This window comes from Impatiens glandulifera, chromosome 1 (assembly GCF_907164915.1).
Source record: "Impatiens glandulifera chromosome 1, dImpGla2.1, whole genome shotgun sequence".
In the NCBI taxonomy this organism is placed as follows: Eukaryota; Viridiplantae; Streptophyta; class Magnoliopsida; order Ericales; family Balsaminaceae; genus Impatiens; species Impatiens glandulifera.
In genome coordinates this window covers 83,631,501-83,703,589 of record NC_061862.1, presented here as the reverse complement: position 1 = coordinate 83,703,589, position 72,089 = coordinate 83,631,501, and the positions used below count along the sequence as shown (strand labels likewise).

General features: G+C 33.5%; 3 protein-coding genes across 4 annotated transcripts in view; all 3 read left to right on the top strand.

Moving 5' to 3' along the window:
• The window catches only part of LOC124919131 (ERAD-associated E3 ubiquitin-protein ligase component HRD3A-like), a 12,113-nt gene extending 8,920 nt beyond the window's left edge, over positions 1-3,193 (top strand). Inside the window, exon 6 of the mRNA XM_047459296.1 lies at positions 2,803-3,193. Coding sequence (XP_047315252.1) covers positions 2,803-3,015 — 213 coding nt within the window. The 3' untranslated portion in view covers positions 3,016-3,193. The remainder of the gene's footprint in view (positions 1-2,802) is intronic.
• Positions 3,194-5,657: 2,464 nt separating this feature from the next.
• On the top strand, positions 5,658-6,950 carry LOC124921929 (acyl-CoA--sterol O-acyltransferase 1-like). The gene has a single exon (XM_047462636.1). It carries the CDS (start codon positions 5,713-5,715, stop codon positions 6,778-6,780), a length of 1,068 nt encoding a protein of 355 aa, XP_047318592.1. The 5' UTR covers positions 5,658-5,712; the 3' UTR covers positions 6,781-6,950.
• An 11,536-nt stretch (positions 6,951-18,486) lies between these two features.
• Positions 18,487-62,083, top strand: LOC124919130 (protein MON2 homolog). Of its 2 annotated transcripts, none has more exons than XM_047459295.1 (44): positions 18,487-18,829; positions 20,065-20,250; positions 22,783-22,872; positions 23,493-23,566; positions 23,725-23,880; positions 24,234-24,354; positions 24,705-24,760; positions 27,685-27,739; positions 27,976-28,032; positions 28,128-28,229; positions 30,205-30,285; positions 30,416-30,468; positions 33,492-33,561; positions 35,769-35,832; positions 39,522-39,670; positions 39,960-40,087; positions 40,184-40,241; positions 41,469-41,566; positions 42,303-42,387; positions 42,493-42,558; positions 42,627-42,686; positions 43,991-44,077; positions 44,156-44,342; positions 45,108-45,151; positions 45,231-45,353; positions 45,487-45,618; positions 45,698-45,750; positions 45,847-45,895; positions 47,138-47,196; positions 48,464-48,600; positions 48,693-48,871; positions 54,024-54,152; positions 54,228-54,313; positions 54,404-54,519; positions 54,921-55,033; positions 55,123-55,246; positions 55,475-55,596; positions 55,986-56,163; positions 56,237-56,462; positions 57,997-58,312; positions 59,888-60,027; positions 60,722-60,846; positions 60,934-61,135; positions 61,806-62,083. In XM_047459295.1, the coding sequence occupies exons 1-44, from the start codon at positions 18,725-18,727 to the stop codon at positions 61,891-61,893; spliced, it is 4,929 nt and encodes a 1,642-aa protein (XP_047315251.1). In that variant the 5' UTR covers positions 18,487-18,724; the 3' UTR covers positions 61,894-62,083. The 2 variants fall into 2 exon arrangements, with proteins under 2 accessions (XP_047315251.1, XP_047315249.1); XM_047459293.1 differs by having other exon boundaries at positions 45,231-45,356.
• Positions 62,084-72,089: the final 10,006 nt, after the last annotated feature.

Sequence of the window (72,089 nt, the reverse complement as noted above, 5' to 3'; positions counted from 1 at the left end):
TATTTATTATACATAATAATTTAAATAAATAAAAAAATGAACCTCTTCCTTCTGTTATTTCAAATTAAGAAAACATCTAAGGCCTTTCTTTCCACTAACAATCTTCAAGGCGATACTTCTATATGTCGGTAACGATCTCTAGCGAAATCTCTAAAGTGTTGGATTCCACTTGTTTTTCCTGTATAGTTAGAAATCTCTATGGCGTTAGAAATATATTTTCACAAAGTTTCTTCATCAGTAGATTTGCCATACAAATTCTTCTTTTTGGTTAATTTGAAATAACAAAAGTAATATGGAAGAAGTAGAAGAAAGAAATTGTAGGTTCACTTTTTTATTTATTTAAATTATTATGTATAATAAATGAAATATAAAAACATTAACACCGTTATAACATTAAACAACTAAGGGGTTAAATGAGTCAGTTCCTAATAATACATACGTCAAATCGAATTTTTTAATAGTTCATACGTTTATATGAGCTAGTTGAGCAAGTACATACGTCTAAATAAGTTTTTCAATTCAACAAAATAAAGTAGAGGTATTTTAGTCTTTTAGTTGATGATTTGATTGATGATGAGATAAAGAGTTAAAACTCTTCATAAAAAAAGGACAAATAATTCTATAACTTGGATAAGATTTTGTCAATAATGACCTTACACAAAAACCTGAAGTTACATATGTTTGTGGAGGTAAAAACAAATATTATTAGGATCTTTTTATGTAAAATATACATATCTTTTAAATAACACAGTAAACACAAAAATAGTGTACACTATTGAAAATCGAAAGCAAGGGGATATGGAAACACCATCTTTGAGTGATTGAAAACATCTGAATATGAGCTTGACACCATCAAACAATTCAATCCCCTCTAACTAATCATCCAGCTCAAGTCACCTTAATGTAAAGAAACTTTGTGTTGGCTTTTATTGAATTTTTTTCTTTCATTTTTTGGATAGAAATCTCTTTTGGGGTATCTAGCCTAAATTTGGTATTTTGACATTCTCTGTTAAAAATCACTATCTCAATAGAAAATTGCTAATTTAAAACTAAATGATTTTTTGTTTTGTTTGCTATAAGATTATTATTATTTTTTTAAAATCAGAGTTTATTCTCACAATACTCTTTCCACTTTAACTACCCTAATGGGTTGCTTGCTATATAAGATTTTTGAATCATGATCTAGATTATAACCTGATTTTATTCTTTTACTTCATTTGAGATACAAATTCTTTTCTAGATTACGATATAGATTATAATGTATTTTTTTTTTGGTGTAGGAAGTTTTTCAGTATCATGATTCATATTTTTTTGTGATTGTGATTTCAAAAAACTAACAAATATAGATTTCTTTTGGATCATTATCCAAATGAAAAAAGTTTATACCAAAGCAGTCCATTTTAAGTCCTCTAAATAAAATTGACTTTAGTTAGATTTTCCTTTGCTTCCAGACCTAAAGTTGTTCTAAAATTCCTGTATTTTTTGGCTTAGTTGGTAGGAGTTGTTTGAGAAAGTAGAGGAAGTATTCTTTTACTCACAATTTTTCATCTATAATATTATAAAGGAGTGTTCTGTAAATAACCCCTTTATAATATATCATTAATTTTTGTAAAGAATGAGAAATCAATACTGACTCATTTCTCAAAATCCAATTTAATCAAAGTGCTTAATGGAAAAATCTGATAGAATGACTTGTATTATTTTCTAAAAACTTATCAAAGAATCACTTTTTTCATCCATTTTTCACATAAAAAGTTATTTTTTTTTTTTCTTTTAGAAAAGAGATTTATAACCTTTTATTATTAGAACCAAAGAATTTGAAGAATTGAGTCTTCCCAAACCAAATCAAACCGATCACCATGTGGCTACTCCCCAAAGAAATGAATGATCTAAAGAAAACAAAAAAAATTCAAAGGAAAAACCTAATGGGCAGTGTTCTAAATGGCGGTCGAGGCGGCCGCCTAGGCGGTAAGCGGCCCAACACCGCTCCGCCTATACATGAGGCGGTCAGATTATTTAATTATTTATTATTTTTAATTAATTAATTATTAATTATTTATCTCCCATTATTTATTTAGACGACTATTTACATTCCAATTCATTTATCTTCTTTTTTCCGTTTCTTCGATCATCTACCCCTTCTTCAGCTCGTCTATCTCTTCTTTAGGTCATCTATCTCTTCTTCAGTATATTAGCCTATTACGTTATTTGAATCTATGTGCACTATACTTGTTTAGATACATCAGATGAGGATCATGAAGAAAATGTTGATTTTAAGTCCGATGATGAGAGAATTATGAATATAGCTGATGGTGCATACATAGATGATTTAGAAGATTAATTATACTTACATACTTATTTTTTTTTGTTAAATGTTACTATGTTAAAAATTATTAATTTGGTTTTTTTTTATAAAATGATAATTATATAACATCTTTATTATTTATATTTAAATTTATTTATATTTATATTCAATCGCTTAGGCACTGCTTAGGCACCACCCGAGGCAGTAGACAGTCACTTACCTCACCGCCTACCGCCATTTAGAACAATGCTAATGGGAATAATATAGGAATTGGAAATCCAAAACCCATAGAATCCACACCCCAAATGGATTAGACAAATTCAAATCTCATATCAAACGCAAAAGGAAAGTTACTGTCACTTTTTACTTTGATGATTTTTAAAAGGGATTATGACCAAATACTAGTTTCATTATGGACCATTTTACACCTTGATGAACAGTTATTGAATTAAGTTTAATTGCCTTGTTTTTATTTTGGTTTAATATTGTATTTGTAGGTAAACCTCATCGATACCCTACCTGATTTATTTCCTAAAGTGGAAGCATGGGTGGAAGATGTATTATTGGAGGAGGGAAACGCAACAATACTAACCCTCATTGTTTGTCTTCTAACTGTCCTCTATCTTCGTGAGCGACAACGTAGGCAAGCTCTCGTTCCTCCCTTGCCTCATCCACATGATAACGGTGTACAAAATTTTGCATTCGAGTAGTATATATATATGAAATAGGCTTACCAGATGTGTTTATTGTCAAAATGTTAGGAATTGAATTCGTTTTTTCATTGTTTTTACCTTAAAATCATAAAATAACACTCTCTTGAGCTTTCTCTTGTGATGTCTATACTTTTGTGAAACCTGAGGAAATGAAGAGACCATGTAAGTAAGGAAAGCTGTGTTGTTTTTTTTAGGGGAAACACAATAAATAAAGCAGTTTTTTTTGTAGGTTGAATATCATTCTTCTAATTGGAATTTTGTATAGCCTTTGGATATCTCTATTTGTTTGGAGAAGAATAAATGAAAATGTTTATTAATTTAAAAAGTAACTTAATTACCTAATGTAATTAACTACATGTTTTATTTTGTGGTAAACTGAATTTTATTTATTTAATTTTGATTGAATTTTTAGATTAATACTTAAAATTGTTATATTAAATTTAAATATTTTTATTATTTTATTTTTTCAAAATTATTTTAATTTAGATTTTTATTTAATAATATATAATTTTACAATAATATAATTGTTTTTTAAATAATAATATTAATTATTAAAATAAAATACATGTATCAACAATTTAAAATATATTATATATTAATTTTTTTTATTGATGTTTTAAAATTATGAAGTATTCATATAAGTATAAACATAATTAATATATATTTAAATATTAAACAAAATAATTAATAGTATTATTTTTTTAATATTATATATATAATGATATAATAGTACTAATTAATATTTATTAAGTTAAAATTATTATTATATTTACATCATATATCCTTTTTTAAGTAGTTATTGTTGTGTTCACAATTTCAATTATATTTTTTATCATTCTAAGTTATTATGTAATTTATTAACATATATTTATTACATCAAAATAGTTATCTGTAAACACGTTTTCGTGGGCCAATGCTTCAGGCGAAATCAATTCACGGGGTGTGATGGCAGTGTGTCCAGGGCAATTTGATGCTTACGTACATATTCACCGCGGCATGCTGATGTTCGATTACTAGCGATTTCAATCCGAATTGAGGCAATCTTTTCGGATTCTCTCCTAAGGTAGAAAAAATGGAAAAAGAAGAAAGGTAATTGAATGCGAATAATAAGAGATAGATATCCCTAACTTTTCTGAGGTTTTGGGCGATAAATTCTGCGTATGATTATAGTTAAATGTGTTTACATGCTATATGTTTAACTCGCGGGATTTGAACGTTAACATTGTTCATCTTGTGGACCATCCCTAGCGATTACCTAATCAGACCTGAACTCATCCCCACATCACCTGAACTCATCCCCACATCACCGATCTCGACAAATTACACTACCATCGAATTTTACATCTCATTCCCATTTAATATATTTAACTAAAATAAAGAAGTGACAAATCTAGCTATGTGAATAATTAGGTAGTGTGATCTGACTTCACTTGATCGAGTTTGCAATTCATTTAAAAAGAGTTATATAAACTAGTTCAAGGATAGAATTGGATTTGGAGTACTCGTGACTTCGCTCGGTTAATTCACTAATATCCATAATATCTACCTTCTCTTCTTATTTTATTTATTATTTAAAAGGTAGAGCTTGTTTGATCTTGGGTTTTTTGGATTAAAAATTTAACAATCAATTATATCCTTTAAATAAATGAGATACAATGATAAGAGAGAATATACTAAATAAAGAGTATTTTAATATTTTAGTGAATAAAATGATTGACTGTATAAAGAGTATAAATATAAGTTAATAAATAAAAGTGGATGCATAATTTTAAGAATTTAATTAATTTCTTTTAAAAAGACTTAAAAAATATAAATATATTTAAATAAATAAAAGTTATAATTTAAAATAAAATGTATTTTAATATTTTAATTAATAAATTAAATTATGTGATAAAAAAGAATATAGTGAAAATGATATATTTTTTTCGTATTTGCATTACTTATAAGTTATATCATCAATAACTGTTCTTCTTAGTTATTTGAAAAAATATAATAAATAAAGAGTATTTTAATAACAAATTTTGGATTTTTACTCTCAAAATAACCCATATCAAATAAACTGAAATGAAAATTAATAAAAACAAATTGACAAATTATATTTGTTTTTTGAAGAATATTTAAAGTAAGAAAATAATAGAAATATTAATAGACTTAAGGTTATGAATTCATTTTCTTAAAATATCTAAAAATTGAGTTTTTTTAAAAAATTTTATAAAATAAAATAAAATAAATAATAATAAATATAAAAGAGGTTGAGTATTAGAATTTTCTTGCAGATTTTTAAATCACAAAAAGAAGATTCCAAATCTTTATTTTTAAAGGCATATAAAAGATTGACTTTAAAATCAATCTAAGGGCTTGTTTGGGTTAGAGTTATTTACCAACTAAAACTAAGAAAGAGAAAAAAAGATTAATAATGTGATAATTTTAAACAATAATGATTTTTTTAATAAAAATATTAAAAAATAATATTTTAATTAATAAATTAAATTATAAAACAGTTAAAACATAAAAAATGATGTTAAATTATATATATATATATATATATATATATATATATATATATATATATATATATATATATATATTTTATAATAATATAGACACACAAATGTCAAATTAGTGCTCATCATCATTTGAATTCCATTTTACGCCATCTACCATCGTCTTCCTCTGTTCATCTCAGCCACAACAATGGCGCAAGAAATTTACTACGAAGGTTACACATTAGACGGAGAATTCACCAGATTCATCAAAGTATGGATCTCCGTATTCCTATCACTTTCCTACTCCTTCGCCGTCGCCAAACTAATCCCTAAAGGTATTCTCAGACTCGTCTCATTCCTTCCAATCATCTCTCTCTTCTTCTTCCTCCCACTCAATCTCCATTCAATGCATCTCGGCGGCACAAGCGCCTTCTTTATCGCCTGGTTAGCCAATTTCAAACTCATCCTCTACGCCTTCAACACCGGTCCTCTTTCCGATCAATCTCTATCTCTCCCCAAATTCCTCGCCGTCGCCTGTTTCCCTATCAAGATCCAGAACCAGACTAACTCTAAACAACAACAACAACCTATGACCGTTCAAAAACCTGTCTGGAGTTACGCGATTAAGGTTTTAGTTATGGTGTCGTTGACTTGGATCTATCGTTTTACAGACCGAATGCATCCGAATCTATTGAGAATCGTGTATTTAGTTCATATCTACTCTATGTTGGAATTGATACTAGGGATGGTTGCAAGTTTAGTTCAGATCTGTCTTGGATTGGAATTGGAAGCTCAATTCAACGAACCGTATTTATCTACGTCACTTCAGGATTTTTGGGGAAGGAGATGGAATATAATGGTGTCTGGAATCCTACGTCCGACTGTGTACGATCCCTGTCTGAGGATTTTGGCGACGATATTGGATCGTAAAGTAGCGGCGATGGTGGGGGTATTTGCGACGTTTGTTGTGTCGGGAATTATGCATGAGTTGATATTCTTTTACTTCAGGCGGAGTAAACCTACATGGGTTGTGATGTGGTTCTTTGTATTTCATGGGTTTTGTTTATCGGCGGAGATTGCGGTGAAGAAAGCGGTTAATGGGAGGTTTAGGGTGGCGAAAATGGTTGTGAGGGCGGTAACAGTTGTGTTTGTTATGGTTACTGGGTTTTGGTGGTTCTTGCCGGAGTTGCTAAGATGTCATGCTGAGGAAAGATCGTTTACAGAGTATAGAATTTTGGGGGAGATGGTTAATGGTTTGGTTTTTAATGGATTTTGATCAACATGTCATCTCATTTCATTTCATTTGGGTAAACTTATGGGGACATTACTTCAATTCAGGTATGTAACACTAATTTTTTTGTAACAAGTTAAAACAAAAAAATTATAATTGGGTTTCACATCATTATCATTGAGCTAACTTGAGTTGAGAACTGTTGTTGGATTGTAAATTATGCAATTTGTCTTTGAACACTTTCCTTCTTAAACTAGATAGATGGGTTGGGAATTGGGAATTGGGAATTATTATATTATCAACCAATATATAATTGTCTAAATATTCCACTAAAGTTGAGTTTAACATTTATTATATTATCAACTAATATATAATTATTAAACAATATATCTTTTAAATGGTTAGAATTAATTAAATCATGATTTATACCATTTATAAGAAGAGAAAGGGATTGAGGAGAAAATTTGGAAGGAAATGCTTATTACTTATATTATTTGCTCAAAAAATGATAAAAGATTAGAAGAGTGATTTTTTTTTTTTTTTTTTTTTTTTTAATTTATCAATGTATCAGATTGCATTGCACCACCACCACCACGTAATTTAAAATTTTATCTTTCAATCATTTCTATACCATGAACAATCAAAACTTCTTAAATTAACTAATTATTATGTGTCGGGTCACTTTCATCGTGTGACCCTCAAAAATAACCATATCCTTTAACAACATTTACATTTTGATAAACCATATAAATAAAGTACTAATATTTTTTTTAAATAATAATAATTACCAATAGAAATATTTGGGTCCATAAAAAAATTGATTTTTTTTCTGTTTATTATAGAAATCAATCAATACCTTCACAGTGAACTGACATCCGCTTAAACTTTGGGATTAACATCCATCAAAATATTTAAGAATTTTAAACTTGTAATACAAAAATGATGCTTGAAAGGTCCGTTTTGGAATTCCCTGTATACATGCATCGCTCATATTATGAGGTTCACAAAAAGTTGTTGATAACATAGACTATAAAATCTATCTTAAAATTATTTTCAGGAGCTCGGTTCTCTTTTATCTTTTGTGACATATCACTTGTTTTGGGAGCGCCGATGTTCTGAAATCTCCATTTTCTCCTTCACTCCATAAAAAATTGATTGTAATTGAGGTCAATGTTATCGTTTCCAATAGACTCAACGATTTCGATATCACCTTTGGGATGTCTAGCACGCACTAAACATCATCTTCTTCTATTGAAACTTCGTCGCCATTCTCGAAGTCGAGGATGATGACACTCCTCCTATAGTCGAATGACCTATAGGAACGTGTCGAGAGAATTTGACTTGGCATTTTGAGATGACAAGTGAAATTAGCCCTCCAAAGCCAATGACCTCACAGTCTCATTTTGTTTGTCCACAGTTGTTGAACGATATTGTAAAGGTAACTTGACGAACCTCGTCATTAAAAAGTTTCGACTAAACTTTTGCCTTTTGAGGGGAGGTTGACAATCTCCAGATTCAGTGACAGCTGTGGCAAGTAGGATCAGATCAATGTCTTCTAGTGGACATTGAGATCTACTACAAGAAAAAAATATTAAATTGTTTAAAAGAAAATTCAAGTTTTTGAAACTGAAAAGTTAAAAGAACACGGATTTGTAAAAATATGGCCATGTTCTTTTAAAAAAAATATGAACTTGTTTTGAAAAAGAAAAGTTATTTTTAACTAAAAAAGGCGCTGAACATGGCGTTGTAAGGGCTAAACATTAAATTATTTTGAAAAAAAAAACTAAGTTTTTTAAACTGAAAAATAGGTTAATCATGACGTTTATAGGCGCTGAACATAAAGTTGTAAGGAAATATGAAATTGGTTTAAAAAAATTATTTTTTTTAACTGAAAAAGATGAAAAAGACGCTGAACATAGAGTTATAAATCGCTGAACATGAATTCTTTTAAAAAAAATCAAAATTTTTTAACTGAAAAAAGCGTTGAACATAACGTTCATAGGCATTGAACAATAGCGTTCATAGGCGTTGAACATGAACTTTATATGCGCTGAATATGACGTTCATAGGCGCTGAACATGAAATTCTTTTGGAAAAAAAATACAGTTATTGTGTTTTTACAAGAACATGGTTTGTACAACGCCATGTTCTTGGCAATGTGAACATGACCTTCAATACATATTAATTTAACTATCACCAACATCAACAATATCTATTATCATTCAACACGATTCTAACAACTAAATCTACAACAGAAACAGTAAAAACTTAGAAATAATTCTTTTGTAAAAAAATACAATTGTTGTGTTTTTTATAAAAAAAACATTGTTTTTACAAGACCATGTTCTTGACTATGTTTTTACAAGACCATGTTTTTGACTATATTTTTACAAGAACATGACATTCAAATACATATTAATCTAATTATCACCAACCTTAGCCGCATCTAGAGCCGACACCGAGTTTTGGGTTGCTCTAGTCTAAAAAAAACATGAATTTTGATAGTTAAAAAAATGATAAAAAAAAGTTTTTGTGAGGTTAAAAACCCATGACGAGATAATAATTTTATATTTTCATCTTAAACCACTAGGCTAGATCTTTTTATATTTAAAAAATATTAGAAATGTCTTCTTTATTTTATTAAATGAGCTGCCTTAGCCTAGGGTCTTGCTAGGCTTAGCCTAGAGCCGGCCCTGGCCGCATCTACTATCATCCAACACGATTCTAACAACTAAATCTAAAGAAGAAACATTAAAACCTAAAAATAACTCTTTTGAAAAAAAAAAATACAATTTTTGTGTTTTTTCAAGAATATGGTTTTACATGGCCATGTTTTTACAAGAATATGATTTTCAAATACATATTAATCTAACTATCACCAACATAAGCAGTATCTACTATCATCTAACACGATTCTAACAACTAAATTTACATTAGAAACAGTAAAACCTAGAAATAACTCTTTTGAAAAAAAAAAATACAATTCTTGTGTTTTTACAAGAACATTAAGGCCATGTTCTTGGCTATGTTTTTACAAGAACATGGTCTTCAAATGAATATTAATCCAACTGTCACTAACATCAGCAGCATCTACTATCATCTAACACGATTTAACAACTAAATCTATAACAAAAATAGTAAAAATCTATAAATAACTTACCTTTCTGCGTTTTGCGCTAAACTGGAAGTGGTTCCAAAAAGTTTGTTTTGTCATGAAAAGTTAAAAGAACATAACGGTGAGTTAAATGCGACAAAATGGAAAAAATGAACAAAAATAAGGTTTCGAGTCTAAACCAAAAATAAGGTTTCTAATGTTAAGCGTTTTCTTACCATTTCGAACGAGGAAGGAATTTGCCGCGCCGAAGATGAAAGTCGTCATTTGTCGGATAGAGAATGAACAATATGTATCTTTTTGGATAGAGAAGAGAAAACGAAAAGACGTATAAAGATTTTTTTCAATTTATTTTTTTTCTTTTCCCATTCCTACACATGTCATGTCGGATTTGTTGTCCTTCGCTCCGTATCATTTCCATTATATTAATATTATTTTTTCTTTATTAAAGAACTATATGACTATTACATTTATTTCTTATTAATTTTTTTCATGTTAATTATTTAATTACCTTTTTATTTGCAAAATTTAACTTTAATAATTTTATGTTAAAGTTTAAAATATTTAATTTATTTAAAATAAATCATTAATATGAAATGCTTAAAAAATAAATAAAACTAAAAGTGATATATTAACGCAATTAAAGATGATGATTTATATAATATTTAAGTTGAAGATTGTAACCATAATTTTGATATAAGTAAGGATACAGAACGAGGTTGTGGGCAGCTCCATAAAGATCCTCCACCGGGCAGTCACATTAAGTCACGATGAAAAATAAAATATATGAGGTAAAAGTTGGAGAGAGAAAGACATGTTCGAGATAAAATGCTTTCGAACATGGGCATGTTCTTTAAATGCTCCCGAACATTGCCATATTTGGGACGGAATGATCCCGATCATGACTTTTTCTCTCTAAAATTTTAGATTATAATTTTATTTTCACATTGACTTATTTTTTTTATGTGGGTTCGCGGTTTTCCCTGTAATTATTATTATTATTATTATTTTTATATATACATGACTTATTAGGTGATACACAATTTGTTTTTTAATATTTTGATTAATTATTAGTTTTTTTAATAATTATTTATACTAATTTTTATTTAGATTAATTATGCTTAATAATAATAATTTGTATTTAAGATTTGAGTAAAATCTTGATTTTAGAAATATGACCAATTATTATTCGGGGCTTAAATTTGAGGTGTTTTTATCGAACGGAACTCAAACTTTGTGTTGAGTCATTTGAGGCTCAAACCAAATATTTTGTTATTTGAGACTTTTCGTCAAAAGAATCGTTTATTCCGTTTATTTTAATTGACAACATATTTTAATTTATTGAAACCTGGGTTCTCAAATCAAACCCAACCTATTTTTTCTCTTTCTCCATATGTCGAAGAGTACTCTGTCTTCCTTGAATGGTTACTCTTATTCTTTAGTCCTGTTGATTCTTGATTAATAAATATTGGAAAGTAAATTTAATACATATACATTTTAAATGTCCTTTATAATTATAGACCATTAAGTTACAACCCATACTATTTTATATAGAAAAATATATTAAACTCGTATTTAGGGTATTTGAGACGTTTTTGCAACTCCGAACCAATAAGGTAGCTTTACTCTATCCCTATTCCCAAACTTGACTCCAACCTTGGTTTAAAACACTATAGAGCAAATATCGTACTTGCATTTATTACCCAATATCATCAATAATTATCCCTTCTAACAACTAAACTTTTAGAGGTAGTTATGTTTTGAGTTTTTTTATAAAATTCCAAAAAAAAATTGAAATTTGTTTGATATTAATATAGATGGTTACTCAAGATGTACATTAATATTTCTCAAAAAAAAACAAAACAAATGTAAGAAGTGTTAAAATAGTTAGAAATGATAATGAGACATAATTTGTTAATTCTAAATATACACAATCTTTAATGAATTAGGAATTAGGAATTATTCACCAAAGAATATGTGTTTACAATCCACAACAACACAATATTATAAAAAAAAAAAATATTTAACTGAAGTAGCTTAATGTTTGTTGAATCATTCAAATAAACTAATATTTTTAGTCATTATCACTTATTATTGCAACATCTGTAATAAAGATATTGCTATAGAAGTTTTAAGCTAGAAAACTTCCCTGAACAAGTATAAAACTAATTATAAAATTTTCAAGATTTTTGAATTTTATATTATATGTCTAATAATAATTCTAAAAAAATGAAATTTAAACATAGAGAATCAAATGCATATATGTAGGATATCCTTAAAAAAATATATATATCAAATTTACTCAAATAAATAGTAACATCAAGAGATGTGACATTTTATTAAAATATTTTTCTATTTAATGAGAAAACAAATAAAAAGACCGAAAGTTTTCAAAATAATGATAATATATCATCATCTTCAGAGGAATATAATGAATATAATAAAGAGTTGCATAATGATTTAATGACTGAGTTACAAATTAATGAAAATCAGAACATGATCATTGTCTATATAATTGACATAATTATTAGAAATTACAGTCTTAATTATATATGTAGATGATATTTTGATGGCTGAACATGATATTATCATACATTACAAAAATAAAATTAAATTGATTCAAAAATTTCTATAAAAGACTTTGGAATTGTAAAATTCTTTCTTAGTCTCAAAATTGAATATAATGGATACTTATAAGATCCATTGATTCTAAAATAAATCAAAGACCCTGGTTTATTGGTCTCAAAATTAAATATGACGCTTATGGTATTATTGTAATGAAAATAAATATTATTATGGATACTTATAAGATCCATTAATTTTAAATCAAAATCAAAGATATTGAAATTATATAAAAAAAATCATTGTCTCGAAATTTCAAATAATACCAATGGTATTTATCAATGATGTTGGTGATCCAATGGGCTTTGTAAATCTGTTAAAAATGATTATGAGTATCAAACTGCATAAAATATTACATAAATCTAATTATAAACTCATTGAGGAGTATCAAACTGCATGAAATATTACAGAAATTTAATTATAAACCCATTGAAGGGTATCAAACTGCATAAAATATTACAGAAATCTAATTATAAACCAATTGAGAGGTATCAAAATACATAAAAATTTTAGAAATCTAATTATGAACTCATGGAAGGTATCAAACTACATAATTTGTTTTTTCAGAAATCTAACCATTAACCCATTTAGAGAAATCTATTTCTGAACCCATAATTAGGGGTATCAAACTAAAGAAAAATTACCAAAATTTATCAATAAATTGAACAAGTTGAGAAGACTTATTAAAATATGATTATGTCTAAATTAGAACAAATAATATTGCATATATTATACAATAATAATCTCAATTCTCAAATAAATATATATGACTTACTGGGAAGTTGTACCCTATATTATGAGAACAACTATATAGCTAATTAATCTCAAGATTTATCGATTATTTCTAAGATAGAAGTTGTTGTCGAACAATAGTTAATCGATATCCTAACTCAATCCGAACGAAAATTAACACAATTTTTAGTAAAAAAATGGCGTATAAAAAAACGTGATCGGACTGATCATTTGTATCTACATGAAGAGAGTCAGTTTTTTCTTACATCAACTATTCTTACTGGACTAAATATTTCAAATGAAGTACTAATATTCGGCTTGGTCTTGGTCTACTATCAAAGATGAAGACATGTTTCGTCGACTATTCTTACAAGATTTTTGAGGATCTTAAAAAAACAACGATTTGGAGAATGGGTGATGCAACCATAAAGACTTGGATAATGAACACAATCAACAAAAATAATAAGCAAGGCCTAGATGATTTATGTGAGAACAACAATGATTCGATTATGATGATGGATCATCTACCAACAGTTTACAAAGCATTCATAAAGTTTTTAAATGCTAAAATGAAAGACAAATCAACATCAGAAAGTTAAACAACATTCAACCATGTTCATTGGGAATTCAAGTTAAGCAAACTTCAAGAAGACAAGAAATTCAGATAACTTTTCAAAACCTTTAGATTTTCTAGCATTTAAACATCTCCGATCTAAACTTTTATTCAAAATGTCCATCTTGAGGGGAGGATATTGAGATATTATATATTTAGAAAATACATTATTTAAAGTATAGAATATTATGATAGATATTTATGTTAAGAAAAGATCTAATCTAAACACACAATAAAAAAATATAAAGATAAAGTGATAAATAATAATAAAGAATACAAGATATAACGAGGTTCGGCCAACAATGCCTATATCCTCGGGGAGTCGTTCATTCTATTGATTTTCCATAGAATAACGGTTCAAGTAACCCTAGGTTACAATGTCTCTATTTATAGGAGTACATCAAAAGCTAAAAAGACTAAACTATTACACCTAAGCCCAATAAAGGCTTAAAGCTCATTACAATATATAAACTTTAACAAAATATGAGCCAAAACCCAACAATCTCTACCTTGGGTGAATACCGCGCTTATTGAGATGTGATGAATAAATTACAAATACAACAATCTTCACCTTGACGAATTTCACGTCCCTTAGGAAATACATGAGCCGTACCTATCAATCTCCACATTGACAAAAGTCAAGCCATCAAGAAATAAGTGGGTTCAACACTTCAATCTTCACATTTACTCGAGTCATTCATGAGATAATTTTCCGTACCTCCACTTCCACTCAAGAGCCCTTAGAAGAATAACAATCTCCACCATCACGTATATCGCGCCATCAAAAAGTTATGAGCCACACATCAATCTTCACTGCTCGAGCCATTCACGAGATAAATCATTATATCTCCACTTCTGCTCAAAAGCCTTAGAAGATAAAATCATAGAGTTTATAACACCAAATAAATTTGGGTAACCACGTTATTTCAATGACGAGAGACATTCAACAACTTTCCCAATCTTTGTTCATACCCATTGACATATGCGGAAACTAGAATTAACAATTCTTTATTATGTCAAAATAATCTTTACCCTTATTTGTCACAAACTGAGTGTCTTATTTTTCAAGTCCAACAATCGACTGAAACCAAAATACCGAATAGACCCAAGACGAACTTTTATCATCTACTTTTTCAAAATCAAATATCTATCGAAAACTGAGGACACCCAAAACGAACTTCCATCATCTACTTCCTCAAAATAAGATATCGATTGAAAATGAGAAGACCCAAGACGAACTTTTATCGTCTACTTCATAACAAATAAATTAGGCTATCACGACATCTCTTTTCTCTAACTCAAGATCTGACAAAGTATTTGTCACTCATCTTGTCTTGAACGTTACATACTCAACCAACTTGAACCTCATACTTCTCCTTGAACAAATTAGCTTGCAATGTGCTAGTTTCTTGAATCCAAAAACGTTTAGCAATCCAAGAATATTATTTTAAGATTCACTATCTCTCTTCAACTGTCTTCACCAATGTTTCAAATGATCATCTATAGTTTCTCTGAAAAAATCGAATATCATTCCATTTGAATTGATTGAACCTCTCATCTAGCCATTTTTTCATGACTATGAATCTCATTCAAGGTCTTAATCATCTCATCAATAAGATGACAAATCAATCATCTCATTCATCTAAACTATGATCCATAATGTATAGACAATTAAGATAGAATAAAAGAAGTAATAAAATCATCACCTTCGAATTAACTGAGTCTCTCATCTAGCCCCCTTTTTCATGACTAGGAATCCCACTCAAGATTTTTATTTATCTTCTCACATTAGAAGATAATGCAATGATTTCTTCTTGGTTCGTTTGAGAGTTGCTCTCAAGATGTCTCCACCTTACCTTATAAGTGTCTTTCATTTGTCTTTCTCTTCCTCTTCCTAGTCTTTCATTCATAATATGTGTTACTGGAATTGTTTCAATCTTTAATCACCCGCCAACTCAATGCAATCTTGCAATTTTTCCTGAAGGATTTCTCTGTCAACATGTTGACAATGTTGTCATCGGTAAACACCATTTTGATAACAACTTTCCATATTCGATCATGTTTTTGTCAAGTGTAAAGAACATAATCTCACCACCTTATTCATCTTGATTAGCTCTTCCAATAAGATAAAAGGTCATAACCAAAAAGATACAAACTTTTTGGTCCCAAACAAGTCAAATAAAACTAAAAATATGCAGACACTTTAAGCCCCGGAAAAACAAACTTCGAGACATCCAAACCTTGATCTGACCGTTTAAAATGTAGAGGAATGAGTTACCAACCCTCTCGATAAAATCTAAGCGCAATTGGACTCTGTTTGAATCTTCGATCGTTAGTTTTTATTGAACCCTGCGTGATTGTAGGTGAAAATCCGCTGCTAGATTTTCTCTCTACCTCTCTTAATTTTGACTTCTTCAATAACCGTTTACAAAGAAAAATCTCTCCAAACTTATTTTAGACGAGAATTTCTTCAAGTCAAAGCCCTTGACATAGAGTCACTCATGTATGCCAAGACAACAACCGGTTATAATAAAACCTCCAACTAATTTTCAACAATCTTGAAAATGTATCATTTGTTCTCCACATTTTCTAGCCAAATCATACATAAAAAAATATAACAAACCATGTATATGATTAGTGCACCCTCAACTCATACCTTAGAAATTATCATTATTGGTAGAACCTTTGAGGCATCAACACCCAATTGATAACTTTGCATTAGCACTTACCGGAGATTGTCAAGCAAACATACTCACAATATTTGATGCAAATCCAAAATCCGGTCCTTATACACACATATCAAAACCACACTCTTGCAAACAAACATTAAAGCCACCCGCTTTAATTAGAAAACCCTTTACATGTTACATCAACTATATTCCACAATCTGCAACATCGAATAAACACTCCACCTTCTTTTTCAACTCTAATTTTCAATCTCCATATTGACAAATACCAAATCTCTTAGCAGATAAATCACAACTCTCCATCTCATCTTCTTCATTCTGGTGTTGCTGCCTACACGATGACTTTTCGTCACATGCACCCATTGACGCATTCGAGAAGAACAAAAAACCCTTGTCTTCTTCTCTCTTCTTCTCAAGACATCGTCACCCAAAACTAAGAAATATTTTAACGACCGTTGACATCTTCTTATCAATTGAAGATTTCGACTCAAATCTTCACAGCGACTAATTCTTCTGCAACCAATGTCGTTTTCTCAAATATCCATCTTTAACAAAAGCACAAATATTCAACAAGTTCTTCAATGGTGGTTATGGTTTCTGTCGTATCTTCAAAAATAGATTAGGATAAATATTCTCAAAACATGCTCTGATATCACTTGTTGAGAAAAAATCTAATCTAAACACACGATAAAAGATGATATAAAAATAAAGTGGTAAAAAATAATAAAGAGTACAAGATATAACGAGGTTCGGCCAACAATGTCTACATCCTCGGGGAGTCATTCATTCTATTGATTTTCTATGGAATAATAGTCCAAGTAACCCACTAGGATACAATATCTCTATTTATATGAGTACATCAAAAGTCAAAAAGACTAAACAATTACTCCTAAGCCTAATAAAGGCTTAAAGCCCATTACAATATATAAACCCTAATAAAATATGAGCCTAAAACCCAACGATTTAGATATTATATATATTTAGGAAATACTTTATTTAAAATATAGAATATTATTGTAATTTTATATTTTGCTAAGGATGTTTCCTAAATTTATGTATATATACATCGATCGAGTCATTAATTCCCATCAACAAAACACAAATAATAACATAAATTATTTTTTCGTTTTTTATTCTCTACTATCTATTTAAATCTTAAATTTATCTTCTTTGTGATTGATCTTGGACATAAGGTACGTTTAATCTTCCGCATAAATCTTAACACTCAGATTTGAGTTGATGTTGTATTTTGTTTGGTTCGATAACCTGTTTAGTCGGATCGAATTTTTCGTCATGATTTTTTATAATTCGAATAATATTCTCAACCTTGTAATGAGTGTTTGATGCTTATACCACCCACTGTTTTGATGAAACTTTATTGAGTTTGTGTATATCAATTTTTTTAGTAGTAAAAGAAATTAAGTTACTAAATGTCGAGTTGTTTATCTTTTATTTAATAAAAGTTATTGAAACTGATATTTCATTTGAAGATCCTCTTACGTATATTTTATCTTCATTTCTACGAATTTCTCATTATTTTGACAATATATGTGTAGATAATCAATTATTATTTAACATGACCTTTTCGAGCGATGTTTAACATGTCACGAACAATGACACATTTCATTGTCACTCAAAATATTTGGTAGAGATTCTTTCGATAAAGCATAATTGATTTTTTCAGATTGCTCTACTTATTCCCTTATCGTTATGCAACTTAAACAAGATTGTACTTGGAGTCACTTAAACTTTTTTTTAAAATTATTAAATTTTTTAATTGGATTTTATTTTTTTTACAAATTTATCCTACTATTTAATATTTAGATTCTAATTTATTTATTTTTATTTTTTTATAAATAATATTTTATATATAATTCTTTATTTTAATTAATAAGAATTAATTTATTCAAATAATAAAAATAAAATAAAAATGACAATGTTTTTTTATTTATTTATTTCTTTTGTGTTGAATAGCTTTGTTGCGACTTACCTATTGTTACAAACCGGTGAGACTCGACGCCGGATCTGTTCTTTTCATCACTGAAGCAAAGGGGGGAAGAAGATCTAGGCTGAATTTATCGATCCTTTTGATAAATTTCTGATCAATTCGCTTAAGATAATCTCACAGAAGTCAAATGCATATCTGAAGCAAGAGAGTGCGTTGTAAAAAGAGACACAGAAGGATATATATATTTATATATATATAGAGAGAGAGAGGGGGAGATGGCTTTCATGGCTGTTCTAGAGTCAGATCTCCGTGCTCTCTCCGCTGAAGCTCGTCGGAGGTATCCTGCAGTCAAAGATGGCGCAGAGCACGCAATCTTGAAGGTTTGAGCTTTATTTCCAAATTTTGTTTTTTGTTCAGGATGAAACACTTCATTAAGTATGAAAATCACAGTTCTAAATGTATAGTGTTTGTAGTACGTAAGACAAAGAGAAACCCAAATCAGCCAGTCTAACCTGAGCAGCCATCAAGTGAGCTGGTTGATTTTACTTACACGCCAAACACAATCAGCATAATAGGAACCGTAGTTACTAAAGAAGAATCTGTTTTAATAAAATGTTTGGTTGGGACCATGCCATTGTGTAGCAAGGGTGAGAAAATAGGGTGGGGATGAATTAAGATAATGATATATTGGATACATCTATAACTAAACCGAACCTATCTTCGGGTTGGGGTTTGGAAGAAAAGCCTTTTACCCCAAAGGGTTTGCAAGACTAATCACCACCCTGATCTTAGAAGAATTGCTGAATTTGACTAGATGCAGGTGTATGTAATTGGATTAGACAGAGATATTGGGCATAAGAAGTAGAAAATTTGAGGGTTCAAGCTAGTTGTGAAGTAATCCAATTATTAGCCACATTGGACTTTGAGATGAGAACACCTTATCTGTTGATAGTTCCTATTCACCATTCCTAACTATCATCAAACCACCCATCATAGTCCAAGGGGATTTAGATAGAGTTAAGTGGATGTCATCTTGATATTGTGGATTGATCCTATTTTTTCAATGGTAAATGATGCTTGCAGCTTCCTAGGGCCAGTGACAAGATGTTGGACTGAATATTACCCCTTATTTTCTTTGATCAATCTAGGATATTTGAATGTTGTGCATTCTTCTTATCAGTCACAAGGGTTTTCTGTGATTTGAATTAAGTTTTTGCTTGATATTGTTACCATAAATCAATTTCGAATCTTTGGGTGATAAGTTATGGTTAAATTCTAGGGAACACATTTGCATGGTAGGGATTCATTTGTCATCTGGTAAAGATGGATGCAGAAATTTTCTTTAATTATTTTTTAAACGATTCTTGCTCGGTAACATTGACATTATTAATGTTACATAAGAAATATATCACCTGATTGACATTTTTAACTGATGATGCCCTGATCGGTAACATTGACATTGTATGTAAAGTACACCCGAATTACCTTACAATACTAGATTCATGTAGATGAAATTTAATTGAAGGCTTTCTGATTTGAAATAAGATATTTTATATTTGTGACTCATTCCCATACAAACAACTAAATTTTTGATTGTCTTGATGTTAAACTGCAGCTTAGGGCATTATCAGGCCCTAGTGAAATTGCACATAATGAGGACATATTGCGGATATTCCTGATGGCGTGTGAAGCTAAAAATGTCAAGATGAGTGTCATTGGACTTTCCTCGCTTCAAAAGCTTATTTCTCATGATGCAGTAGCTCCTTCAGCTCTCAGGGAGATACTTATAACCTTGAAAGATGTAAGTTCAATTCTGTCTTTAGCTTTCAAGGTATTATTTCCTTATACTTGTAACCTTGAAAGATGTAATTTGAATTTGGCCTAACATATATATATTTTTATTTCCTTTTTAAAATATATCCCATATATTTACACTTCATTTCAAATCCAACTTTTGGAATTAAATTTTATGCAAATTCAACTCTTGAATTTCAATGTGTTTGTCCCATTAGCCACTGTGGATTCCAACTTTTGAAATATCTCATTCTCGAACTCAACTCTTTGAACTCTAATTGTGGGCTCAACTCTAAGTGGATTCTAGCAACTCATCATGACCGAAGTTAGTGGTATAACTTTGAATGGTGTCGAACGTTTCTGCAGCTACGATATCTTCTACTCCATCATTTCACTATCTTATACTCACTTGGTTTAGATAATGGACTTTGTGTCAACACCTACTAGACCTATAACTCATATCTAGTCCAAATAATTTGTTCATTGTCATATGGGCTAATTACTCAATATCTGAAAATAGGAAACTATCTGTTCGTTGAGAATGCTATGGCCATAGACGCTAGAGTAATTATCCTAGCAAGAGGGCTTAGGTGTACCCTCCCTCGTATAGGAGTAGTGATTCCTTTATTGATTATTCAAGTACCTTCGCATACTTCACATACACCCAATCACCCTCTCATAAGCCATAAGATACCGCCATCGGGTAACCGTGGACTTGCGTCAAAGTGCATTCATAATACAAAATATAACTTGAGCATCTCAGGTCTAAAAAGATACTGCACCTAGCTATAATGAGACGGATCATTGAAAAGAATAATGGTTTCCATGTGTTGTTTCATTTTGGGTAATCACTTGTTACACTTAACAAGCACCCACATGTTCATTCAAAGTATATCTTGATTTCGATTTATAGGATCTACCACTTGATCCAATAAAGGATCATCACATGTTTTAGTCTGTCCGGATCAATAATGCCCTGGTTTATTGATCCTTTGACTAGGTATTATTTAGATACAGTGTTCTAAATGGCGGTCGAGGCGGCCGCCTAGGCGGCGCCTAGGCGGTAGGCGGTCCAACACCGCTCCGCCTATACATGAGGCAGTCAGATTATATAATTATTTATTATTTTTAATTAATTAATTACTAATATTAATATATATATATAATAAAAAAATTCTTTATCTTCCACTATTTATTTAAATTTTGAGACGACTCTTTACATTCCAATTCATTTATCTTCTTCTTTTCCATTTCTTATCTCATTCACCTCGCTTGATCATCTATATCTTCTTTGATCATCTACCTATTCTTCAACTCATTTACCTCTTCTTTAGCTCTTCTATCTCTTCTTCAATATATTAGCCTATTACGTTATTTGAATCTATGTGCAGTATACTTGTTTAGATACATCAGATGAGGAACATGAAGAAAATGTTGATTTTGAGTTCGATGATGAGAGAATTATGAATGTAGCTAATGGTGCATACATAGATGATTTAGAAGATTAATTATACTTACATACTTATTTTTGTTAAATGTTATTATGTTAGAGAATATTAATATATTTTTTTGGTAAAATGATAATTATAGAACATCTCTATTATATTTATATTCAACCGCTTAGGCACCGCCTAAGCACCGCCTAGGCACCCGAGGCAGTAGGCAGTCACTTACCGCACCGCCACCGCCTACCGCCGTTTAGAACACTGTTTAGATACATGCATTATTACACATGATTGATGTCCGACTATTATCAACCACATTATAATCATCTTTCATGCTATGCATTGTATGATGCACTTCAAAATTAATTATAAAAACAATTTCACATTCATAATAATAATGAACATGTAAGGTGAAGATGCCCTTATATCCATCAATAGTGAAGATCGCTTGGACTCGCCCATAATCCAAAGTAGGACAAATTAACAACCTGGATGAATAATAATATTATACAAATTCGGTGCAAGGCGTTTGCCTTTTGAGTACCTTATCTAACAGCTCTTTCTCGGGAAATAAAATAAACTTTTTTCCGTGACAAGTTGGGCATCAGTGACATATTTTCTCGAACATGATAGGGAGTATTAAGGTATAATAGGAAATAAGGTTGATTGAGATTATGATTAGTATTTATGTGTAACTTAGGAGATTTTATTAGTTCTGTACATATTTTGTTTCTTGTAATATATATTTATGAGGAAATATATGTTACAATTTATTGATCAGAATTAATCTTAAATACAGACCTTTTATCCTAGTTTCGATAGGATATAGATCCTCATTTCTTTGTTACAAATTAGTGCTAAATTCAAATTTAATATAATTCCGATCATAGATAAATCTAATCTACACTATATATGTAACATTACAATATGATCAATGTGTCACACATTGTTTGACTTCTATGATGTTGTCTTGATTTGATATTCATCTTTTCATGAGACCTATTACCACATTCTTTTGTTCTGATTTCTGATTGTGACATCTGAGTCACTAATAATTTACTGTAGATCTCATCCTTTTCCCTTTTTGGCCTTAGCATGCTGAAATGACGGATGAAAGCGTTCAGCTAAAGACCTTGCAGACTATACTGATAATATTTCAGTCACGTTTACAACCAGAAGATGAGGTTTGTCTTTATACTTGGGCTTGTTCAAAATTTTGCAGCTTACACATATATCTACACATGTATTGCAAGCAAGAAATTTTAGCAATGTGTAGTTCAACTACTCCTTGAAGCCACAACCAAAGTCTTATGATATCCTAATTTCTGTATATAACTTTTTTCTGCTTCCATGCAATGTGCGTTACCGATCGTAATGAACAAGACAAAATGACTTGGTATATTTTGATATAATTTTCATGTCTAATATCCTTTTCTCTTTTGAAACTGTTTTCATGTCACTATTGCAGAGCTTGTGGCAAAATTTCAGTTATGTAAACATGACTTATCTACTTAGAATCATTGAATGCTTCTTTGTGTTCCTCAAATTTCAAGAAATAAATGTAGAATTGGATTTAAGAGAAGAAACAAACGATCTTCATATGTGAAAGAATTGTTCTGATAAATTATTTGCCTTTCTTTTGTGAGTATCTTTTGTTCTCTATGAAAAGAAAAGTTTATTGATTTCAAGTCCCTGTTGTTTATCTGATCCCATCTTCAAGCATATCATTTCTTTTGTCTAGAGAGGTGGTTGGTGTAGTTCCTGGGAGAGTCACTGCAGTTTAATTTATCTTTTTTCTATCCAGGAGAATATGGCACAAGCTCTTGGCATCAGTCTTCGGCTTCTTGAGAGTAACAGATCCTCTGATAGTGTGCGAAAGTGAGTTTCATAGCTGGCAGCATCAAATGTCTCTGTCTTACTCGATACCTTTTTTTGTGTGTTCTTAGTGGTGTCCTATACAGCTAGTACTGTTCCTATATTGTACTAATGGCTTTAACATATTAAATCATTCTCACTTAAAAATAAATGTATTGCAGTACAGCTGCAGCAACATTCAGACAAGCAGCTGCTTTGATTTTTGACCATGTGGTTTCTGCGGAATCACTTCCTATGGGAAAGCCTAGTTCTGGAGCCTACCCTTCACGGAGTACTTCAGTTACTAGTGATGTTAACCGCAACATCACTTTGTCAGAGTACGTTTTTGTTTTTTGTGGAACATATTATCAGATCAATTTTCATACATACATTTGTTTACCTCGGATGTCCAAAAAAAACACAAAAGTGACTTTGCATGAATTTTTGTTTTTGTATTCAACCTATATGTGTATATATATATATGTATATATATGTATATATATGTATATATATGTGTATATATGTATATATATGTATATATATATGTGTGTGTGTATGTGTGTGTGTGTATCGATGCTTACTACATTCTATTAGGTTTGTTTACACTACTTTTAGTAAATTACATGTGATTAAATGTGCATTATTTGACCATGTTGTTATATTCTCTGCTACTAACTCTTACCATCATTAGGTCAATGGAGCTTGAGTTGGTCTCTGGAATGCCATCTTTGAAGAGAGAAACACTTACTAAAGCGGGGAAGATAGGACTTTTGTTGCTCGAAGACCTAACAAGTTTAGCTGCAGGTGGATCTGTATGTGCCGATTTTTATTTGGAAAAGAAACTATTTCTTTAGCTAAATTTGTTTTATCTTCATTTGGCAATAAAAGAAACAAGTAAAATTGAAATTTGATTTAAAAATTCACATATGTCAATAATGCCTAGAGTAAACTCAAATACAAATTAAAACTCACATTTGTGACATTGAGTTTCACCCCAACTCCATTCCCTATCAAATGAAGCCAATTATGTTTGAGTTTATTCCTTGCAGTCATTTTATCTCATTAAATACATCATAATATTATGTTGGACACAATATTTCTGTGTTCCTCAGGGTTGATCTTTATTCTTACTTTTTTATGTGTAATATTGATTATGCATCAGGCAATCTGGTTACGCGTCAGTTCCATTCAGCAAACTTTTGTCCTCGACATACTTGAGTGAGAAATCCTTATTCATCTTTATCTCTTTCATAATATTTCTGAATGGTAATAAAATGCATTAAAAGATGGAGACGACAATGCATACAGTTCAGGTTCACCTTGCACATTGCTTATTTTTTCTTGAGATAATTTGACTTGATTCTTGTTGACCTGTTATAAACTTGTAACGACCCCTTTTCATAGGTCATGTTTATCTGGAACTAGTTTCCTTGAGTTTGGAACCTTAAGGTGGGCTAATGGGAACTCATGCACTATTATTGTAACAATTTAAAATGGAAATATGCCCAAATTTGCCCTCAAACTATCAATGCTTGTGCATGAACTTTGTTGCGCAATGTTTGAAACCGAACTTGTCCAAGTTGCTCATCCTTTCCCCGTTAACTTGGCAAGCTGTTCATTTATTCAGTCTTTTCTATTTCGTGTCACTCTTTTTTTTTTTCTTTTCTATTTCCATGTGTAGCTGTTCCTTTTCTTTTCTCAATCTACTCTATATCTACTGCCTACTCTTTTCATGCTACAGTTAATCTCTCTATCTCTCCACTTTCTTCTTTCTTTTTCCACTTCCTTATTTTCACAGCCCCACATGTCTCCTCTCTCTCTCTCTCTCTCTCTCTCTCCTAGATGCTCAGAAGAAAAGCCTCCATCTCCTAATTCCTAATACTGGGAAAATGGTTCCAGTAAACATACAAGAGATCAAATTGCTCGGCCTGTGAGAAAGGCTACTTCTTGGATGCTATGGGAAGTGTCACAATAGCAACCTTCTAGATATTGTGGAGATAAAGTGCTATGTGGGTATCTTTTTAATCCTAACTTAAGTGGAGGCTGGTTATACAATGGATTTGGACGAGGTCTTCTTAGCTTCAAAAAGTTTAGCATCCCACATTGAGAAATTTAGATAGTAATTGATTGTTATTAGTGTGAGTTTATGGTTACTTTCACTTTCTTAGATCTTTCTGGACTTCAGTTGTGGACCTTGTAATGGTCTGGTTGCTTCACCTATAGTATCTCAAATGGGATATACACTGCTGATCCTTGGCATTATTCTGTTTCTGCTGTACACTCTTTACAGGAAGGAGTGTTTTCCTTGATCTCTGTCTATTTGAAAAAAGCATTTAGTATCCAAATAATTTTCCATATTCTTAATGTTCTTTCATGTGGCCATAAAAGAAGTATTAACCAGCATTAGGACACATGAAATACCATTTTTAAGCAGCTTGAGCTACTATGTGGGTCACTTTCTTGGAATACATCAATTGCAATCTTTATGCATCCATGACAGAACATGATATAATTTCATATTATACAACCCGCATTAGCTGATGTAAGAAGTTGATTGTGGATATTACATGAAGACTCTTAGCTTCTCTGCTTAAAGCACGTTTTGATTAAATATTTTGTATCTATTAGTATTGAGATGATTCAAGGCCTTTCTATTATTTTTCATTTTCTGATTCCGATTCTGAGTGGATGCCCTTTTCGGAAAGGAAATATATCGGCAATAGTATTTGGGGATATATCGTCAAGACTTGGACCACCATTCACCCTCTTCTCGATTTTAAAGTGGGAAATGGAAGAAGGATCCACTTTTGGCTCGACTCCTGGCTCCCCAATGGTAAGCTTGCAGTCTCTTTTCACGACCTTTTCTGGGCTTCCATCCGAAAAGATATCAAGATTGCAGATTTATACACTTCATCCGGCGATGAAAACACTTGGAGGATTCCATCTCGTCTCTCAACGACCGATAGTTGACTTACTTAGAGGTCTTCTCTCTGAAGTTACTATTGATCCGTTGATCCACGACTCCTTAAATCTCATCGGCTCTCCAAAATTCGATGTTGGTCATATTTACTCTTCCCTCAACAACATCAATCCATCTTCTTTCCCTTGGAAGAACTTAGGGAAAATCAAGTTACCGCCGAGAATCACGTTCTTCGCATGGGAAGTCATTTACGGTGGCATCCTTACACAAGACAAACTCAAGATTAAGGGATTCCATTGACAAATAGATGTGTTCTTTGTGAAAGTTCCGAGGAGACAGTCAACCATCTTCTCTTGGATTGTCATATGGCAAAGGAAATTTGGTCTCTTATCCAAAATCTCCTTAATCTTCAATGGGAGATGCCATTAATTGCGGGGTAATGTTGTAAAAAATGGAATGACCGGAATACTCCAAACAATATTGGTTCAAGTTGGAAGCCAGTCCTAATTATGTGGTGGTCTATTTGGAAAGAAAGAAATCGTAGAATCTTTCAAAGGAAAAAACATGACATTGCTAAGTTCATAGGCTTCATTCTTCTTACTCTCGCAACTATTAAGAAGAAAGGAATATGCAACTGATGAGACTTCTTTGAGCTTATTGGAATCTAATTTTCTGTAATTGTGTTCCATTTTTCTTTTCCAGTTTTTTTTTGTTTCTTTTGAATGCTTCTCGCATTCACAACAATTTTCCCATTAATGTATAGTTTACCCTTTATTAAAAATAAAATAAATTATTTATCATTTTTTTTGGGAAAGTGAACATGGAGGGAATGTAGCTTCATGTTATGTGCTTGGGTTTAGGAAGCAGGCTTGACCTAAGCCCATAAGAGGACAATGTGTCACTTTATTATTAGATAGATAAATATTGTTATTATCTTAAAATAGAATTAGATTAGTATTATTTAGTATTTCAGTTCTAATTAGGATTACTCTATTAAATATAGTGGACTTATGTTATCTATTTTTTTTTAATTATGCAATAAGAATGATATTTCTGCCTTTCTGGTATTCTCTCGTCTTCAATTCTCTTTTGCTTCTCATCCATCATTCAAAGCAGGGTTTGTTACACTTCATTGAAGATTATTATATTTTCTTTTTGGTAATCGCAGCCCCCTTGCTTCCTTATGTCATTAATATATTTATGTTTACAATTGATACTACAGGTTCATATTATCAAATTATGCATCGGTGTTCAGAATCTTGGTTCCTTATGAACAGGTAAATGTGCAAAAACATATTAGCTGGCTAAGATTTTTCTACATTCCATTTTCTAATTGTGCAATCCAATCTAATACTATTTTGGTGAAAGGTCATAATAGAAATGAGTTGTTTCTACTTTAGATAACATCTTTTATATCATAGTGGAATATTTCTCTAAAAGTACTAACATGATGGAGTTTGAATCTAATGTCATCTTGAATGTCATCAATAAAGATAACTTGCTGATTCAACAGGTATTGCGTATCCAAATATGTTCACTTCTCATGACTTCACTTCGAACTAATTCTGAGGTAATCTTGGGGATGTTCTAACTTTATCTACTAGAAATTAGCATCCATTATCAGAAGAAAGTTTCTTTGTATTGACCTTATCTTTTCATATGTAGCCCGAGGGTGAAGCTGGAGAGCCTTATTTCCGTCGCTTGGTCTTGCGGTCTGTGGCCCACATAATCAGGCTTTATTGTCCATCTCTTGTAACTGAGTGTGAGGTATTATCCAATTTCTACTTGTTAAATTACTTTCAACAACGCAATTTTCCTTCCGAACACTAAATTATATGTGTGGAAATTATGAGTAAAAAATGTGTTAACGTTTTTGTGAGGGTAATACCCTTTATACACAATAATTGCAATATACACTATCTCAGAAATAATAGATATGTTAGACAGAGATTATAGAATCAAGGTATTTTAGGTAGTGATTATATCCTAGAATCAAGGTACTAAAGAATATTTAAGGATAGTTATCTATTAATTTATAGACAATTATTAATTAGATAATTATCCTTCCATATTAAAATATAATGGTATTCCCCTTCCTTAATTCTAGTAATGTGTCAACAATACCATTCATTATTTGATTCCGTTGGACAATTTAGGAACTTATATTCTCAATGTTGGACATTATTATACTATGTATAAAAGTGTGGACATGAGCAATAGCTGTTTTCAACAACTTGTTGCTTAGTACTATACCCTTATAAAGGTTTTAATGTCTTTAATTAGATCGAATGCTAAATTTATAATCCAAATATAAACATGATTTTATTCTTAACATTTTTCTACTATTTATCTCTAAATATTTTGAAGTAGACTTCAATTGTGAATCTACTACGGAATTTTTCTTGTAGTATTTATTTAAGACTGTCTTGAAAATGTTATCAAAGTTATTTCTCTCACTATTCTTATAGTCAAAATTTAACTATGAGAAAATAACCACATCTCCAAACCTTTACAAATTTGAGATACATCTTCGTTATCAACAATTATTTCCTCTTACAATTCCAAGCTCCTCTTGCTAGCATCCATCATCCTATCTTGATCATCTTTCTCAATATCACTAGTAGTATTTCATCGCCTTTAGTGCTCTATGTCCCTTGGTTAGGTAGCTATACATTTGGCTCGTTCAAGATGGTCCTTTTCACAGGTGATTCTTTCTTTAGGAAATATAATTGAAATAGTGATATAAGACATAACTCACAAGTTAGTCGTCAACTTTTCTAGATGAATTTGTACTCGCCTACTCATCTCTCTTACTGTCCTTGTGATCAAAAGGCTCACTAAGATCCTCAATTGGAATGACAATACCTGTCTCCTTATAATTTGAGTCACCTTCGCTCATCCTTAAGAAGGATTCTGTACTAGAGATTGAAACCTTAGCTTGACAATTTTTCTTTTGCGGGTACCATAGTCGTGGAACTGTGAAACTCCAAATACAAAGCGAAAAGGGTTGGGAGGGTTAATACAAAACTATTCACCAAAGTTGGGAAGGAAACAAGGCCCTGATTGAAGAGTTTGCAGGTGGCAAAGAAGAAAGCACAACCCAACTCATACAAAACCTAGTCTCAAGGTTCACAACAAAGCTGGATGCTCAGAATAATCAGTAAAAGATAACTTTCCTTGGAGTGACGGGAAGGGAAGTCCTAACTGGTGATGGAAATCGATGAGGGACCAAACTCGAGGGAATCTCCATTGTAGCACGTGTGTCGCCTAGGGAACAATGACTTGACGTCATCCTTATCTTCATCCCAAGATCCTTCTCTTTCCTTTTATTTTCAGAAGAAAAGGAGGATCTGTCACCAGTTGCCAAAGTCTTCCTTGCAAAAACAAAATGCAAATTGCTTTATTTTTTCTATTTCTAATGAAGGTTTCTTTCTTCTATTGTAACTTTATCTAATTGTATCAAATCAATTTATGAAATACTTTCTTTTGGCAAGAGTAGTATTGCTAAGATGGGATAGGAAGATATACAAAAGAGAAACCTTCTTGTAGTGATCTTAATCTTAATAACTGGGCATGCAAATGACATTTCTTTTGGGATAATATGTGGTGTATCTATGTTTTTTTTACCCTTTTTTAACATATGTTGTTGACCTTGGCTAACTAAAGTGAATCATATTTCCAGTGATATCCTTATTTTCCATACTGAAATTTTAGATGTGAAGTTACTGGTCCATACCTGCAGGTGTTCCTTAGCATGCTAGTGAAGGCTATTTCTCTTGATTTGCCACTATGGCATCGCATTCTTGTTCTTGAAGTCTTACGGGTAAATCCACTCATTATTTTTGGAAGATAGTAGTTTTTTTTCTGTCAATATGTCACAAAGAGTCACTGATTCCCTTTACAAATTCTGGTTGAGGGACGCCAAACTTTTAATCTGTAACTATGAATGACAGGGATTCTGTGTTGAGGCACGCACTTTGAGGATACTATTCCAAATATTTGACTTGTAAGTTTAGAGCTTCTAGATCATCTTTATCTGTAGATGCTCAATTTCACATTTATTTTTTCTCATTCTGATGACTTTGTCTCATTAAGACCTTTAATTGACTGCTTGGCATGTTAAGAATTGTTTATTCAGTATGAATCTGAAGTTTATGGCTATGAGAGATTGATGATCTATGCATTATTTTTCTACATTTGTGTTGAAATGATTATTTATCTTCTTTCCGTCCCTCTACTAATCTTTTTTGGCTCTGAAAAATGGGAAATGGGGTATTAGACCCATTTGTCCAAACCATCCCCCATCGCTGATTTTCCGTGTAGGTCTTCGCTTGAAACTAAAGACTCATCATCACTGTTACGAGAGCAACTTTTCAAACTTCATTATCTGAAGTTTCATCATTCAACCTAACTACACAATCTTCAAACCCACATTTGAGTCACCTTCATGCTACAAGTTGAAGGAGGCAAACTGTCTTCAATGGTCCCAATCAATGCTCATGTTTGTATCCGACAATGGAAAAGTAGACTATCTCACATAGGAGATCATCATTCTAGCAAAGTAAGATGTATCTTACAAAGGAAAATCGATAATCACATGATCATGTCTTGGTTGATCAACTCAACGACTATTGAAATATGAGAAAACTATCTCCTCTATGGAACATCATAAGAAGTCTGAAGTGTTGTCAAGTAAACCTACTCCGACACTGGTGAACTCTTCCAAATGGAGGCTGTCATTCACGATCTTGACAAGAGAAGCTATCTTTCATCCAATGCTTCTCCTATTTGAATAGTATTGGTAGGAACTAGATCTGGTTAACAACAAGCCATGTAAGTGCCCTGCTTTGTACAAATAGAAAATAGAGCATAAGAGAATATTCAAGTTTCTTCATTGACTAAATAAGGAACTATATGAAGTTAAGGAGTGGTAACAAATTACTTCCTAATCTTAAAGAAGAATTCTACGATGTCCAGAGTAGAAAAAGGTGATGCTTGGAGTAGTGGAACTGATGCTTGAATGTGTGCCACTTGTGACTCAATAAGTCACGGAAGGAAACAAACCTTGGTGTAATCACAGTAGACAAACAAGTCATACTAAGGAAAAATGCTGAAATATACATGGAAAGCCAATTGATTTGAAACCAAAGTGGAAGGGTAATATTGTTGTTACTATGGAAGAGTGGGTGGCTTTTGCAAAGCACAAATGACCACTCTACACAAGTTATTTGATGGTGATGTAGGCTTAAATAGTTCTCATACTGATTTCATGGCCCATCAGGGTACAACACCTCAACTTTATATACTCAACAAGATAACCTATGTGCTTGTTGAGGAGCTTCAGACCACATGACTACTAATTCTAAAATTTTAGACAATGTTTGTGACACAAAGGTTAAAACCTTTGTAAGAATAGCTAGCGGATATATAGTTCTAGTATTGGGAAAAGGTACAAGTACAACAAAGGCTACAATTACAAATAATCTTGTGTTGAAAGATGTTTTGTTAGTTCAAAAATGGGCATATAACAAAAAAGTACAAGTGTGACTTTTGCCTTTACCTTGGACCAATAATGAAAAAGAATCTAATCTTACGCTCTTTTTAATAAAAGTTGACATTTTTCTAAAAATAATGAAAAAGAATCTCACTTTTTTTAAAACATGTACTGTAGATCCATTTTGCCTATTATTCATTATGGGAAACCTAGTTAGTTGGAGAGGTATGAAATGAGTTGTTTTCTCTAGAAGTTCTGCTGAATCACAGAATTGGGATCTTTAGCACTTGGAGTTTGTGAAGGATAATATTTGAAGAAACTGTTAAATGAAGTGTTACTGGAGAAATACCAGTTCAAGTTCTATGTGATAATCCGTATGCTATGAGTATGGTAGGAAGTCTAGTTCATGTTGACGAGTCTGAAAATGAAAATGTTGACATAGACAGACATTTCATTTCTAAAAAAAATGAAGATGGAGAGATAAAAGTATTCTCTATGTCAACCAACAATCAATATCCTGATGTTCTCACCAAGCCTTGCTGCCAAGTTGGGATTATACTATATGTACAATCCAACTTGCGAGGAGTGTAGATAATGCCTTATTAATATCCTAGATTAGTTGTTATTTATGATAATTATCATATTAGTAATTAATTATTTCAAGGGGAAGAAAATATAACCCACCAAGGTAGCACAGTAGTAAGAGTCGGCTTAAGAGACCAAAAGGGCACGGGTTCGATTCCATTTAGAAGTGCTTTGAGTTTAAGCGGGGGCCATGGCTGTGGGGTGTCATGCTAGTTCTCCTTTAATTCCAAAAAATAGGAGAAAAAATATAATCTTAATATTTATCCCTAATTACTTGTATTTATCCTCAACTACAAATCCTAGTTTGTAGGGATTTGATTCTATCCTCAAGAGATGTAACTTGTATTTATACAAACCCTTGATGAAGAATAACACAATATACTTTTTCCTCAATCACCAATGATATCACTTTGCTCTCGTCACTAAGCTAATTCTTATGTTTTAATCTAAATCGCTCGCATGATCATTTTTTGACATCAGCAAGACATGGATATATATTGTTAACCATCTAATGTGTAAGAGTACATGCTTTCTAAGCTTGATTTGTTTTTGTTGTCAATGTTTTATGTGCTGTGCTTTTTAGATCTCATTTATTTAACTTCTTTCTCTTTTGACCTCTTTTCTCAAGCTATCCTCTTTCAGTTATTGTCATCTGTTTCAGTAGTGATATTAACATTGCAGAATAAATTTTGGTTTAGACTTTCTCCAGTTGTAATCACTAGAAGCTCAGAAAAATTTGGGCTGTAATTATTTATCATCCTTTATGCCAATCTAAAATAGCTGAACTTACTTAAAAACACTTTAGTGTTTGCTGCATTTCTTCCTCAAAGAAAAGAAGCAAAAAGAGTTATGAATTTATACTGTATGTGCAAATCTTATTTGCATTTCTCATAATCTTAATCTTCTTTATATTTATTAAATAATTGTCCTGTTTTTTGATGTTCTGCTAGGCAACCAAAGAACTCAAATATAGTAGAAAACATGGTAAAAGCTCTTGCACGGATTGTTGCCAGCGTACAGGTAAAGTTATTATCTATCTAGATAAGACTTATATTTAGCATAGAGAGAGCATATAATAAGAAGGGCCAGTTAGAACTTAGAACTATGCCGAAATATCATATAATTGATTATGAATACTTGACTATTCTATAATTTATTATATATAAAATTTGTTTGGTGTTTGGATGATCCATAGTTGACATAGAAATTGTAATAATCATACATAGGAATATTTGGCAAACAGATTTTAAATGTGATTATTGGATATAAGAATTAGTACTTCTGGTTCAAAGTTATTTATCCTTTAGAACATAACGATCTAATGGAAACTGGCTCCAAATATCAGTAATTTATAATCAGGTTTAGTCATAAGCAATCCATGAGCTGTTTCTTGGGCAGTTGATTATTGACACACTGATGTTTCTAAACTTGATTTCATAATCAAGTCTAAGGATGCCCAGATGGCAGCAACAGTAATGATCAGTCCAAAACGTGACTATGAAAAATGCAATGTGGTTCTCATCTGGTGTATTTGTGGTTAAGTTTAAATTCCATTTGTTTTCACGTCTCGTTGCCTCTTTGCTGCACACATTTGTTCCTTTCTGTTCACTTGTGCATGCTACGCCGATTAGTTCCGTATCTTTATGTAACTAATTTCTAATATCATGGACTTGTCGACTTATCAACCCTTGGAAGTAGGAAGTGTTTTTTTTTTGTTTTAAAAAAGGTCAACTTTTCATTGAAAGTAAAACGCAAGATGCGTTTAGTGAATTACAGATGGGAGGGAGAAGAGAAACAAAAAACAAAAGAACAGAAGGAGAAGAATAAGACTAAATGCCAATAAGATCAAAAAAATTCCCATCCCGTACAAAATCCCCTTTTTCGAATAGAAGCGAACGCGTGGAGCATAAAGCTTTTGATTTTTTCAACTCCAAATTTTCTCTTGGAATTCTCTTCTATTACATTATGAGGAGGGGTATAGGCTTCCAATCATCACTGATGTTATTGTTTACTCCCCACCTTATCCATTTTTCCTAGAAGTCAGCGACGGTAAGCGACACCTCCCACTGAAAGTTGAGAATGTTTTGCAGAAGGACCCACATGTCTCTAGCAAGTTGCAATGGAGAAGAATGTGGTCGATAGTTTCCTCGTTCTTCTTACAGAGACAACACCTACTAACCAAATGCATCCCCCCCCCTTTTTTTTAGTTTGACGGTAGTTAAAACTCCGCATGAATTGCTTCCCATGCAAAAAAAGAAATCCTAGAAGGGATTTTGGATTTCCACACTTACTTCCAAGGGAACCGAGATGGCGCCCCTTGGATGGTCGCATGGTAGATAACACTAGTTTTTTATATTTGTTTTTGATTTCTTTTAGAAAATAAAAACCAAATAATCAGATAGGCCCAAAGGCAAAATACAAGCCGGATGCAACAACACACAGCAACCTTTGTTCTATCTCCGCATAAGAAAAGAGTTTTGACGCCCTTCGTCAATGACTACACCGATCATTGGCGGAGGGAGTTGAAGACTTTCTGAAAGAGTACAACTCTGATACCATGTAGACATTTAAAGAGGAAGAAGATTTCTTCACATATTGGATCGATAAACTATTAGGGAGGCCAATTTAAAGACATTAGAGAAAGAAACTAAATATTAAGAACAACTTCCAAGATAAGCAACAATGAATATTTTATTGGGATGACACAACTCCAACAACTTGGAATTAATGTCTTTTGGAAAGAAAAGACAAAGATGTTGTCTGTAATGAAGTCAAGCTTGATATTTCAACAATAGTTTTGTCAAGATATTCTTTTAAACATCATCTACAATTCGAGGGGAAAATGTTCTCTTCATATATACAATATTTTGGAAACTTCGCATAATCTCGACTTAGAGACTTTCTCAAGGGATTAGTGTTGAAGTGTTACTTTTATACCTGATACTATTTAATGTTCCCTAAGAAATTAAATGTTTTATTTACTTCCTATGCATGATGTCTGCAGTGTATGATATTGTTATATCCAACCTTTTCATGATCTAATGAACAAAGTGATAAGGAGTCAAGAAATAGGACAAATAAAATATAACATGTTCTTATTTGTGTTGTTTGATAAACAATGTGTCCATTCCATGAACTTAGTTGATTTATGTATTATTGGATGTTTAATAATCAACGTGGCACGTCTTTTTTACACCTTTAGTTGATCATTTACTTTGTGATCTCAGTTTCAAGACACATGTGAAGAGAGCCTCGCAGCTGTTGCTGGAATGTTTAGCAGCAAAGCTAAGGGTAATCCCTAACAGCCTTATATTTACAACTTTGCAAGTGTTCTTATATCACCACTATTGTCAGCATTAAAAGAAATATTAAGCACACTGCATTTCTCACCATTATGGGTTTATACTCCTTTTTGATTGTTGCATTTGTCTACTTTGACGGTTCAATTATTCATTTATGTTCTTCATTATCTCTGCTTAAATTTCAGATTCCAGTTTTGCTACATTAGGTTGTAGCAGTTAAAAGTGCAGATGTTTTCTCCTTACATAATCAAATAAGTTAATTTACTAACCGATCTTTGTTGGCTAACTATATTCTAAGCCCTTGCACCTGTTTTATGTGGGTAGGAAATTTAACCTTGTCATGAACTATTACTAAAGTAACTCTTTGCTTGCATAGCCCCCCTAAAAACTGTGGCTTCGTCGTTTTCTATGATCAAGACTTTTAGTCTCCTACTTCATCTTATTTCCCCATATTGCTAATCTACCATTTAATAAGTCAATAATTTCTTAGCCATATTTTTAATGTTATGCATATTCAAAACTGTAAACGACCTTTATATCCTGGTGACACTTTAAGTTTGTATTGTACATTATAGTATTTAGCCTAGAGAGAGATGAAAGCAGACTAAGTCTGTAGTTGCTCGTATTACACCATATACATTAGCTATCAATTTATACAGATAATTCTTGTAATATAGATTGTACTATTATTTACACAAGGAAATAAAATCAGTCAGATCCTTGATTTGTGCCATATAATCAATCTGTCCAGTATCTTCAATCATCTTAAATATGCAGTTGACTCTTTCATATTTATGTACTTAAGTTGGGTTGTACATATTGTATAAGCCCAACTTGCCTTCTAATCCCTCAAAATTAGTTTGCGGAAGTGCCTTAATAAGTCAGCTACTTGAAGCCTTGATGGAACGTAGGTGATATACCTTGAATTAGAACTATGTATAAATCTTGAATCGAGGAGTATAATTGAAAAAATGATAGATCGAATTAAAGAGAATTATATTAAGATGAGAAGTAAGGAATTAATAGGGGAAGATAGAATCCTAACTTTAAGGTGAATACAATGGGGATGAGAGAGACACTCTAACAAAAGTATTCAACTAATTCATTTAATAACTAATTTCTTTTTTTAAAATAGGTCAACTTTTCATTGAAAGTAAAACGCAATATGCATTTAGTGAATTACAGATGGGAGGGAGAAGAGAAACAAAAACAAAAGAACAGAAGGAGAAAAATAAGACTAAATGCCAATAAGATAAAAAAATTCTCAACCCGTACAAAATTCTCTTTTACGAATAGAAGCAAACGCGTGGAGCATAAAGCTTTTTATTCTTTCAGCTCAAAAACATATCTCTTGGTATGTTCTTCTATTATTTTCTTTCCAAATTGTCCACCACATTATGAGGGGTATAGGCTTCCAATCATTTTGAAGTAATTGTTTTCTCTCCACTTTATTCATTTTTCCCAAAAGTCAGCGACGGTAAGCGGCACCTCCCACTGAAAGTTGAGAATGTTTTGCAAAAGGACCCACATGTAGATATCGCCCGTAGCGCTTGCTATACCGAATAGCGTAGCGCCCACTTGTAGTTATAAGGGGCTATATGCTACACACTTTCAAATAGCCTCGCTTTTGTCGCTATAGCTCATATAGCGCCAAAAACTATTGCCCTCATAGCAACGCTTTTAAAAAAAAAAAATTAATATTAATTATTTGACTTTTCATCTCCCCAAAATTTTTTCATTTATTTAAATTTCAATTTTTTTTTAACTCTTCCTCTTCTTTGCACGCTTCTTTTTCCTTCTTTTATTCTCTTATTACTTTTTTTCTCCCTAGTCTTTTCCAATTCTTTTCTCTTCTTTCTTTTAATCTTAATTCTACATTTCTTCTCTTATTACTTTTCTCTAGCCTTTTCTTATCGATCATTTTCTTCTCTTCTTTTCTCTTCATCTACACCTTTAAGAAGCTCGAAAGCAATTACATCTAAGTCAAGGGGGAAAAGACCAATAGGAACATCTAACACATTTGATCTTTTAGATGAAGTTGATTTCGATGAAAAAAGTGAAGAAGAGAATGATGCCGAGCATTATGCAATTTCAAATGAAGAAGATGATCTCGATCTTGATGAAGAAAATGATGACAATGAATTTTAGATTATGTTTTGAACTTTTTCTAGTTTAATAATTGATGGTTTTTATGTTTTGAACTTTTATTTTTGTGATGTTTTTTATTTTTGATATTTACATGTTTTTTACTTTACGCTATAGTCATGAGCAGCTTTGGCGCTATTTAGCGCTATACGCTATTGACAACTATCTGACAAGGTCGCAATGGAGAAGAATGTGGTCGATAGTTTTCTCGTTCTTCTTATAGAGACAACACCTACTGACCAAATGCATCCCCTTTTTATTAGTTTGACGGTAGTTAAAACTCCCTCATGAATTGCTTCCCACGCAAAAAATGAGATCCTATAAGGGATTTTGGATTTCCACACTTCCTTCCAAGGGAACCGAGTTGGCGCCACCTTGGATGGTCGCATGGTAGATAGCACTAGTCTTAAAATCTGGGGAGCCAAACAGAATAAAACTATCATCAGACTCCGTTTAAATTGTAACTTGCATAAGGGTCTCCACTAAGCTGACAAGTCTATCCTCTTCGGTGAGCGAATGGCGGCGATGCGATGGCATACGACTAGAAACCAATCCTTCTCATCATGTGGTGGACGTTTTAGAAAGAAAGAAATAAAAGTCTTCCGACGGGAAAAGTTATGGATTCGATTGTCTCAAAGGATTCATGTTGCACGCGTTCGAGATGAAATTTTTTCGATCTTATTGTAATTTAAACTTATTCCATTTGTATTTTTTTTGTTCTCCCCTTCCCCATTTTTCTGCAACGTTTGAACAAAACTTACGTTCTTCTTAATGAAAATTTGACCTTTTAAAAAACAAATGTCTTTTAATCAATATCCATTACCCGATTTTCTTGTTTACTTTAGAGTTTGAGCTTGTATCGAAATAGGCCTCGGGTTTGTCACCCGTAAGGAGCTGCAAGTAATGCTGGCCCATTAGGGAAAATGAGCCTCATTTGAATGACTAGGCTTATTTTGATTATTAGAGAATTTGTTTTGGTGCTGAAATAGACGCAACGGGACGGTATCATGAGAGAAAGGGTGTGACAGGGACGCGAGACAGACCGCGGCAGCGATGCTGGTTCGTGGAGCCTTTTGAAGGTTGTTCATTGAAGGAGCGGCAAAGAAACCCTTATTGCGACAACATATAGTAGATTAAAAGTAGTTGATGTGCTTGTGTACTGGAAAAAGATATCTCACCATTGGTGAAAGAAAATGAATATAGATTAGAGGAAGGTAAATGATTTTGATACCAAATGATTTTTTTTTGATTTGTAATATAATTCATTTCCTTTTCTGTAAATGTTAATTTATGTACAAAACTATAGGCAACCTGTACAAATCATAATAATACAATATTCAAATAGACAATTTGTTGGTCACCTGTCTCTCTTTCTCATTTTGATAATATCTTCAGTTAATAACATTTACAATAATACAACTTTTTTGTTTTCTACACGTATTATGTCTCATAACCAACATGCACCAATATTAAATCATTTGTGAGTCATAAAAGTTTAGAAAGTTTAAACTACTTGAACTTGAATGTCTTCAGGTATTGAATGGAGTTTGGACAATGATGTCTCAAATGCGACCGTTCTTGTCGCCAGTGAAGCCCATGCTGTAACACTAGCCATGGAAGGTCTGTTGGGTGTTGTTTTTACAGTGGCTACTTTAACTGATGAGGCAATGGACATTGGTGAGGTAATTATGCTATGTGACCATTGATTATTCAATTGGCTAGCGGTTATCATAAATTCATTATCACATTAGGAAGTCAATTAGTACATGTACATAATTGACAATATCTTTCTGCTTATGTGATATAAATGGATATAGAAGATGTCTATTACTATTAATCTAAATCATATGAATGCATCTTAATATAAAATCACTTGCCATATTCATATTTCTGTTCATGTATTAAGTTAGTAAACTAACTCATAGTTGATCTTTTTATTTTTTTTACCCTTTTTTGGGGTGTCTGTATCAGCTTGAATCCCCTCGATTTGATTCTGATACTTCAAAGAGTTCTACGGGTGAAACTGCCATTCTCTGCCTGGCAATGGTTGACTCTGTGTGGTTAACAATTCTGGATGCATTGTCTCTAATTCTAACGAAGTAAGTTCTGCTGCTAAGAGAAAAATATTTGTCAAACCCCTAACTGATTTATTTCAATCATGTTTTTTCTGTTTCTCACCTGGTTTACTTTGTAAGGTCTCAAGGAGAAGCTATTATTTTGGAGATATTGAAAGGGTACCAGGCTTTCACTCAGGTAATCACAGATCTGATTGATATAATAAGGATCACACTCTAGCTGCCCTTTAGTATCTTTGTCATCTGCTTTGTATCTTGACCTTATTTTGTTTTTATCCATTAATTATTGTTCAAGATCGCTCTTTTCTCTGTCCAAGTTTTTTATGTTGGATAAAAGGGAATAATATATCACATGTAATTTTTCAAAAAGTGCAAATATATACTTGAATGCCTAAACATACAAATATACTCGTGGACTACTTTAACTGGTTCCCTTGGATGGATATTTGGAACGCCAAAACCCCTTCTAAAGATTTCTTTCTTCACCTTCACCTGGGAGACCATACACGAGGAAGTCCTTACCCTTGACAAGCTTAAATGGAAGGGTTTTTCCTTAGAAAATAGATGTCTCGTGTGTGAAAACAATGAGGAGCTGGTCAACCAGTTTTTGCTTCAATTGCCGACTCGCCTCAGGTCCTTATTTATGAGTACCCTCAATTTTCAATGGGTTATGCCTCGTTCTGTAGCAGATTTTTGGGCACAATGAACTCGATGGTGCTCGGGATCAAACATGAGTCCAGATTGGAAGATTACCCTCCTTACCCTTTGGTGGACGATTTGGAAAGAGTGGATTAGAAGAACATTCAAAGGAAAGAAGGTGAGAAATGAGAGGATCAAATGCTTCATTCTCCTCACGTTGGCCTCGTTCAAAGGAGGAGTTCTGCACATGATGGGACTGCTTTGATTTGATAGGAATCAAACACAGTTTTCTTTGTTATTGTTACAAGATGACAAAATGACCCTTTTAATCCTTTTAATACAAGATGACCCTTTTCCAAAAAAATAAAATAAACTGGTGCAAAAATACTCATCCGTCTATGGTGCATAATGAAATTTTCGTTTTTAAAACATAAAATAAAAACTTAACAGGCAACCCTCCTTGTTTAAGGTGAGGGGGCTCTTGGCTGTTATGTTTTATTATTAACATAAATTAATATTGGAAAATATACTGAGGCATATTTTCCCATCAATTAAAGTAGTTTGTTGGTATGTTAGCATTCTTAGGTGTTCATGTATATATTTGCACGTTTTGAAAAAGTTCATGTATTTATAAATATCCCTTTTATCCTTTTCTTTTACTATGATTTATAACTTTGGATTGATTAATTAGCTATTATTTGCGTTCCTTTGAATTACTTGCTGGCATCTGCATTCAAAACATTCTGAAACTGTGCCACATCCACAGGCATGTGGGGTCCTCCATGCAGTAGAACCTTTGAACTCTTTCCTTGCGTCCCTTTGCAAATTTACGATCAACATTCCTTTTGAACCTGAAAAGAAAAGGTACATATGTTGAATAACTTACAAAGTATTTATTCTATTTAACGAGTTTTCTTTTTTTTGGTGGTGTTGGTTGACTTTAATATTAGCAGTTTAAGACTAGAGATGTCAGGGCTCTCAATAGCTTGGATCTGGCTTATTCTTGACATTTCTTCTTATTTCATGCAATACTTTCTCTAAAAAAATATCCACATATTTAATGTACACTTAATGTAAGTATTTGTCTTGCACCTTTAGTGCGCAGTACTGCATTGTTGGGTGATGAGACATAATGGGATGAGTGGGAATCTATATGAAAAAAGACTGGTTTTGAATGGTATAGTCCATTTTGTATTCCATTACATGTTGTGATTTCATATTTAGATTCTGAAAGGCTCTCCCTGTTTCATACTTGTTGATTTGATGTGGCTATGATATATCCACTTTAGATGAATGGGTAAGGAGGTTTATTCTTTAAAATATATTTGGGAAGTCTAAGCTCCATGGTTATATCCAAGAAAGTATATTTTGATTTGATGTGGCTATGAATATCCAATTTAGATGAATGGGTATGGAGATTTCTTCTTTAATATATATTTGAGAAGTCTATCTGCATGTTCACATCCAGGAAACTGTAAGTTCATATCCGATCATAAATGATACTATTCTGAAACAAGAGTTAGATTCAAGCTTCTTTGAAGTTCTCAATCATTCAAGTGCATGAAGATTGAGGCATTTACTAATTCTAATATATTTGTAGTGTTCCATTTACTCCTGGGTCAAAACGTTCTGAAATATTAGTTGATCAAAGAGACAACATTGTTCTTACTCCAAAAAATGTGCAGGTGAGCACTTTGAATACTCTATAACTTCTTCTCAACTTGTCATGTTAACTTTATGATATACATCGATCCCGTAAGCTATTTTTACATTTATTTTTGTAAACCTAGGCTCTGAGAACTCTCTTCAATGTAGCACATCGATTGCATAATGTATTAGGTCCATCGTGGGTATTGGTACGTAAAGGTCATTTTCATGTTATGCAAAATTATTCAGTCTACCATTGATGTTCAGAATCATGCAGGTCTTGGAGACTCTAGCAGCTTTAGACCGAGCAATAAATTCTCCACATGCAATGACTCAGGTAAATTACGTTCCACAATATTCTTTTTCTTGTCTAGTTTGTAGTCATGAGGATTTCACAGAATTCATTCAACTGCCTTTTAGATTCATGTGTACTGATTAAATTACCTTTCTTTAAGGACTTGGTCAATATTAAGGAATGAAATAATTACTTTTTGAAAGAATGTAACATCATTATTCCACATATATGCAATGTCGCATATCTGTGGTGAAAGAAGCCCATGAGAACCAGAGAGTATGTTAGCTCCTGCGTGAAGTAAGAGAGAATAAATTGTAGTGATTTTATTCTCTGGGTCATGCCCTTTAAATGCATAATATACATGCAATTGGGTAGAGATATTAATATGAATTATTGTTTTAGGATAATTATTCATAGATAACTATTATATATCCTAAACATTTATCTACCCAAATAATTCTCGAATTATCCTAATTAATCTAGATTTTCTTCTACGTTCTCCCTCAAGTTGGGTTATATAGATAATACATGCTTACCTTGCAACTCAGTTCTTCAAACCATGTCCTACCGAGTATTTTGGTCATGACGCCTGCATTGTCCCGCAGTGGGTATGTAGGAGATTGAGATCTTCCTGCTTTCAGTTTTCTCCACACTTCCACATGCTTGGTCCACTCATGATGAACCAAAATTTTAACCATGTTGTCACATAGCACCTGAGTTGAAGAGATCCCCTTGCTGCCGAGTGCTAGAGATTTCACTGCTTCTTGAAACCATTACTTGCTGCTCCAAGTTATTAGATTTCTTTACACATAAGAGTAATAGGCATTTGATCTTATTGGCATTCAGCCTTATTTTTCTCCTTCTGTTCTTTTGTTTTTGTTTTTCTTCTCCATTCCATCTGTAATTCATTAAACGCATCTTGCACTTTCTTTTTAATGAAAAGTTGACCTTTAAAAAAAATAGGCATATATAGACCTCTTGTCCTCTAAGTTGCTGGTATGATTTGTATTTGTGTAGATTTCCATCCCCTTTCATCATATTTTCTGAAAATTATTTATTTTCCAAGTGTGAATTTGAGGTATCTCAAAGTTCCATAAACTGCCTCTATGTATTCTTCAGTGGATTATGCATGAATTGGATCAACTGTTCTTACTACAAAACAAATGGCATGCTTTGTATATAATAAATAAATAAATTGACCTACCAACATGGATATAAGCCTATCTACTCGTGGGCTTCCTCAAGTTCATATACTGAAATTCCTTACATTATCTTGGTTAGTTTTTTTTGTAAATGTGTGCTATAATCTGCTGGTTGTATTGAAAACCTTGTGTATTTGCCCATAGGAAGCATCAATGTCTGCTCAAAAGCTCCCAAGAGAGTCATCTGGTCAATACAGTGACTTTAACATCCTTTCCTCTTTGAACTCTCAGGTAATTTCCATAAACATCTCTTGTGTGTATTCTAGCTATACTTAATATTCTAATCCTTGATTTCTCTTATGAATGAAGCTGTTTGAGAGCTCAGCATTGATGAATATATCTGCTGTGAAAGCCCTTCTTTCTGCACTTTGTCAGTTGTCTGATAAGAGCAAACTAGTAATCCAGAGTAATTTTGGGCAGATCTCAAGTCAAAAAATTGGAAATATCAGTTTTTCCACTGACAGAATCCTATCCATCATTGTCAATAATTTACACAGTAAGTGGTGTTTTCCATGATGTTAGTGTTGTTTTGTATTATCAAAACTTATTTTATTTTTTCCTGGTTTTAACCAAAAATTACATATCATGCATTTTTTACTCTATAACCATTTAACAAAGTACATAAAAAAGTCCTAGTTGTATAAATCATATTTTATATGGAAAAGGATGTCAACTCAAATCTTGAAATAGGTTAGGTTGTAGTTATGTTCTAAATGGGACTACACACACATAAACAAGTATCAAGAAGAACCTGGTGCTCCGAAACCTACTCTGCCTCTCCATTTCTGATTACCTTGTCATGTGCCCTGACCACTAATTTAGAGTGAAACAAATACATTGAAGTATGGTCAGAGAAGGCTGGAAATGGGCTCAACGCTTTTACCAATCCAAGAAATAGTGGTTCCCTTCAATTTAATGCAAGCCCGCAGTGGACAATGGTAGTTAACAGCGGATGTTGGAGCAGTCCTGAGGAGAAAATCAAATAGTGATACCATGTTACCTCATAATGATAAAAGTGACGTCATTCCTGAATTTATTATTTTAAATCTTAGCCTAATCTCTATTACTCTCCTTAGCTTCACAATCCATTTCCCATCTAGTAAGCAAACCAGCCTTGGAAGATTTTACATACATGGAAATATTTCTAAATTGGTAGGATTGTGCATTTCAATGATGAACCTTTGGCCTACAAGAAACATGATGTTCATTGTGCAACAACTGTAGTGATAATCAATTATTATCTACTTGTACTTTATCTCAGGGGTGGAGCCAATATGGGATCTAGTTGTCAGTCATTTCCTGGAGGTGATATTAATTATAGGTTTCATAAGTTATGTGATTTTTCTAGCCTTCCATCCATTTGACATCACAACTCCTCCTACAGCTCGCTGATAGTTCTTTTCAGTACATACGGAATATAGCTCTTGAAGCATTAGACCGGTCAATTTGTAGCGTTTTGGGTTCAGAGCAATTTCAGGACATTGCAGCATCCAAACAACATGTTAAAGTTGTGAGAACTTTTTATTTCAATCTTCCCTTTTATTAAAAGACAAATAGCATCTCTCTCCTTCTCACACACTCACCTCTTTGTCTCCCTCCCTCCTCCCTCCCTCTATATATGTATATTTATATATATCCAGATAGATGTTTCACTTACAGATTCGGGCTCGTTAGAATGTGCTATAATCTCTCCTTTAAGAGTTCTATATTGCTCAGCTCTAAATATTGATGTCCGAGCTGGAACTCTGAAGATTCTTCTCCATGTTATAGAGGTGATCCTTACACATCCACTGGAATTTCATGTTTTCTCCCTTGTTGCAATCAGGTGTTAACTACATTTTTCCTTTTCAGAGACATGGAGACAAGTTGTACTATAGCTGGCCTGCAATTCTTGAAATGCTAAGGTCTGTTTTATCTTTATATTGGATATCTTTCTTTCCTTTTCTTTTAGTTGTTCCATCTCTTGTTCTCATCTAACCTCACATATCATTTCCCTTTAGGTCTGTGGCAGATGCACCTGAGAAAGATATAGTCTCTATGGGATTCCAGGTTAGAAAGCAAGGAAAATTGATGTCTCACACCATCGCTTACAAAATTTGTGCTTAAAATTAGAGAAAACTATCCCGCCTTAATCAAAATTTATTGGGCAATTAGTTCTTATCATTTACTTACACTAGTTTTTAAAAGCTAGGGGATATAGCAAAATAAATGTAACAAGGTAAAATGAAGAAACTCCGATTATTTCAGTCACAACAAGGGGAGCTATGGAGGTCACTTATGGACCTGCTACTAGCATAAATGTCATGAATTGACTGTGACATCAGGAATATAACACACATCTCTCTGTGTAGTTTCTAGCAATTATTGTGCTTCTCCAACTTCAACACGTTGAGATTAAATACACTATTTTCATGTATCTTAGAGCTGTACCAAGGTTGCTATCTGTGTTTACTTGTTTCTTTGAAGTAAGATGTAACGAGACCACACCTGTCTTCCACATAGTCTAATTGGTTTTGATGCATATTTCTACCACTAATACCTGTTTTAGCTGGTATTTGCTTTCTTAAACTTCTAGGTATGCACCCTTATTTGCGAGAGACTTTGGGCTTGATTGTGGTGTTCTTGACTTGTTAAGAAACCAAAATTTTGCATTTAACTAAGGTACTTTCTACCTTTCAAACAAACAAAAGAAGTATGTAGTGAAGAGTCTGTTGACTATGAAATTGTGAGTCCTGGAATGAAACTATGAGCTTCTGCTGCTTTCTGCAGATCTCAAAGATAAAAGTGCAATTATGTCCCACTATTAAATGAATCGTGTTCCTCTTCATGTAAATAATTAACTGCACTCAAGCTTCTCTATCTAATATTAGGACATAAGAGAACCTGCATGATTCTATATCAACTCTTCTTATATGGGTTCAAAAGATTCTTCAGTTTCTTTCAAAACTGTGTAATAAGATCTCTATCCTTACTGTTTTTTTTTGTTTTGTTTTCCCCCAAAGATCATCCTCTCTTTTTCCACCTGCTATTGGTTTTTGTTTTAGTAGTTCTATTTGAGGGCCAACTAAATTATAATTTGAAATGTTTGTGCAATTGAAAAAGTGTTCTATTCTGATGCATTATACTGTATTGTTCTGCTTTTACCCTATCTTCAATTATACCTTTCCGTTGCCTCATGTATATTTTTTCCCTCTGCTAAAGCTACACTAGAAATATTTATGCTGCTGTTATTTCTTTTTGGATATTCTTAGTCCATTTCAGATCAAAATAACTTCAATAATTATTTTGTAGAGCCTACGTGTCATTATGAATGATGGACTTTCAACTATACCTGGAGACTGCCTTCAAGTGTATGTGTCCACTTTAATTATAATGTTCAAACTCCTTCATCTTTGGATCTTGCTTCTCGTGATTTACAACAATTACCAAGTTAGTATATTGTTAAGCTGCTGATACTGTTTCCAAATTTTCTGACGTAAAAGGTATGTATTTACTAATTATTCTGTCATGTAAAAGGTATGTAACTATTAATTGTGCGAGTAGTAAAGAATCAGATAGATGAGAGAATTTCTGAGTAGTGAATTGATTTACAAGTGATCTACATGATAAGATTTATACATGAAAAGAATAATAAATGTGCGGTTATCACTACTAACAACCGCACCCACTAACTACACTAACTCTTATCACTCTTTTATTCTAGCAGTTAATATTCGGCCATTATATGTTCCTCAAGTTGGATGATACAAAATGTGCATTCCTAGCTTTTTACACCTATCATTGAATGTCATCTTTGGTAGAGCTTTCGTATGTAACTTGAGATCTTTATGGAATGTGAAAGAGTTCCACTATTTTATTTTCATCTCTCTTGAGATGTAGTGTGAGGATCACCATACAAAAACCAATTGATATAAGGGTCAATCTTTATTTGCTTCTAGATAGAACATTTATTGATATAGGCATTCTGAAAGTGTTCAAGTTAGCTACAAGTAAAAACGTATCTTGATAATCAATACATAAGATTGGGAAAATCCTTTGGCGACGAGTCGTGTTTTGAACCTTTCAACTGATCCATTTGATTTGTGTTTGACTTTAAAAATCCATTTACATCCTAGTGTCTTCTTTTTTTGGTGAATTCACAAATAGATCAAGTTCTATTTTTCTGTAAGGCACATACCTCTTTAGGGGCTGCACTTTTACAATGTGGATGCTTGGGAGCTTCATCATTATTGTGTGGTACAGAATTGTCATCGTGAGTGGAAATACACACATCGTAGTAAGAAGTAAACCTAGTTTTTTTTTTTGAAAAATGTCAACTTGTTATTAAAATGAGCTTAAGATGCGATCAAACGTTACAAAGGGGGAAACCAAAGTAGAAAATAGAAAACGCACTTAGCTGTGGGGTGTCATGCTAGTTCTCCTTAATTAAAAAAATTGAACAGAAATGTACAAAAAGATTAGATTCTGATGAACTCAAAGAAATCACATTTGGAGTAGATTCGTCCTTTCATAATTGAAATGAAAGTGTGGAGGAAGAAAGCATTTGGATCATATGCGTGCAAAATATTTTGAATGATCAACACATATGGTGCTGATAGAAGTGTCATATTTTTGCAGTTGCATTGACGTTGCTGCAAAATATAGTGCTCAGAAGACTGAACTCAATATAAGCTTGACTGCTATAGGTCTCCTGTGGACTACAACTGATTTTGTTGTGAAAGGATTTATTTACAAGCCAGAGGGAAAGGATGCAGGTTGAGATATCAATGCATGGTTAGCAACTATTTAGTTGTTGCCTCTTACTTCGTGCAAAACTTATGAATCTTTGTGTTCAACAAAATTTCAGAAGGTCCATATGCTTATACTCCAAAGGAAATGGATGATGGAAAGGGCAATGAAAGTTCAATCAGATCTACAAGTGGAATTACTGAACAAACTCTTTTGGTTAATGTGATTGACCGTGACAAACTGATGTTCTCTGTTTTCTCATTACTCCAAAAGCTAGGAACTGATGAAAGACCCGAGGTACAAACAACTTACAACTCTCTTTATTTGCATTGTTAAGATTCATGTTTTGCTGAAATGTTTTGTTCCTAAACACAAGGCATTTTCCAATTTGCATTTTTTTATTGTGGGTCTTTTGTCTCAAACTCGAATGGCATGCCTGTAGAAATTGTTCTTATTAGGAAATTGTTCTTATTAAGAAATTGTGGAAATATTCTAAGGAGTTTCTATAAATATCCTGACATTTTAGTAATTAGTTATGATTTTATTTGTGATTAACCTTATATTATTTTGATATATATCTTACCTCTAAATAAAGGGATCCCTTCATATAATATCATCACTTAGTTATATATGGTTAATATAGTATTTAGTTAGGCTTATGACCACAAGGTTGTGATTTCAAGATTTCATGACCATTTTCAAAAATATATTACTTATTTATGTATAATTATCAATCTTGTTTCTCTCTAAAATCCAAAAATGCTATAATAGAAAGTTTTCTCAGTATTGTCATAACTCCTATCTTCTTTTGCTGCCTCAGCCAATGGCCAAAATAGCCATTGGTAGAGGGATTAATAGTCTGTGAGGAATAAAGTAGCAATAAAGAGAAGTTAAGGTTAACAGTGAAGAAATTACAGAAGGGATGAGACCATGACAAAAATGGGGAGAGACCTTGATTGATAATGGAGAGGAAGACACCATTCATAATATGTCGAATGCATATAGTGCCTTCTTCCTAAAAACAGTATGGTACTAAAAACCTTATGCCAGACCAGCTTCTCAAATAAAATAGCAACTTCTAGAATCTTTTTGATATCTAGAATGGCCAACTGGACTTAGTTGGTTACTAGGAGTATGATCTACTACTCTCTAGCATATGGCTCATACCATACAACTCCTCGTAAGCGTGACAAGGCCTCCCCCTAAACTTTCTCTCATCCTCGAGTGAAATCTTCGTAACAACAGAAGACGTTGGCACAAACAAGTATTGTCTGTGATATGTGATAGCAGATGAGAGGGGAAGCAAATTTTTGTTGATGCTTAACTCCAAAACCTGGTTCTTATGTAAATTGGATACTAAGAAAGTCTTTGACCACTTATATTAAGATTTTCTCCCATATATCATATATTCTGCAAAGGATGGACTTTGGGGAGAAAGGGAGAAAGTGGATTAAAACTTGTGTCACATCACCTCAGTTTGCTATTATTATCAACGACGAAGTATCCATCCTTTTCAAGAGCTCGAGAGGATTGAGACAAGGAGGTTTTCTATTCACTGAGGTCATGGAGGCTTTATGGAAGGTCTTCGAGAAAGCAACTAGCTTGGATCACCACGTAATTTATCACATTCTCTTTGATGATTACACTCTTTGCCTCGCGGAACCCTTAGGTATATCCTTATCCTTTTTTAGGCATGCTCGGGCTGAATCGAGAAAAATTGGAGCTATTTTTTGTCGGGAACATCAATAATACTTAGTCTGACAAACATTTTGGGCTTCAAAGTCGGTTCCATCCCTTCAAAATATCTTAACCTTCCACTTGGAGCAAGAATTAGAAGCAAGGATATTTGGTACCCCATTGTTAAGAAAATGGAGCAAAGACTTGTGTTGTGAAAGAACAAGTTTATTTCCAAAGGGGTAGGCTTGTCCTCATTAAGAGTTCTCTGCAACCATCCCTACTTTTATGATATCTCTCTTCCCCTTACCTTGTCCTCATTAAGAGTTCTCTCGCAAGCATCCCAATTTTATGATATCTCTCTCCCCCTTACCTTGTTAATCGGAACACCACGAAGTTGTGTAGCCTAACAGGATTAAGGACCTCCCCTTATTCAACACCTCACTTCTGGCCACTTCTTTACCATTGTAATATCCAAATTTAAAAAAATAAAAGACTTCATATTTTAATGATAGTGGCTTAACATGTAGGTGACACCTGTTTGTTTTAAAAGAAATAAGTGAAATAAGGCATGAATGACACTTGGACTATTCTAAGAGAGAGAGAATTAGCAAATGGGTTTAAGATACTAGGTAAATGACAAATGTCATTATCTAATAACCTTTCAATGCATGTAGTCCTAAACTTGAAGATCATTTGTATTTTTACTCTTTAGCTACAAAGAGAGAGAATCAGGGTTTGGAGATTTGAGTTTGGTTGAAGGGAATAAAGAGAACTAAGAGCTTATAGGAAATTAGGTAAGGAAATCTATTCTTCTACAGTTTTAGTTTTTAAAATATATATATGTATAAGTATTTTGGGTATAAGATGTTGGTTTTCATCAAACAGATTTTAGGGTTACAGATTTATTGTTAAATGGGTTTATAAATGTATGGATCAAGAATGCATGTGTATTTTGATGATGAATTTGATAAAATGATAGTTTAGGATAGATGATTCTGAAATTGTTTTGATAAAAGGATAGGTTTATAATAGTTGATTCTGAAATGGGTTTTGATGAAATGAGGGTTTATGATTGATGATTTTGAAATGGGTTTTGATAAAAGAATGGTTTATGAGAAATGAGTTTCTAAACAGATTGAGTGTATTATTTCGACAATGAAATGGATTACTATAGATTTGGACTTGAAAATGAAGTTTTACATAATTATGTCGATTGGACTATTTTTATTACTCTGGACTTGATTTTGTATTGTTTGTCTAATAATGAACTATTTGTGCCTCGAGTGCCGCTTACACCGGTTATATGCGTCAACGCAAGACACTTATGTCTTGGTTGATGGCCCATGCGTCAATGCAAGACCTATGTCTTGATTGATAGCGCGTCAACGCAAGACGCTTATGTCTTGGTTGATGGCTAATGCGTCTATGCAAGACTTAAAAGTCTTGATAGATGGCTTATTAAATTATTATGATAATACAGACTTTATCTTGATCCCAGAGTTATTACTAAAGTATATTATTTTCTGTCTAATGAGTATCTTAATTACTTAATAGTTGGTTAACTTATATTGGGCTTCTTGATCCACCTGTAGAAGGGTTTGATTCTCTTACTGAGCTTGTTTAGCTCATCATTTTTAAATGGATTCTTTTCAGATAAAAACAACGACTAGTCAAGGGGATTAAGAGTGAGAAGACTATAGTAGTATAGATTAGCCGGTAAAGAGTTACTCTCTTTTTGTATTAGTAAGGATATATAGAATGTATATAATATGTAAGGAAGGTTTTTTTTTTGGTAAAAATGGAAGTCATCATCTGTTTGAACTAGAAATGAATTGACCAAAATAGTTGTAATGGAAGATGGATTTGGATAAGTTATGTGTTTCTTTTTTTTAGTAAGAAGGGTTAAAAGAAGTTCTTTTGTTTAGCCTAGCATGTTATTTTTGGCTAATGACATGCGGCGTCTGCACGCCTCATGCCTTGGTTCGGGGCGTGACAACCATTCTGGAAGAGCTTATTTAGGTACTAGTTTCTTCGGTCAGATCACCAAAACATGGGCCACACTCCACCCTCTCCTATTCTTTCCAGTTGGTAATGGCAAGACGTTCCACTGCTCCCCTTCCTGGACAGACATGTGTCTCTCTAGTGACAAGCTCTCGGATAATGAAGAGAAAGTAGATTTTGTATACTTTGTGATGTTAAACTATCATAAAGGGAGGTCAATTTGAGTTTAAGCGGGGACATGTCTGTGGGGTGTCATGCTAGTTCTCCTTTAATTCCAAAAAAATAAATAAAGAGAGGTCAATTTATTGGCAATCCAAAAGAGACTAACAAAATGATAGAATAATTTTCTTGATAAATATTTATAACCCTTTCCAACCACTTTGAGTATTTTTTTTTAAAAAAAAAACAACTTTTATTGAAAAACAAAGGTAAGAAGCGTTTTGAATACGAGTGTGAGATACAATGAAGAACTGAGAAGTAGATTTGGTATATTTTTGTGATGTTAAACATTTGCAAAGGGAGACCAATTTATAGGCAATAGAAAAGAGGCTATCTAAATGGACAATTTTCTAGATAAACCTTAATAACTCTTTTATTGGGAAGACAACTCCAACGACTTAGAGTTAATGTCTCTTGAAAATGACAAATGTGACTTTTGGAATAACACTAGTTGGATAATTCAACACCTTTCACGACTTATACGAAGCTTTTAACAAGAAGGAAGCTAAGATTGCTGATTTCTACATATTCATCAACGATCAAAGCGATTGGAAGATCACTTTCTATCGTCGCTTATCCTTCGAAGCGGAAAGCAGGCTTGCTGAGGTTCTCTTTCAAGTAACAATCTCCCGGAATCTCGTGACAGGTTTTCTGTGATTGATTCCCTTAACTTCCATACAAATGTCATTCATCATTCGACTCTCTGAGAAGTAAGCATGTGTTTCCGTTGGAAGGACCACTGGAATGCTAATATTCCCTCAAAGATATCGTTTTTTTTGTTTGGGAGGTCATTTATGGTGGAGTCTTAACCGTCGATTAGCTGAAAAGGAAATGATTTCCCATGGGCAACTGTTGTTGCTTGTAAATCATGATCCACTGTTTTCCCACCAGAGATATTTAGTCATTGCTACAAGTCATTCTCCACTTTCATGGTGTCATGTCGTACACCGTTATTGATTTCTGGGAGCAGTTGATTGTGTGGGATAATGATAGGATCATTAGCACCGTCTGAAAAACTATCCCCTTATCATGTGGTGGACAATCTAGAAGGAGTTTAACAGAAGAACATTTCAAAGAAAAGAGTTTTAGGAAAGAAAGAATCAAAGGCTTCCTCCCTTAACAGGTTTGCTTCCATCAAGAAAAGAGGAATTTGCACATGATGGGACTGTTTCCTATTGGAATCTAACACGTTTGTATCATCCTTTTCTTTCCTATTTCTCTTGCTCCTAATCATGTAATTGGAACGCTTGTATCTAACACGTTTGCACTCCCTATTATTAATTGAATGAAAACATGAAAGTTTTCCAAAATACAACAAATTAAAGCAAATGTAACTCATTCTAAATGAGTAAATGGTTAAGTCAACCAAAGGAAACATAACAGAAGAAAACAAGGCTTAAATTAGAAAATAAGATTAGATATTGGAACTTCCATAATTTTTCAGTTGATAAATCTGAAGGTCACGCAAAGAAATTGGTACTGGTAAATGAATATGTTGCGAAAAATACATTAATCCTCAATTTTGAATGATATTATTTTTTTCCCGGTTTAGGTCAGAAATTCTTCTGTCAGGACACTTTTCCAAATTCTTGGAAGTCATGGGCAGAAACTTTCAAAGAGCATGTGGGAAGATTGCCTTTGGAATTATGTATTTCCAACACTGAATCGTGCATCACACATGGTAAGTTGTAAGGATCCAAGGCTTCTTTTAATGCTAACTATCATCTTCTGAAAGTGCCATGTCTCCTGCACATAGGCTGCAACATCATCAAAAGATGAGTGGCAAGGGAAAGAACTCGGAACACGTCAAGGAAAAGCAGTTCATATGTTGATACATCACAGGTATGTGAATTAGTTCATACTGATTGGTAATTGCACATTTTTACTTTTTCTTAATGGCCATGTCAACTCATTATTTTTTAACTTTTGCAGCCGTAACACTGCTCAGAAACAATGGGATGAGACACTTGTACTTGTACTTGGAGGAATTGCACGGCTTCTTAGATCATTTTTTCCTTTTCTTAGAAGCTTGAGAAACTTTTGGTCCGGTTAGTACATATATTATGGTGTATATTTCTGTGTTACTTTCACTTACTTCTCCATGCATTCTATGATAAACACGGGCTTTTAGTACGGGATGAAAATTGTTTGATCCTATTGGCATCTAAAATTTCCTTTTGTTCTCTGATTTTTATTTTTTTCCCATCCCTCCACCCCTCTTCTTTGTAATGTTCAAAATGCTTCTTGCATTCTCTTTTTAATAAAGTTGAGGTTTTCAAAATAATAAAAAAAACTCTCAAGGAAGAAAATTATTATTATTATTAATATTATTTTTTGACAATGGTAAGATTGAACCTTTGAACTCATATATGAGAATATGTTTCCTTGGGTTGGAAGATAGTTGTTTTTCTTTTTCTCTTATGCTTGACGCACATTTGTACATGTGTAGGATGGGAATCATTGCTTCATTTAGTTGAGAATAGCATTTTGAGTGGTAGTAAAGAAGTTGCACTTGCAGCAATAAACTGTCTACAGTCCACAGTTGTTTCTCATTCTTCCAAGGTAAAGTCTATTGATTCAGACAACTATAATATTTGCTTTGTGATAGATAATGATTATGGATGATTGTTCGTATTGTCTGTTTTATGCAGGGGATGTTACCTATGGATTATCTGAAATCAGTTATTGATGTCTATGAAATCGTTCTTAAAAAATCTCCTAGTTACAGTGGAGATTCAGCAACCAAGGTGGAGCAAGAGATTTTGCATGGACTTGGTAATTCTATCATAAAACTTTATGTTGTTTATTGATTATGCATATGTGGATCACTACCTAATCATGTAAATTTATCATATTGGTCAACCTCCCCTTGATAATGTTGTTTCGATAGATGCTTGCATAATCAACATGGAGGGTTGATACTTGGATCTTCATTTCATGTTTGTGGACCTTCCGATTTTCTGTAGAATGTACTGATCATATCTTCTGGTTTGGCGTTTTCAGGGGAAGTGTATAGCCAAGCGCAAAGGATGTTTGATAGTGGCATGTATACACAATTATTGGCAATTTTACACATGGCTGTCAGACAAGGAAAGATCAACAATAGCACCTTCGAAGCGGAATTTGTAAGATGACCAATTTGTTTTTTTCTAAACGTCCAAATATTTTGATAGTTGTTAATTCTTTCATATGGAAAGTTTAAGAAAAGAAAATTCAGGTAAATAAAAATATGAAGAATATAAAAAAGGCCAGCTTTTCCAGTTTTATGTGTAAACATCACCTGCTAAGTGCTATATTTGGGAAGTAACTGTTCTATTTGTTTCTTGATGCATTGCAGTCTCAGGACAAATCAGGTTTCTGTTTTTGGTGGCATTCAGATGTTTGTTTATATATGTCTTCTAACAGTTCCACTTTATTCATCTGTATTGTTTTGTTTTTTCTGTATTATCTCTTATTTGGACTTCCAATATGTTTCATGAAAATCATCATTAAAGAGCGTTGTCTTTCATTCCAGGGGCACATTCCACCTTTGCAACGTACGGTACTGGAAGTTCTGCCTCTATTATATCCCAGTGATCATCTTTCCTCAATGTGGTCCCCTTTTCTTCGAGAGCTTCTCCAATATCTTCCAAGACTACCACAAAGTGAAAGTAATGGGTCAGAACAAGCTTGTATTGGGAATTTTAAACATGGTAAAGCCATTTGATTTAACATGGTTTTTCTTAGTTTACACAACATTGATGTGAAATCTGATTGTTTGCACAGATAGTAAGAAGTCGATAACGGCTGAGATCCCTAATGGTTCTAGAGAAATTTCCCTGAATAAGACAGACACACGTTTGGGCCCTGAATCTGACACCTCTACAGTGGCAGACATCTCAAGTTACTTATTTGCAGAAAAACTGATTCCCATGCTTGTAGATATTTACCTTTTGGCTCCGGCAGCAGAGAAGTATAATATTTTTCCCGAATTTGTCCAAGGTCTTGGGCGGTAAGATTTCCCAAACTGCTTTTATATGTTTTTTTTGTAGGAAAGTTCATAAATTGACCTGCAGAAATAACTGCCATGCATGTCACAAGATGTGTGTAAGAGATGTCATAAGTGAGATAGGGTTAGGGTTACTAATTGACCCTAGAAAGTGAGGACACGGCGAAAATAGGAATAAGTTATAGTAGTTACAGTAGCGGTTACGCCAACTCAGCTGGAAGCCGTTGACAGTAGCCTATAAATATAGACAATCAGCAATTGTAATTCTATTTTTCTTCCTTTTAGTTTCTCTCTTCTCATCTAATCTGATTTCTATGTACAGTCATATTCTTTTCTCATCTAATTTGATATCGCCTCCTATCAGCTGTCCTCTTACTAGTCTTTGATGTCTTTCATTTTCCACTAGAGGGCTGTGTAGATCAGACCCTAACTTTTGTTTGGATCCATATGAGTATCTGTTGGTTGGTTTATATCCTAGCATTCATGTTTCATTTCGCAAGTCCGGTGTGTATTTCCCTGGGTCACAACTATGCCTCCTTTGATCTAGCTACTTCCATACCAATGAAATAATTTAAGTTGTAGAGGTCTTTAATTTTGAATTCCAAACCTAACTGCTTCTTTGTTCCTGCAATGAAAATCTGTTGGTTTACATCCTAGCATTCATGTTTCTGTAAGCAAGTCCAGTGTGTATTTCCTTGGGTCACAACTATGCCTTCTTTGATCTAGCTACTTCCATACCAATGAAAATCATTTATGTTGCAGAGGTCTTTAATTTTGATTCCAAACCTAACTGTTTCATTAGTTCCTGCGATTTTTTCTCAAAAGATGTAAGCATAATGTCATAATATAAACAATTTGGATAACAACTTTTTGATCTGTGGAGTGCTTTATTGGCTGATTCTATGTATACCACACAACCTTAGACTTAGGAAACATGTCAAATCATCACGTGGTGATTGTTAAGGCAATTGGGTTTTTTCTTTTCATTTTTGCAATTTACATACTTAGTGTTTGGAATTAGAGCAGGTTGTTCCCAAAGATAGCTCCATATAAACTTCCTCCTCCAACTCTCCATTTAAGATTTCATTCTCTACATCTAGTTGATTAATGATAAATTACAATTGATAGTAAGATCCTTACATAATTGAGTTCAGCAATTAGGGCAAAAGTCTGTTTCTATTTTATTTTATTTTTTGGCGAAATGAAAAAATCCTTGTATTAAAATGTAAAAGATTTGAAGGATGCTTTTGGCCACCAATTCAGCTTTCATCCTTCCAACTTCCCCATTTGGCTTGTACTTTGATATTCTATTCTGATATGTACTTATTGTGAAAAGGTTGTTCTATATGATGCTTTTGTTACAGAAGTCTGATCTTCCTCATCTTTCATTATTTATATTGTATGTTCCCGCCATGAATCAATACTAGAGGCTGATAATGACAAGAGATAAAAATTTCTGTGTTTCAGCCTTAGCCATTCACTTAGGGGTTTTTCTTCAGTTGCAAAACACTCTAAAGCATTTATTTTTGTAATTTAGGTGTATGACAACCAGGAGAGACAATCCTGATGCTGCACTCTGGAGAGTAGCTGTTGAAGGCTTCAACCGGATTCTAGTTGATGTTAGTAAAACAAAAATTGATGGTGGAACAGATAGCAGTAAACCTGCAAGAATAAGTATGTGGAAGGAAGTGGCAGACATTTATGACATATTCCTGGTGGGTTATTGTGGTCGTGCTCTTCCTTCAAATTCTTTATCAGCTGCAATGCTGAAAGCTGACGAGTTATTGGAGATGAAGGTTTTGGATGTTTTGGGAGACAACATTCTCAAGTCACAAATTGACGCACCACCTGATGTAAGATCTAATAGTTTATTCCTTATTTCAATTCGTGATCTATTTATTTAACTTGCTACATTGAAATACTTCAGCATAAACAATTTGGAAACGCTCCTATAGACAATCCTCAATTCATAATCTAACTAGTCGCAACCAAATATATAATTTTGTCAGTGTTCTAAACGGCGGTAGGCGGTGGCGGAGCGGTAAGTGACTGCCTACTACCTCGGGTGCCTAGGCGGTGCCTAAGCGGTGCCTAAGCGGTGCCCAGGCGGTTGAATATAAATATAATAAAGATGTTCTATAATTATAATTTTACTAAAACGTCAAATTAATATTCTCTAATATAGTAACATTTAACAAAAATAAGTATGTAGACGAACTGGAGAAGAGATAGATGATTAGATGATCTAAGAAGATGTAGATGATCAAGGAGGTGAGGTGAATGAGATAAGAAACAGAAAAGAAGAAGATAAATGAATTGGAATGTAAAGAGTTATTTCAAAATTTAAATAAATAGTGGGTGATAAAGAGTTTTTTTTATTAAATATATATATATACATATATTAATATTAGTAATTAATTAATTAAAAATAATAAATAATTAAATAATCTGACCGCCTCATGTATAGGCGGAGCGGTGTTGGACCGCCTACCGCCTAGGCGGCCGCCTCGACCGCCATTTAGAACACTGAATTTTGTGAATGGTCATAGACTAACATTCTCTTGGTGTCCATTCCCCAAAGCTTGCATAAGAGCCAATTATGATATGTGTTTGGCTCTTTCTTCCAACTCCCACTTCGTAGTCTCACACATTTTTGAATGACATTCCAAGTTTCCTCTTCTGTTCTTTCTTTGTCCCCAAAGCACTTGCATTTCTTTCTTTCCAAATTTTATACACACTTGTTGCAAAGGCGCTCTTGAAGAGGCTTGAAGTGAACACTTTATTCCATATTTTTTCTTGTCACCCATCCCTTGATTTGGCTCCAGTTGTTTGGGGAGTTATCTGTCATCATACACACAACGTAGTCCATATAAAATTGAAAATTGACATTCAAAGAAAAGATTGTCTGAGTATTCATCTCCCTGTTTGCAAAGATGACACTTTTTGCCTTCAATCTTCAGAAATTTACATAATATATCTTTTGTTTTTGTATGGGAAAATGTATGGAATCGAAATTTAGTGAGAAACAGAAACAACAAAAAATTATTTATGTTTCTGTATGTGAAAACATTAGAAATGTTTCCAAATGGGGCTAAAAGCTTTCTTCCAATTGTTTGCATAGATGGAATTGTAGAAATATACCCAGAGCATATTATGCTATAATAACCCAAGTCCAACTTAATGAATACTTATCTAAACTTCTCTAAATATTAAAAGAAAGTCTATATGTTTTACAGAACATTTCTAACCCAGATTTTTTCTTTGGCATTTTATCTTTTGTTTAATCACTATAAGCGACAGGTTTGTTTATATTCTAGTTCTATTGGTTAGTCTATTTTCTTTTTCCACTTTGTGCATAATAGAAGCTAGAACTAGTGAACTGAGAACTCATATATATCCTACGACTAATTTTTCACCTACTTTTTCAGATCTTACAACGCTTGATCTCCTCCTTGGATCGTTGCGCATCTCGAACATGCTCTCTGCCACTTGAAACTGTTGAACTCATGCCTACTCACTGCAGTAGATTCTCTTTATCTTGCTTACAGAAGTTATTTTCCTTGACCAGGTAAATGAAATTCGCTTTCAAACATCACCATTTGTTTCAGAGTAGCTTGTCGAAGTAGTATTAGAGGGAGAGTTAGAATATAGAATAATTTATTGTTCATTGCTTCTCAAAGGATTACTCCTATATAAAATGATTTCCTGAAATTAGGGATTTGGTAATCACATAAATTTCCTAGTTCGGAACACTTATATTCTGGATGCGGATCCAGATGTGGAACCGCCAATAAATTCCTGACTCAATTCCGTTTCTAGATGTGATTTCATATGTCTTCATATGTTTAGATGGGCCAACATCTATGCCTAACTGGAAGATCTGACAGATTCCATTTTAATATTGCATATCTGCAATGAAGTAGAGACCTTTTAGAATCATTATGCCCTCTGGCATTTGATTTTGCAACACTGGTATCATATTTTTTCACATTATCCAGAAAAATATTCATTTGTTATGTTCTTAAAAATCACAATCATCTATAAAATAATCTGAATCATGATTTTTATACCAAATGAAAGAAAATCAAAATACACTATACTCTAGATCGTGATAAAATATTATTTGGATTATTATCCCGAAAGCAATCTTATATCAAACGAAAATATTTACTTCCAATTTCACCTTGCCCTCTTGTTTGACATGATAGTACTATTCGTTGATATATCCTTATATAATACATTTATTGTAATTATGTTCTCAGATACAATGAGGGAACAGAAGATTGGAACTTGACGAGATGTGCAGTTAGCAAAGTGTCAATTGCAATACTCATGACAAGATGTGAATACATTTTGAGAAAATTCCTGGTTGATGAGAGTGACTTAGGTGCTTATCATTGTTAATTACTCCACTATTTATTTTTGGATATTGTGTTTGTTTATCCTGTTGAGGAAATCCATGTGGACTACACAGGTGACTGTTCATTACCAGCAGCAAGACTTGAAGAACTCACTTATGTCCTTGAAGAATTAGCTGACCTGATCATACACCAAGATACAGCATCTATCCTCAATCTCCCCCCAGTTTTGAAAGATGGAATTGCAAATGGGAAACACTACAGTCGCCTGCATCTCCTTGTCCTTTTCCCTACTCTATGTGAGCTCATCAGTTCAAGGTAAATGACATTAAACTACAGTTTTGTTGGATAAATCAACCTGGGCTATGTTTTTCTGTGTTTGGATAATTAACATCTTTTAAGATTAGGCAATTGAGTTATTTAAAAAAAGTAGAATTAAACAATAAATATATAATATATGGGTGAATATGAATTGCAGCAGAAGCTTTGTTTAAGTCAATGTTGTCACTTTATACCTATCTCCCATGTTTCTGAAAAATTATTGTGTCTAAAGCTACTGCTGAGCTGAAGATATCTATTTGCATATTTTGAGTACGATTAGATTTTTTTACAAATTGAATGTTGAAAACTTGGGTAGGCAATTGGCTCCATTTGAAACACCATGCTTCTGACTAAGTTTAGTTTTCAAAAAAGTGTTTTCAAATGGATTAGTATTTGTATTATTTGTAGTTGTTTTTACCAATTCAATATTGAAGATTTGTATAAGACCCATTTGAAAACTTGTAACTTTTGTTTTTGTATCCGGTTCCAGATGAGAAACAACCAATAATTCTTTTTTACTTCGTTCTGACTAGGTTTACTCAGAATATGTGATACATAAGATCCAGAATCACATTTGCTCTCAAAAACACTTTTATGTCATTTGAGATCAGTAATCTCTTGTATATAAACATGCAACCATATGTAATGCACATGATTCGGTAAACAGGGTATCTCGGGTGAGAGAGTTAGTCCAGATATTGCATAAACATATATGCATGGAGTTGTCACTGGAGAAGCTCTCTACATCAGACTGAAAGAGGAAGAAAAAATAAATATTCTCATCTCTATTATCATTCATACAACAACAAAAGAAGAAGATGTTCTAGTTTTGGTGCAACATAGTTTTTGGGCATTTGTTGCTTAATAATTAATTATCACCTCATTCTTGTTTTCAATTGTCTGAATGTTTCTTGTTTTAATTAAACATGTACAGACTTAGCATTTGTTTATCATCCCTTGTCTTCATTTTTGATACTTAATCTTTCTCAGATTGATTGATGATGTTAAGGATCAAAACCCTATCTAAAGGCATCTTGATATTCCTAAGAAAATATTGTCGTTTAGAATCTCTTTCGTACGTTCATCATTTGTCGCAAGCCTCTTATTGTTCTAAATTGTTTGAAAATTTTAGATCTTGTAATGATTTTTTTTTTTGGGAAAAATTAAAACATGATATAAATTAGAATTGTTTAAGTCTAACAACAAAATTAATAAAAAAAAATTAATGTCTAAAGTGAAATTAACTATTTGAAAAATAACAATAAAAACACAAGTCAAAAGTTTGATATTAATAACGAGTATGAAAGTTCTCAAAGAAAATTAATGAATTCATTGATGGTCTCTAACTGATTTTTTTAATGAGATTTTTTTATCGACGCAATAATAGTGATCAATTTATGTAGTAAACACATTGCGGTAAATGGATCACTAATAAGTATCATATTTATTCAGAATTAGGTTTACTGTAATAAAAACAAATCTATTTACAAATTACGGTAATATTATGAAATTTGCCTATTAGTATGATTGATAAACAATGTGCTAGAGATTTGCCTATTAGTATGATTGATAAACAATGTGCTAGGGTTTAAAATTAAGGCATTGGTCCTAGAATAATTCCAGCAATTTTTCTCGGCACCCGTTCTCGGTCCTATTGTGCACATGAGCCAGAATTTTGTTATGTTGTATTATTATTTTGTTTTGCTTTCATTTTTTATTTTACAAATTGAATTCTGTTATTTTCTAGTATTTGTTGTAACCGAATATTCTGGGGCAAGACATCACCTATATAAAGCTGTTCTTCCTTCCCCAAGGACCCATTAATGGAATAATGAAGATATGAACTTTAACCACGTTCGTCTATTATTATTTATTATGGACTGTTTGGTATAGACCAACAATATTTCTCTTTGCACCATTGGTTCTTCTATCCCTCCCCAAATTCTCTATTGAAAACTTTCTGCTGCCATTTTATTATAGAATTTCTACCGATCTTAGAGATCAAGAACTTAATTCTTGAACTCATAAACACACCTTACGAAACAAGTCGTAACATTCTTGGTATAAGAGCAAGACGATCCTCAAATGAAAGAAACCCAGTAGCAAACAAAGATGGACGCTCTTAAGACCCTACTCGAAGGGCTGTCCCAATAATATGCCTCCATGAAAATTGCCCTGCAATAACACATGACCGAATCGGCTTCTATGCAGGCGGCCCTTAAACAGCAGATGGCCGAACTGAGCAATAATATGGATAGAAGGTATGCTGCTGGAAAAAGCTTGACAGCCATTGAAAGAGGTGCGTTTAATAATGGCCAAGATCCCTGCACCCGACCCTATGTTAATGCTTCTTGCTACCTTCCTTCAACCCGGCTCACAAATGTTAATATTCCTGAATTTGATGGGACTGATTTGGAGGGCTGACTCTTATTTGCCGAGCAAGTCTTTAGGGTGAGCAAGACGAATGATGTCACAAAGCTGGACATTGTCCGCACTCACTTTTCAAAAGAGGCAAGAACGTGGCGTGAATCATATGTGCAGAATCACAACCATGTGGTAGCCTTGACGTGGGATGCATTCAAGAGGGATCTCTTGCTGCGATTCGGTCACAGGCCCTTGTATAGTGCCAAGTCGCCGCGGCTGCCCAAACCATGCATTGTTAACACGGTCTGGCCGAGCACAAACCGGACAACTGATCCCAAGGATGACATGTGTTATACTTGCAATGAAAAATGGGAGCACAATCATAGGTGCAAATCCAAAATATGCATGGCTCCGGTTAATCAGCAAGAAGTCCAAGAACTCGTTCAAGAACCCGTCCAAGAATCAGGTTTTTATGACCCATCTTTGCTGCTTGAGACAGGGGACAAACGTGTCATTACTTTGCACACTTTCACGGTCCAGCAAGGTACCACTCGATCGCGGGTCAACATAATACAAGGCAACCAACTAGAAAAGGCCTTGGAAAATCATAAAGTTGCTACCACTGTACAAATAAAAAGTAAGAACGAATGCCAAAGTGTTTTACTTGTTTTGGAAGACACTGAAAATTTTTCCAACACATAATCAAATGGCTCAACCAGCAAACCAACAACCGACCACCAGCCAGGAAGGTAGTTAGAATACATGGCTATGTTGTTGCACATGTGTTGCTGGTCTGGATAAAGGACTGAGCTTGGTTGTTTGAAGACATTCTAGAGTATGCCCGGAAGAAAAATGGCTCTTTTGCTGCACCTGGCGTGTTGGGCCGAAGGAAGGACTGATTGGGTTGCAGGAAGACCGAAGACTTTTAAGAAATGTGGTCCTAGACTCCGACACTTGCTGGACTTGCTGAAGTCTGACCGAATTCTTTGAAATTTTGAGCATACGCATTAGAAGTTCGGCAGACCACAGTCTTTTTCGTCGAGGGAGACGAATTTTGAAGGGGGAGATAATGCTAGGGTCTAAAATCAAGGTCTCGATCCTAGAATAATTCCAGCAACCTTTCTCGGCACCCGTTCTCGGTTCTATTGTGCACATGGGCCAAATTTCTGTTTTGTTGTATTATTATTTTGTTTTGCTTTCTTTTTCTATTTTACAAACCGAATTCTGTTATTTTCTAGTATTTGTTGTAACAGAATATTCTAGGGCAAGACATCACCTATATAAGGTTGATCTTTCTTCCCTAAGGACCCATGAATGGAATAATGAAGATATGAACTTCGACCATGTTCGTCTATTATTATTTACTATGGACTGTTTGGTATAGACCAACAGTATTTCTCTCTGCACCCTTGGTTCTTCTATCCCCTCCCTCAAATTCTCTATTGAAACCTTCTCCTGCCCTTTGATTATAGAATTTCCACCGGTCTTAGAGATCAAGAACTTGATTCTTGAACCCATAAATACATCTTACGAAACAAGTCGTAACATTCTATAATCAAAGGGCAGCGGAAGGTTTTCAATAGAGAATTTGGGGGAGGGATTGAAGAACCAAGAGTGCGAAGAGAAATACTGTTGGTCTATACCAAACAGTCATAGTAAATAATAATAGACGAACGGGGTCAAAGTTCATATCTTCATTATTACATTTATGGGTCCTTGGGGAAGAAAGATCAGCCTTATATAGGTGATGTTTTGCCCCCGAATATTTGGTTATAACAAATACTAGAAAATAACAGAATTCGGTTTGTAAAATAGAAAAGGAAAGCAAAACAAAATAATAATACAACAAAACAGAAATCTGGCCCAAGTGCACAATAGGACCAAGAACGGGTGCCGAGAAAGGTTGTTGAAATTATTCTAGGACCGAGGCCTTGATTTTAGACCCTAGCACAATGTTTTTGGGATAGATTGATGTGATTTGACAAATATAAAATGAGATTAGCATTAAGGATGTTTTTCATGGTAAGAATTGAAAAGGTGTTACAAGAATATCTTTTTACACAAGAAATATATAGTTTTATATCTCCTCCAATACCAGATGTATTATAGTTTTATATCTCCTCCATTACTTCTCTCATAATTTATATCCTTTGTCAGGGAAATTTGACAAAATGACTCTAAAGATTGGCTTAAATGCGCTGGTGACACCTTTTATTTTATTTTTGGATGATTTTACCCATTCGTGAGACGCAACTATAATTGCGTCTCGCAACCGAAACATTATAAAATCCAATTTTTTTCATTTGTTGCTTCATTTTCTCTCTCTTCTCGGTCTTCTTTGCTCTAAATCCTAATGGCGGAGAAGACATTCTCTTCTTTTCATCGGCGAATAACACAACGTCAAAGAACACATAACACAATTTCGAACAACTGCCAACAACGAAGAATGGCTAAGAACTTCCAACGACGAACTACGAAGCCCCAACGACGAATGACGACGACGAAAGATAAAATTACCACTATTTTTGTTTATAGATTAATGTTTTGTGTTTATTTCGTTTATAGATGAATGTTTTGTGTTTATTTCGTTTATAGAACGACATTGATTCGTTGATTTGTCTTGATTCGCCTAATTGATTGAATGCAGGTATTGATGGGCTCTCATGTTGGTAACGTCACGCGGTTGACACGTGTCAATATTTATTTCATATTTCTTGGATTTTATTTGAAGGCGGGTTATAATTTATTTCATATTGCTCTCTCGCACCTACCGACTCTTCCTGCTCTCTCTCTCTATCGCACCTGCCTCGACGACTCTTCCTACTGGTTTTCTCGTTCATTCATCGACTTCATCATTAATCAGTTTAGTGTTAGTTTTGTTAGTTTTTGTTTTAGGTTTTAACTTTGTTGCGTCTTGCGAATGGTTTATGTTAGAGTTTAGGGTTGCGTTTTGCGAATAGTTTATGTTAGGGTTTAGGGTTGCGTCTCGCGGTTGCGGTTGCTTCTCGCGATTGACGGTTGTTTCTAGCAAGTCATGGTTGCTTCTCGTTTGTTTATATTTGTTGTAAAATATTTTCACTAACAATGTTGCTTTTGTATTCCCTTTTGTAGATGGAAGACTCCATCGTTCTTGATTTTCCTGGTAGGATTTCTTGAAAATCTGTCCTAACCCTAAAAAAAATAGCTGAGAGGTTTGAAAAGATGGATCTTATGGAGAGGGCTCTTAATTGCCAATTTCAACCTTTATTCAAAGGAGTCATGGACTTGTTGTTCTTAGGAACAATTCTAAATTAGATGCTGCTTCGGAAGGTTAAGTCCAATTCGAATAGGATGATTTTCAACTTGAATGGGGGAGGAACTGACTTTTGGTATGAAAGAGTATGACTTGATTACATGCTTCAACTTTGACAGATTTCCTGAATTCAAAGATAAATGTCGAGGTTATCCACCCTTGCTGATAAAATATTTTAAAAGTAATATGATAGTTCGAATGAACGAGATAGAAGCTTGTTTTATGACATGCACTGAGAAGGAAGATGCATGGAAGATGGGGCTGGTATGCCTGATTTGCCAGTACCTCTTTTCATTTGACCCAAGGAGGATTTTTTAAATGTCAAATTAATCCATATGGTGGAAGATGTTGAAGTTTTCCTCCGATTTCCATGGGGAAAGCTGTCCTTTAGAGTCACCATGAAGGATCTTAACCAGGACATGAAATGCCACAGGTCCTTATATATGTCCAAGATGGGGACTGGAGTTACTAATACTTTTCCTTATAACGTTTATGGGTTTGTACTAGCACTAAAAGTGTGGACCTATGAGGTTATCCAAAACTTTGTCCCTAGATTTTCCATAAGGAAGAAGGTTGATGGCCCTTTACGCCCAAGGATACTCTTGTATCAATCAAAAATGAAGAACATCATCCAGGAGGTACATTCTGACTTTCATAGCACTGTGTTGACTACGATGAAAGAGTCCTCCACGGAGAAGAGATTGTATAGTGGGAGGATTTTATACAAATTGACAATTCATTCGATGATTTGTTTGAGGGAGTTACTGAAAGAGGGAGAAAGAGAAAGGCTGAAGCGGAATCAAATGAAGATGAGGATGTTGATGAAGATCAAAATGAAGAACCTACTACTGTCCAACCTCCCAAGAGGAAGAGAAAGCTTGAATATGATGTGACTCCCAATAAAGCAGCCAACATGCATTGTAGGCAACCTCCCCTAGTCCCATTAGTTCCCTAAGCGCAATTTCAGCACCTGCATCTCCTGTTCGATTTATATGTCATGAGATGAAAAAATATGTCGAAGAGATGAAGAAAGATGTCGAAAGATGAAGGGAGACATAAGAGACATTAAAATGAATCAACAAAACAATTTTATTTTGTCAAAAGATGATTCTCAATATAAGCAACCAGTTCGCCAATCATGTGACCAACCAGACGACCATAGTAACATTCAAACTAGATGAGAAGACCTACCAGATAATTCGTGCACTGCATCTTCAATGTTAGATGAAAAATGTTATTGTTGCGTCTCGCAAATGCAGGTGCGTCACGCGGTTGCGTGTGCATCACGCGATTACGTCTCGTGAATGTAGTTGCGTCTCGTGGGTGCATTTTGTGAATGTAGGTGCGTTTCGCGGGTGCATTTTGCGAATGCGGGTGCGTCTCTCGAATGACCTAAAGCTAATTTTTTTCAATTTTGTAGGAGAATGAGAATGATATGGATGATGATAAGGTAGATTCAAATATTGAAGCCATTTTGCAGGACATTGTTGATGAAGAAGTGGAGAACATTGAGAAGGATTCGATGGGGAAGGAGAATGAGAATGAGAATGATATGGATGATGATATGGTAGATTCGAATATTGGAGACATTTTGCAGGACATTACTGATGAAGAAGTGGAGAACATTGAGAAGGATCCGATAGGGAAGGAGAATGATATGGATGATGATATGGAGAAGAAGGATCCGATTGAGAACATTGTAGTAGAGGAGAATATTGAAGAAGAGGAGAATATTGAAGAAGTGAAGAATGATGAAATTGAGAAGAATGAAGAAGTGGAGAACAATGTAGAAGTGGAGAACAATGAAGAAGTAGAGAACAATAAAGAAGTGGAGAACATTGAGAAGGATCCGATGGAGGACGTTGAAAAAGTTGAGAAGGATCCGATTGAGAACATTGAGAACGTTGAGAATGATCCGATTGAGGAGAAGAAGGTAGTGAAGAAAAAGCTGGTAAAGAAGGCAATGAAGAAAATGGAGGAAAAGAAGGTAGTGAAGAAAATGGATGAAAAGAAGGTAGTGAAGAAAATGGAGGAAAAAAATGAGGACGATGATCTAAAACTATTCAATACTCCTCCTAAAATCGTATTTGTCTCACGAAGGACAAGGAAGCCGAAGAATGATCCAGATATGACCAACCTTAATCTAAAAATATCCAAGTTAAATGATCCTATTACCATCAATCACCTTCTCAAATATTATGGTCAATTGCTAACTGAATTGCAAACATGGTTGAATGATCCAAAGACCGACAACAATAAAATTGATCTCAATAGTTCGAAAGGTGATAAAGCATTATTTCGTAGAGTGCTGAAAAAGTTCGCTTGGCTACAAGATGAGGTGAGTCATCTTCAATGTTAGAATAATTTTACAATTTCAGATTGTATTTTGAATGTTTTTTTATTGTGCAGGAAATCGATGCATGCTTCTTACTTTCGAGAAGAAGATTTTTGCTATATCCAAAGACATATAAGAATAATTTCACAATTGCAGATTTTTGGCTCGGCCCTAAGATTACTTCTGAGTATAAATATTTTCTTAAAGATCCTGTTGAGTTTGATATTGGAAATTTTATGGATTACTTCTGGGGCTGCTCTAATAAAAGATTTATGATCAGTTGGAAATTATGAGATGATATATATATTCTTTTGAACATCAAAAATGTCCATTGGATACTTTGCGTTGTCCGTTTACAAGAGTGGCGCATAGACGTATATGATTGCGATCCTAGATGTTATGTTAATTTTGATGAATTTATGCAACCAATGTGCAAAATGTTTCCTTATATATTTTGATGAATTTATGCAACCAATGTGCAAAAGTAAGGTTTCCTCGGCTTTCTTTAGACGTTATGCCATACATAAGACTTCCAGAGTCACAAGTCCCCAAAGCATCTAAGAGTGGAGATTGTGGTGTCTTTGTACTAATGCATATGGAGTACTTGACTGCAAACCTAAGTCTAGCAGAAGTGACCTCAGAAAAGATGAAACTTTGGAGAGAAAAGTGGGCGGTCAGGTTCTTTCATCAACTTGTAGAGCCATATGTTATTTATCAAACTTTTGTAATATGGTTGATGTAATGTTAATACCAAACTTTTGTAATATGGTTGATGTAATGATATCAAACTTGGTTGATGTATTAATATGGTTGATGTTAATACCAAACTTTTGTATGATAAATGTTATATGATATATGATATTGTTTCTTGGTTCTAAGCTTTTATAGAGAAGAATTTGGTTGTGTCATGCGGTTGCAGTTGCGTCTCGCGAATGCAGTTGCGTCTCACGGGTGCGTCTCACAAATACAGTTGCGTCTATCGAATGTAGGTGTTTAAAGTGTCAAAATCGAACCTCTCTCTCGCTAATGAGAGAGTAAATAATATTCTTTATACTTGGTTCATTATAATCAATTTTGTTTAGAACCTCCCTCCATCAAATACTCTTCCTATCTATTGACAATAAATAATATTCAAACACAACAACAAGTTCATTCTACAATAAGTTTAAGTTCATTCTACAACAAGTTCATTGATGCTCTTCTAAGCAAATATTACTAGTATGTCAATGATCAAAATGAAAAGGAAACAAAAACAACAAGTTCAAGCTAAAGGCTCATATAGCTGAAATGATGGCGCATACAGCTGAGATGATGGCTTATGCTGCTGAGATGATGGCTCATGCTGCTAAGATGATGATGCTCTTGTTGTAGATGGTGCAGGCATCACTACTTTGCATGTTGCCCTATTATGTCCTAGACCAGCACATGAGCTGCATCGTCTCGGGACCTTACGGACCTCACCTTGGGATGTCATACGCTTAGTTAGTGACTGCCCTTTCTTAACCTTTACAGGTGGTTTTAGACACACGCGTTGCTTGATAATTTCGGGAATGTCTTAATCGTCTTCATCACCAACAGGATAACATGTCTCCGTATATGCATTCATCCAAGATCCTGTTGTGTAATACCTGTCAGCATGAAAAATAGAACAATTAAAAAAGAAAGATCGGAGCATAAGTCATAAGAAACCATATTCCAGTGATGGGCAGCAGCTAGTGCATGCGTACAAGGAAGATCGGAGACTTCAAATACCCTACAAGTGCAGTCCATGTCTTTCAAATTGACTTTAAAATGGGACTCATTGTCATGCACATATAACTCGAATCGGTTAAGCGATGATACGGTATAAAATCTGGCATTCTCAAAATCCTCACGTAATAACTTTTCATAAGTTGGAGATAAAAGTTCTTGGTGGTTGGACATTTTTTTCTCTTCTATCATTAAACCAATATTGTATTGTGAATCTTAAATACTCAGTCATTTCTGAAATGAGATACTTTCTGACTTCCCTACTCTGACTATTAAAACTCTCAGCATAATTGTTTGTGAGTTGATTGTATCGCTTGCCGGGAAAATACTTTACTCCATCTTTGGAACTCAATTTCTTCCAAATAGGAAGCAATCATTTGATCTTTAACACTGATTTTGTAAAAAAACCGATTAATGTTGTGGATAGTGTACGCACGAGAAGCCAAATCAAACTCCATATGACGTTTATCAATTTTGAATTTGGCCATAATATTCATCTTTTTGTGATATGTGCACGCACCGTGGTTTGCTTCTAGAAAAACAACACACAAGGTATTGGCGATGCTTGAGTGTCTATCGGATACGAAGACGAGATCATCAACTAATTCAATTGCTTCTCTTAGTTTTTGCATAAAATAAGTCCAGGAGTTATTATTCTCTGAATCAACAACGCCGAATGCGACAGGATATAGTTGCTCATTCGCATCCAATGCAAAAGCCACCAATAGTTGACCTCCCACCTTGTGCTTAAGAAAACTAGCATCAACGCACAATACAGGACGGCAAAAGGCTTTGAAACCCCTAATTGAGAGGCCTATGGACATGAACATATACTTGAAGTGGCCGAGCTCGTCTGTCTGGATGTCAGTTATGGTACCAGGATTATTCTTCTCCAACATTTAAAGGTATGATGGCAATTTTCCATATGAATCCTCTACCGTTCCTCGCACCGCCATTAAAGTCTTTTCTCTTGCCCTCCAAGACTTATTATAAGTCAAAAATATCCCAAAAGTTGTCTACATTTCTTCAATTATTTTTTTAGGCAAGTGGTTATGGTGATGGTCCATGTACTTACTCTTCATGCACTGCCCAATAACCCATGTCAGTGTTTGCATTTTTTCTCTGGCCTCGACAAAACTGAGCATGAGTGTTGTTGGTTGAATTTCTGAATCTCAAACATCTCAGATAATTTACCTTTCACAGCACGCAAT

What these genes read in the sequence shown, in the direction of transcription:
- LOC124921929 (XM_047462636.1), top strand. Translation starts at nt 5,713, where the DNA reads ATGGCGCAAGAAATTTACTACGAAGGTTACACATTAGACGGAGAATTC.
- LOC124919130 (XM_047459293.1), top strand. Translation starts at nt 18,725, where the DNA reads ATGGCTTTCATGGCTGTTCTAGAGTCAGATCTCCGTGCTCTCTCCGCT. An exon ending in CTTGAGAAACTTTTGGTCCG is followed by an intron (nt 54,520 to 54,920) that starts GTTAGTACATAT and finishes GTACATGTGTAG; the next exon opens with GATGGGAATCATTGCTTCAT. An exon ending in TGTGAGCTCATCAGTTCAAG is followed by an intron (nt 61,136 to 61,805) that starts GTAAATGACATT and finishes TTCGGTAAACAG; the next exon opens with GGTATCTCGGGTGAGAGAGT.